General features: G+C 45.7%; 2 protein-coding genes and 1 long non-coding RNA gene across 9 annotated transcripts in view; 2 read left to right on the forward strand and 1 right to left on the reverse strand.

Annotated features, from left to right (window-relative positions):
- Window positions 1–12,720: 12,720 nt before the first annotated feature.
- Window positions 12,721–42,061, forward strand: GPRC5B (G protein-coupled receptor class C group 5 member B). 4 transcript variants are annotated; one of them, XM_081888893.1, is made up of 4 exons: window positions 12,721–13,053; window positions 23,896–24,913; window positions 33,525–33,637; window positions 35,874–42,061. In XM_081888893.1, the coding sequence occupies exons 2-4, from the start codon at window positions 23,905–23,907 to the stop codon at window positions 35,916–35,918; spliced, it is 1,167 nt and encodes a 388-aa protein (XP_081745019.1). In that variant the 5' UTR covers window positions 12,721–13,053; window positions 23,896–23,904; the 3' UTR covers window positions 35,919–42,061. The 4 variants fall into 4 exon arrangements, with proteins under 4 accessions (XP_081745019.1, XP_081745020.1, XP_081745018.1 ...); XM_081888894.1 differs by lacking the exon at window positions 12,721–13,053 and adding an exon at window positions 13,747–13,765; XM_081888892.1 differs by lacking the exon at window positions 12,721–13,053 and adding an exon at window positions 18,433–18,462.
- A 629-nt stretch (window positions 42,062–42,690) lies between these two features.
- The window catches only part of IQCK (IQ motif containing K), a 31,467-nt gene continuing 2,830 nt past the window's right edge, over window positions 42,691–71,327 (reverse strand). For 2 of the 4 annotated variants that reach the window (XM_081888907.1, XM_081888908.1), the window contains exons 4-9: window positions 70,808–70,905; window positions 64,100–64,152; window positions 63,758–63,835; window positions 54,593–54,677; window positions 51,203–51,314; window positions 42,691–43,251 (exon numbers count right to left, since the gene is read on the reverse strand). In XM_081888907.1, the coding sequence (XP_081745033.1) occupies window positions 43,052–43,251; window positions 51,203–51,314; window positions 54,593–54,677; window positions 63,758–63,835; window positions 64,100–64,152; window positions 70,808–70,905 (626 nt within the window). In that variant the 3' untranslated portion in view covers window positions 42,691–43,051. The remainder of the gene's footprint in view (window positions 43,252–51,202; window positions 51,315–54,592; window positions 54,678–63,757; window positions 63,836–64,099; window positions 64,153–70,807; window positions 70,906–71,327) is intronic. The other 2 variants (XM_081888909.1, XM_081888910.1) reach the window with 2 other exon arrangements.
- On the forward strand, window positions 55,631–58,970 carry LOC309357033. The gene is made up of 2 exons (XR_014163014.1): window positions 55,631–56,265; window positions 58,735–58,970. It is a non-coding gene; the product is annotated as an uncharacterized lncRNA (long non-coding RNA).

Raw genomic sequence — 71,327 nt, forward strand, 5'->3', positions numbered from 1 at the left:
AGAGAGAGAGAGAGAGAGAGAGAGAGAGAGAGAGAGAGAGAGAGAGATCAGCTCTGCTTGGAATCTGGGGCAGGTCAGATGTGAGCAGTGGAGAGAGCGCATTTGCACCTCTGCCGCCATGCCTGAGCACCACACTTTAAGAAGAAGAACGTAGATAAAATGGGTTCAGAAGAGGACAGTGAGGACAGTCAGGGGGATGGGAAACAAGTCCTATCATGGGGCAAGGAAGCTCTTTCCCTGGGGTGGGGGCTAACGTGGCCCTCCAGTTCTCTCCCTCTGGCCCTCAGGATTCACCCCAAGCCACACCCATCACTCACCTTGTTTTGCACCCTCCTTTGATGTTTTCCCCCCACCTGGAATATGCCCATCAACTCTATTTATTTATCTCTTGCATTTTTATCCCACCTTTTTCTCCAAAGACCTCAAGGTGGTTCCCCCTCTCATTTAATTTCCTCCCCCCCCCCAACATCCCTGTGAGGTAGATTGGGCTGAGAGGCAGTGACTGGCCCGAGGTCACCCAGTGAGCGTCATGGCCAAATGGGGGGATTTGAACCCTGGTCTCCCAGGTCCGAGTCTAGCCGCTATGCCACATTGGCTCTCAACTAACTCTTGACAATGCATCTTGCTGGTCCAGGTGGATGGCAAAGAAGGATTTGTTCATGGTGTGTAGAAACTAACCTGCCAGACGAAGGTAAGATTTGCACTGTTGCTCTGTGCACTTTAACCACTGGCCCCTCCCAGCTTGGTCATGTGGCCCTCAGAAGGTTGCTTGAAAGAGAATGTGGCCTTCAGGCTGAGAAAGCCCCACCCACCCCTGTTCTAGGACAAGGGTGAGAAGCCAATAGCCTTCCAGAGGTTGTTGAACCACAATGCCCACCGTCCCTGATCATTAGTGATGCTCGCTGGGGCTGATGGGAGTTGTAGTCCAGCAACATCTGAAGGGCTGCAAATTCCCCATCTCTGCAAGGAACATCTTCCCACTCAGGAGAGCAATGTACAATCAGTATCCAAAACACGACATGTTCAGTAGTGATAAAGGTAAAGGGAGTCGAGTGTGGATTTCATGCTCTTTATTCAGCTCATAGTAGTGAGGAATAGAAGTTCCCCCGAAATGTCTGCTTTATATACAATATTTACACAACGGGCCCCACGTGATTGGCTACTTCTGCAATATTCCTGTAGGCCAATCAGGTTGCGGATTCACTTCCACCTGGAGTTGGATTGGGTGGCTCCTGCGGACCAATCAGACTGCTGCATTCTGAATCCTATTGTTCTAGAACCAATCAGACTGCTACATTTTGGTTCCTATTCAACTCAGTACATAACAGGACCCCTGACCATTAGGTCCAGTCACGGACAGCTCTGGGGTTGCGGCGCTCATCTCGCTTTACTGGCTGATGGAGCCGGCGTTTGTCTGCAGACAGCTTCCGAGTCATGTGGCCAGCATGACTAAGCCGCTTCTGGTGAACCAGAACAGCACACGAAAACGCCGTTTACCTTCCCGCCAGAGCGGTACCTATTTATCTACTTGCACTTTGACGTGCGCAGGGACGGAGCAACGGGAGCTCACCCCGTTGCGGGGATTCAAACCACCGACCTCCTGATTGGCAAGCCCTAGGCTCAGTGGTTTAGACCACAGTGCCACCCACGTCCCACTCAGTAGTGATAGCTGAGTTATTTCTGTAGCACTTTGTTTTAGAGCTCCCTTCCCGCTCCCTTTAAACTGAACTATACTTTGCTTCCTCCCCACTCCCAAACTTCTTCGTCTGTATCGCATTTAACTTAAGCATTATTATTATTTGATGCAATGGGCCGTGCCAAGGAAGCCCTTACGTAACTGCAGTCACCTCGGGCACATGTCTCAGAACACATGGCTGCCTCAGCTCTCTGTCAGTTGCAATATTTCACGCAAGGCTGGTCTCCGTCCCTCTCTAGAAATATTAGAACAAACAAATATGGAGCTCAGATGGGTCACAGAATTGTAGAGTTGGGACACCCAAGGGTCATCTAGCCCACCCCCCCTTGCGATGCAGGAGTCACAGCGAAAGAATCGCTGGCCATCCAACCTCCATTTAAAAACCTCTGATGAAAGGGAGCGCACCATCTTCCGAGGGAGTCCGTCTCTCTGTCGAAGAGCTCTCGCTGTCCGAAAGTTCTTCTAATGTTTAGTCGGAATCACCTGCCTTGTAATTTGACCCTTGATCCTCTTGGAAACCATCCTCTGCACATGTTCCAACTTGTCAATATCCTTCCTAAACTCTGGTGCCCAGAATTGGACACAGTATTCCAGGTATGGTCTGGCCAAGACAGAATAGAGGGAAACCCCGCCCTTGGGGCCACATGCCAGCAGTGGGCAGGGCCTCAGGCAAAAGTTGATGGGACAACAAATGTGATTTTTATTATTACTATAAAAAACACACATTTGTACAGTAAGTTTATGGATTAAATTAATGTCCCCTCCCCTCCCCACATGAAAGGTAGTCATGTTAATTCAGAAAAAAACACATTGATCATGGGATAAACTGTTGTGGGCCACTTGATCAGATGCACATATTCTGTTAATCTATGTGGTGCTGCAAGACTTCCTGTTGATTTCTCTCTTTGACAATGTATTAATTCACAACTCAGTATAGGAACATTGTTGAAGTTCAACAACACTGCATAACAAAGCTAGAATTTCTGGTTGGAGCCAAAGACTAACTGAACTGCTCTGGTGTCCGAAAAGCAATATACCTTTAGTTTAGAAAAGCGGTTGTAATTTGCTTATTACATTATGCCATGCACTTGCAGCTGCTAAAACAAGGTAGCTTCCCAGTGAAAACAGCAGAATGTTAAATAATAAATGATAAAGCAATGAATATTAAAACAAAACATCCATTCAAAGTAATAAGAATATATTATATATTTTGTGTTTTTATCCTGCATTTTTAGGTTGCGAACAGCACTGAGATCTATGGATGAAAAGTGGCATATAAATTTAATAAATATAACAACGACAAAGTTTTTATTCACATACTCCTCTGTGTATTTCATTCAGACAAGCAAGAGGTGTCATCAGAATTCAAGAACACATTCCCAGCCAGATGTTGTTGTTGTTGTTGTTTAGTCGTGTCTGACTCTTTGTGACCCCATGAACCAGAGCACGCCAGGCACTCCTGTCTTCCACTGCCTCCCGCAGTTTGGTCAAACTCATGCTGGTAGCTTCGACAACACTGTCCAACCATCTCGTCCTCTGTCGTCCCCTTCTCCTTGTGCCCTCCATCTTTCCCAACATCAGGGTCTTCCCAGCCAGATAGAAACATTCAAAGGGGGCATGAAGCAGGGCTGGTGTGGGTCATGGTCTGGGGAGAGGGGCTGTGGGAAGGGAGAAGGGGTGTAGGGAGAGGCCTGAAGGCCGGGAAGAAAGGCTGCCGGGATGTATTTCGATTTCCTGGCCTGCAGCTCCCCAACCCTGCTCTACCCAATAAGCTGATGGGAAATAAATCCTTTTTGAGGCTTGCTGACCCAAAATGGGTTAGAGACAGCAAAGCTGGAAGATTAGACAACTGCTGCTTCGCCCCCCACTTTGCCCAAGGTCAAATCCTTCCTGCATTTGCTGTTCGGGGGGGGGGGAATCCTAGCCACCAAATTGACACCACTCAAAGAAATTAACGACGACTTTTTAAAGGCAGGGGGCTGAAGGAGGATTACTAACCATCCTTATCTGCTTATATCGAAACGCACGCCGTTTTTGAAACAATAATTGCCAGTCTTTAAAGCTGAGTGTGTCCCCCATGCCAGCAAACGGTCTAGGTTGCTTTCCTACGTATCGTTGTTATTTAGTCGCTTTACTCGTGGTTAACAAGCAGAGTCAAAGAAGATGCTGGAGGCAAGAGGGCTCTCTTTAAAAGAAAACACCTGTCCAAATAAAAAGAACCTCAGGTAGACCCGAGTGCTCAAATGAGGCTTGGCTGGAAGAGGAAGTCGTTATATAAACACCTTCCTGCCCAGGAGGAACCAATGGCCAGGCTGGGAGGCTGGAGCCAGATTAGATCTAGAAGGTTCTTCTCCCAACGGCTACAGTTACACAGTTCACCATGTGAGACAGTGGCCAGCAGTTTCTAACAGTGGTAGAGCTCACCAGAACACACACCCACACACCCTGCAAGCGAGCTGCAGGCTAGACATTTCATTGCTGCTGAAGCAATGTTTGAGCCTGGTGATGTGCGAGTCTCAGTGCCCTGAATTCCTGTTGGAGCTGTCCATGGTCCTGCCTGGAACCAGAATTCTAGCTCTGGCCTGGAGTCTGGGTTTGCCCCTCCTGCTTAGCCTGGATGCAACCATCCCTGGAAGAGAGCAAGAAGATCCATCAAAAGATCCTCAGAGACAGAAATGCCATCCAGTGCCAAAGCTGGCAAGCCTGTTTCTCATTTTAACAACCAGCCTTTTAAAAAAATAAAATCAGGCCAGCATGCCAGCCGTTTTTAATACCTGCACAGACAATTTAAAGTGTCTCCCTGGCTTCGAAAGCCTCTTAAATTTACAAGCAGGCTGTAAAATCCTTCCAGCTGAAAGCATTTGCTCACACCGATGGGCGCACAAGCAATAGCTGGATTCCTGCCTCTGCCCTTTCTCCCAGAATGCGTTAGGTTTATGGGTGGCGCCAACAGAGACTTCCAGGGGAAAGGCCGATCAAGACATAAGCGGGGCATTAAAATCAGGAGAAGACAATGTGGTACCCTCCAGATCAGGGGTCAGCAAACTTTTTCAGCGGGGGGGGGGGGGCAGTCCACTGTCCTTCAGACCTTGTGGGGAGCCGGACAGTATTTTAAAGAAGAAGAAAAAAGAAGAAATTCCTATGCCCCACAAATAATCCAAAGATGCATTTTAAATAAAATGACATATTCTGTTGTTGCTGTTTAGTCGTTTAGTTGTGTCTGACTCTTCGTGACCCCATGGACCAGAGCACACCAGGCACTCCTGTCTTCCACTGCCTCCCACAGTTTGGTCAAACTCATGCTGGTAGCTTCGAGAGCAAAACACCAGGCAGGCCCGACAAATAATCCAAAGATGCATTTTAAATAAAAGGACACATTCTACTCATGTAAAAACACGCTGATTCTCAGACCGCCTGCAGGCCAGATTTAGAAGGTGATTGGGCTGGATCCGGCCCTCAGGCCTTAGTTTGCCTACCCCTGCTCCAGATCCTCTCCCATCAGGCCCAGCCAGCATGGTGAAAGGTCACAGATGATGATGATTCTAATCCATCAATAACAGGAGGGTGCCCAGTTGACTACTTCTAAGTTAAAGGATGCTAAAGACCCCTTACATCAGATCTGCAGTATAAATCCAGTAACATCTATATGTAAATGGAGTTTCTTTCTTAGATGGTTGCTGCAGCCAGAATTTTAGAGGCAAAAGACTGGAGTTGAAAAGCAAACTTTCAGCTATGAAAGAAGAGGTTTCGAAAATGGGGAGTGCTCAGCACTTTACAGCAGAATCCCATGCAGAACTGAGCCCCAAGAGGCCGGCTGCAATCCTTTACTCCAGGGATGCAGCCCTGTGACTTTCCTGCTTGTGGGTTTCCTGCAGGCATCTGGTTGGCAGGATGCTGGACTCGATGGGCCATTGGGCCTGATCCAGCAGACTCTTCTTATGTTCTTCAGCAAGAATCCTAGAGCTTCTATGTCAATGAAGTATGTTTGGGTCAAAGAAAGGAGGAAAGACTTGGGGAAGCACAGCAACAGCTGGACTTATTTTATAATTATAAAATCAAAGGGCAGTGATAGCAAGGAGGTGGAGCAGCAGGGTTAGGAGACCCTAGGAGTGGGTAGAGGGTCCTTCGTTGGGCTCTGGGTGATGTCCATCAGTGCCGCCTCCTTTTATTTATTAAAGTCCACAGTCTTATGATTTTACACCACCACCAAAATCTACAGATTGAATGCGCTCTCATCTTAACATCCCCCTCCATCTCATCCCAAAAAATGTCTGATTCCTGATGCTCCACTTCAATCAGCAGGATCCTCAGATGAGGTACTTCTGGGTCTTCATGCCCCTGAGATTCATTTGACCTTCACAAGTATGGGAGGCCTTGCCCTGCGGAACTCCCTGCTCATAGACATTTGGCAGGAACCATCCCTCCCTCCCTTCAGACATTTCCTGAAAACTACATTGATTAAACAGGTATTTGGACTATGAAGTTTCTCTTTTTAACCAAACAGTATTTAATGTTTTATTGATGTTTTATAAGGATGTTTAATGTATTTTTTTTCCTGACTTTATTCTTACGTGTAGTATACCACACTGAAATATATTTTTACTGAAAGCATGGACTATAAATACCTAAATAAAGAAATAAACGGATGTTGCAGAAAATATCAGATTTTTAATTATTATTGTTATTGCACCTTGGAACAGCTTTGCAATGGCCGTTGGCTTTGAATCCACTCGCCCTACATCAGCCAAGGAAAACTCCTTTAGCCTTGTCACTATTCATTCTTCAGAACCATCAGATGCTCCGTTGCTGTGGAAACGGGATGCCATGTGGAAGAAGAAAACAAATGTGGCGCTCTCTCTCTCTCTCTCTCTCTCTCTCTCTCTCTCTCTCTGCTCAAGGAAGTTTCTCTGAACGCAACTTCAAAACTAGCAGAAGTTAAGAGATTTTATTTTCTGGATGGAGATTTTACAGATGCTAGGATTGCTGCAAATATTGACAGTGATCTGCGAGGAAACGAGTGAATCAATTGAAACAGAGTTTCTCAAGAACCCCCCCTTTGCTCTTCCAGGATTCCTGCTCCTTTCCAAAGGGCTTGCACAGGAGAATGTCCCTGGGGTTAGGACTTCACCTTATGCCTTAGGAACCGTTCAGATGTAACGTTTTGAACCTGCAAAGTTGATTTTTGTTAAGGTTCTTTAGGAGGCGTGGGGAAGCTCTTTCAGACTGAGGACCACATTCCCTCAAGGACAACAACCTGGGGGGCATATGCCACTGTGGAGCAGATCTAGAGGCAAAAAGGGGGTGTGGCCAGAGGAAAAAAATAGGAGCAAGTCTTACCTTAGTACAGTAGGTTGCATTCCATCCAGGGATGGGGAACAGGTGGTCCTCCAGATGTTGCTGGACTACAACTCCCATATTCTCTGATCACTGGCCATGTGGACTGGCACTGAGAGTCCAGCAACAGCTGGAGGTTGGATATATGGCATCAGGTGTAGGGCAAGTGTATAGGCCAAATGGGGAGGTCTAATGGGCTTCATACGACCAGCAGACCAGGGTACAGTACTACACCAGGCCATTGGCCATGCTTGCTAGGACTGATGGGAGCTGTAGTTCAGCAACAGCTGGAGGACCAAAGGATTTCCATCCCTGAGCGGAATGTAGCCTACATCTGGTGTTTTGCTTGCATAGTTCCATAACAACCTTTCTGCCTCAGCCTTCCTTCTGCAATTCCTCACCACCACCTCTAACAAAGAGCTGAAAACATTTTATCAACTTTGTGATTTGACTGTTTGATGAAGGGTGGGTTATTTTTGAGATCATCCTCTGCAACTTTTTTCCAATGCAGAAAACAATTTGGAGTGGGTCTTTAACTCTTACATTCATCCAAGGAAATTTCTGTATGTCCCCCCACACACACACACCTTCTCTCTGTGTGTCTTTTTGGGAAAAGACAGCTGAAAAGCTATATACCTACTTTCCTCATTTCAAGCCCCCTCCCCAATGTCATTGCCCCACAACTCCCATCACCAACTGATCTTTGGCCATGATGGCTGGGACTGATGAGAGTTGGGACTCCAACAAGTTCTGGAGGGCACCAGGTTGCAGAAGGATGTTATATACCTTATATAGCTTAAGAGCATCCTCAGATCTCTGCTCAAAGATCCTTGGATACAGGGGTAGCCAATATGGTGTTCTCTCCAGATGTAGCAGAACCACATCTCCCATCAACCCCCGTCAGCAGGGCCAACAGCAAGGGCTGAGAGGAGCTGTAGTATGACAACATATGGAGGTCACCATGTTGCCAATCTCTGCTTTGAAATAAGAAATTTGGTAGACAGTGACCTGGAATAGGGCCTTTGAAGGGAGGCCCATTCTGTTCTTGCCTCAATAGGTTTTAGACCAGGGATGGGGAACTTTCAAGATGTGGTTTCACTCCAGCTCCTCTCGGCCCCGGCCAATGAGACCAATGGTCAGGGATAATGGTTCACAAAAATATAAGCAAAAGATTCCATCTTTTTTCTAACTCCCAGCGGACACACAGAATGCACTTACATGCCATCAGCTTATGATGAGAGCTATTTTTAATACAAATGTCTCTGTTACAACAGAAGAGGTCCAAGCTCTTAAGGAAAGCAACAGACTGCTAATGAATGGAACGCCTTGAGTGAAGCCCAAACCTCTTTCAGGCTACAGTCCGTCTCTCTCGCTTAGGCATTTCAGAGACAAAAAAGGAAGGCGCCACTGAAGCCACGTTTACCAAGGTCACATGGTGTGGCGATCACACAGGGTCCCCGGACGTTTCACCGTCTATCGATCCCTGTGCCACCACTTTATTTCTCGCTGCCACCACCCAGGCCCTACCTGGTAAAATACTGAGTCCAGTCAGGGTTAAATTGGAACATAAACTTCTGTTTATATATTGCAGTTTAACAAGCGTGTGGTTTCATAAATGGTATTGGTCAATTACAATCATGGGGTGCCTATCCAGACCTATAACTTCCGCTACCTGCTCTCACTCACTAAACCACCTCTCAGATATTTACTTGTCTTCCTGGTTCTTAACTGTTCCTGACTCAGCTTATTTCACTACACTAACTGAACCTACCCACAGACTCTATCCCAATTCACTCCCACTCCAACCAACCACCCAACTCCCAACGAACTCCTCCCTTCACCCCCCTCAAAGCTGGTTTTATAGTCCCTCTGACTCCACCCCCCTGAGTTCTGATTGGGTAACCTGTTTAACTATTTCAACTCCAGCACTCTCATTTGTTAGTCACACATGGTAGTAGTAGCTTCAGGCAAGATCTCAACAGAAGCTGCCCTCATTGCTTCTCCTCGCTTCTCCAGCAGCAGGGGCAGGCAGGGCATCCTTGGGGGTGCCACCCCACAGGATTCTGCCACCCAAGGATGCTGCCTCAGTCCGCCTCATGGATGGGCCAGCTCTGATTGGATTAGACGCCCTATTTCAAGAGATAGCCAAGAAGGCTCCTTCCAGAAGCTGTGGAGGCCAACTCCCATCAGCCCAGCCAGTGTGGCCAAGAGTCAAGGACTTTGGGAGTTGTAGTCCACAACACAGGAGGCAGACCCCAGCTGGACTCAATTCCCAGAATTATCAACAAGCTTTTTATCAACAGTGGAATGGACTCCCTAGAAGGGTGGTGGGTTCTCCTTCCTTGTAGGTCGTTAAACGGAGGTTGGATGGCCATCTGTCATGGATGCTTGAGTTGAGATTCCTGCATTGCAGGGGGTTGGACTAGATGACCCTTGGAGTCCCAACTCTACAATTCTGTATATAACTTTGGTCTTCCTCTAAACTGCAGCCAGCCTGGATTATAATCTCAGCCATTTTTTTTTTAAAAAGGCAATGCAGGAAAATCAAACAGAGAGGAAATTCTGAGCAACTGTAACCTCGTCAATGTCAAGAGCTGCCCCAAAATTCTCTTTTAAAGCCTTTCAAAGAGAGAGAAAGAGAGAAGAATGCCAGGCATATTTTGAAAGAAATAAGAACTAACGTTCCTCCATGGAAAGAACCCTCTCAAGGGACTAGAGATGGTTACGCTTCAAAGATCTCTGCTCGCAATACAGCAGGAACTTTGAAGGGAATATTTAGTGGTTTTGGGGCATCAAATACCCTTGTGCAACGCAGAGTGAAGCAAGGACATTTTTCCTGAAACCATCCTTTGGTGCAACAATTTCCCCTCCTTTCCTCTGACAGTGTGGAAGATCAAACAGAGGAGTGACCAAAAAAAATCTGTTTTCTATAAAAACCTTTAAAAAAAAGAAAAATCCATTTTTCAAGATTAAAGTAGGTGGAGGAGACCAAGTTGTCTGGCTGGTAATTCATCCATGCAGCCGTGGAACAGCTCAAAGCTCCCAAATTTCAGTAACCTGGAATAGCTTAGGTCACAACCTTCTATTTTTCTTTTAAATTGTTTTCATTGAAGATTTTCTTGGGTTACAAAAGTACATGCAGCGTCTCTGCTTTCAGTTCACAGTCCTTTCTACAGATCAGTTATATTCAATGTGAGGCTGTGGTGATCACACAGGGTCCCCGGACGTTTGACGGTCTGTTGATCCCTGTGCCACCACTGTGATTGCTTCCCCGCTGCCACCAACCCGTTTCTCTCAGGTACACACAGAGTCCAGACAGTTGTTAACATTAAATCAAATAAGCTAGTTTATTTTATAAGCATTAACAAGGTTATGGTTTCAGATAATTTTTCTTGTGAGTTTCTTAATCTTATTTTCTTTATGGACCTATACCTTCCTAATAATTTCTAACTGATTATTCCAACAGTCTATCTGACTCCTCCTAACAGTTTCTCTCACATCAAAACTAGAGCAACCCACAGACTTATCCTCCCTCTTCCTTCTCCAACTCCCAACTGACTTCCAAACAACTCCAACTCTAACTCCTCCCCTTGGGTTCCCACTGGCCAATCACTTCACACTCATTTAACCCTTTCCTTATGACCCACCTAGGAGGGCAAACGCCACAGAGGCACTCCTGTTATAGCCAGTATAAGTTTGGAGAAGAGGAGAGGTGGGGAGGAGGTGGGGGGGAGAGAGAAGGGGGGGATGCTAAACTTTTGTTCTTTTACATAGTGTATGTGCGAGATTTTTGTGTCACTGTCACGAGAGTAGGTTCTATTTCTATTAATTTATATTTTATTGCATGTGGTAATCTTGTAAAGTTAAGGCTTACTGGGAAATGATATACAATGAAATGAAAAGGATGTTTAAAATAACGTTGTTGTTTTTTTAAAAAAACAACAAAATCCTTACTCTTGGGAGTTATAGAGATAGAACTACCTAAATTATATAGAATTTTATTTATGTATGTGACTACAGCAGCAAGAATGTTACTTGCCCCAAAATGGAAAGAAGAAGAAGTCCCAGCAAAGGAGGAATGGACACAAAAACCTATGGAATATGCAGAAATAGCAGAAGAATAAGAAATCAAGATAGCAAACTTTTTATAAAAGAATGGAAATGGTTTATGGAATATTTACAGATAAATTGTAAACAGATAAAAACACTGGCAGAGTTATTGCAATAACCTGCAGCTACATAAGAGTATATATATAAATAAATGAGTAAGTTAAGTTGGATATGCAGAAGATATTAAAAATAAATTTATGGAACCGCAGAAAGAGGGGAAAGGAAGTCAGGTTTTAAAATGTCAAAATGATTGTAAAATCATTTGTAAAAATCCATCCTCCAGGATGTAACCAATTTGAGCTTTGGCGTTGCTACAGTTTCTTCTCTTTTCAACAGTTCTACTTTGGGTTCTGCTGTTTTCAAATAACGTTTTCCTACAGCCTTTGTCTTTAGTAAGGATTTTAAAACATGGTAGCGACTTTCAATGTTTGCTAAGGCAGAATAGTACTGTAACAGATCAAGGTTTCCTAATACAACAAACTGGTGTAAAGAACCCAGATTCACATGCTGCAAAGCCATCCCAATGATCATTTGTTTTGCATTTATTGATCACCACCATCACTTTGCTATTTACTAGGCTTGATTACATTGGTTTCTCATTTTCATCTCCATCAAAACTTTTATAATTCTTTATTGATTCATCTGTTTAGTATATAACGACTCCAGAGCTACATGTCATGAATTCTCTTTTACCTTTTTTGTTGCTACTCTTCTCGTTGCAACAACGGAGTTGAGGGACCTCAAAGGCCACCTGCCCTGTTGCTGCTGAAAAATGCTACGCCCTGTATTGATACAGTTTTGTCCTGTATTCCAGGTCCCCCCCCCCCTCTCTCTCTCTCTCTCTCTCTCTCTCTCTCTCTGCCAAGTTAGGGATCATCTCCAAATGCATGCGTTTGAAAGGATGCGTGAAAAGTCATGGGTCAGGGTAGCCAAGCGCAGAAAGATTTACAAATTCACGTGTATGTGTGTACGCACGTGCACGTGTGACAAATTCCAGAGGGGCAATAGATGGTAATGGATTGCTCTGTCTGAAGTCACTTCAGATGGGCGGGGGAATGTCCCCCCAGCCGCTCCACCCCACCCTGTCCTGTATTTTGCCAGAACAAAGGAGATCATATGAGAAAAGTCAGTTAAAGGAAAGTCTCATCCCCTTGGGAATCATCTCAATGAGTGGAGAGTTCCCAATGTAAAAGGGAAAGGCGCATCACATAAAAGTCGGGGGGGGGGGCTGCAGTTCCTATCTATACTTATCTGGGAGTGAGGCCCATTAAGTCCAACAACAGGCCTTCCTTCGGATGGCCCGCGGCTCTGAAGGCGCATCTTTCCGGCGGGAAATACAAACCAGCCAGCCAAGTCCCCTCCCCGTCCAACCCTCCTGCTCCGGAGTGGCCGTTCCATGAATCCGGCGCGGCGCCCGTTCCCTTTCCCACCCGCGCGCGGCTCGGGGGGCGCTGTGGGCCGCGAGAGGCCTCCCAGGAGCCGGGCGAGAGGAGGAGGCGGTGTCGGAGGCGGCGCTTGGCCGGGGCGGGGCAGCTTGGACGGCGCGCCCGGCGGGGCGCAGGCAGCTCAGACGCGGAGCAGGCGGCGAGCGAGGCGCGGTGGCTAGGGCGCACGGTCGGGGCTGGCCAGGGTGTCCTGCGCGCGGCGGCTGACCGGAGGGCGCCCCCCTGGCGCCTTCGCTGCTCCTCCTCTTCCTCTCTTCCCCATGAGCCGGGCCGGGGGGCTGGCCGTGCATGTTGCTGCAACTGCTGGGGAGGCGGCGGCGGCGCCGCGGACGGGTCTGCTGAGCGCTCCGCTCCCCGCGCCCCAGCCGCGAATGTGACCCTGCGCTCGGCTTGTGCGCCTCGGCTCTTGCGCCTCGTCATCCGGCTACTCCCAAGGAAGGAAGGAGGCAGCCAACCGGCCGGCCAAGGGTGAGAGAGGCAGCGCGGTGGGGAGGTGGGTGAACGGGATGACACGGGACCCTGCGTATCGTGAGAAGGGGTGACGTGATAGAAAACGTGGGGAGGCGGGAGAGAAGGGGAATCTCTCCTCCGGACACGTGCAGCGGCGCTTTGCAAGTTGCTCTTGAAGCCGGCCCTCGGAGAAAAAGTGCGTGAGGGGGGGGAAGGGGAAAGGTGGGGCCACAGCACGGGCAGTTCACACGTTACACCAGGCAGAGCTGCCTCTGCACCGGTACTGGCGTGCGCTTGCCCGGCTCCTCGAAGGTGGACGCGGACTGTACACTCCCGCAACCTTCCGCATGAAGGTCCAGTTCCAACGTTTGCGGGCACGGATCTGTGCGCTCGTTGGATGTAACGTGGGGATATCTCCGGAGAATTAAAAAGGTGGTGTCCACGTGCGTATGGGGAATGGTGGGTTTTCTTCCCCCCGACCCCTAACTTATTTATTTTTTAAAACTGGATGAAGAAGTCTTGCATAACCTGCGTGGAGTTTTGCGGATCATGATGGAAGTGATTTGGGTCCCGTTCTCCATGGTATCGTGTGTAGACCCACAACCGAGACGCTAGAGATACGCGGGGGGAGGGGCGGTGCCATAAAAGACCCGGCCGTCTGCAGGCAATTTATTGGGACTTCAGTTCCAGGGAGTGCAGAGAAACGTAACTTCCAAGTAAACTGCGGGTGGTAGGATTGCGAGCTTTTCTGTTACAGCCTGGTGCAATATGTACCTCTGTGTCTGTGTGTTTGTGTCTATCTAAAGTTGCCACATGCACATCCCAAACCCCTCAAAATATTTGACGAGGTTGTTCTGCGTTACCGCATTGCATTGTTTTGGCTAAACAAAACGGGGGAGTAAGTAAGGGGTAATTCTTTGGAGCTGTTGTTTAGGGGAGTTCGGAACTTACTGGAGAGCTGGGAGTCATTATTGAGGTTATTACTCACAGAGCATACGAGAGCAGTGTATAAATATATATGCTCACATTTGCTGAGCTCAAGAGAGAACTTTGGCTAGCTTGTTTGGAAGGGGGAGATTGTGCTCTTGTTTGTTTGTTTGTTTGTTTGTTTGTTTGTTTGTTTGTTTGTTATGGGGAAATTGTTAAACCTTACTCCTAAGGGGAGCCAAATGGGGAAAGAAGTCTTGGGAGAGGAATAGGGTTGAGTTCAAGGTGCTTAAGAAAGCTACCTTTTACCAGACCATCTAGCACAGTTACCGGTACTTGCCAGGATTTCAGACATGGGATCTCTCTCTCTCTCTCTCTCTCTCTCTCTCTCTCTCTCTCTCTCTCTCTCTCTCTCTCTCTCTCCAGCCCTATCTGGAGATGCCAGGGATTGAATCCTGGAACTTTCTGCCTGTAAAACAGATGCTGTGCTGTTGAGCTGAACCTTTCCCCAATAAGCTGTGGGTGGAGGGGATGCCTAGCCCAGCCAGAGAGGCAGAAAACTCTCTCTGCAAAATGTGGTGCATTGACCTCCCTTTCCTGGCTGGGGGAAGGAGGGGGAGGAGGCAGCTAGGTTTGTTCTCCATGCCTCCTTACTTTCTGTTCATGCTTTATTGGAGAGGTGGATAGAGAATATTCTTTGCATCCATAAGCAAACCGAGAAATAATCAGGTGCTGCTGCTGCGTTTTGGGCTGGACTTGAGGGGAGAGGCCTGATGCCCCACACTGCAGAACAAGCAGGAAGCACACACCCCTTACATGCTTGGTGTGTTTGTGTGTGTGTGTGTGTGTGTGTGTGTGTTTTGGAAGTATTGCATCTTGCCATGGGTGGGAAATTTTCTAGAGCCTAAAACTGCCAAACTGCAACACTGGAATTAAAGGTCATATAGAAAAAGGGAAAGTATCTGTCAGGCTTTTTTGTTCTGCTTTTCTTGAGGCTGGGGTGGGGGTGGAGACCTGGGGGGGGAATGTGTGCCCCCCCCCAGCACGTGGGTGCCTTTATGAGCTTAGTGGGACTAAGCTGTGTGTATGTGTTAGCTGGCTTTGAGCCCAGGTCTAGGTTCCTCTAACCACTACGCCGCACTACCTCTCTTGCTTTGTACTCACTAGTATACGACATCAGCATAGTCCTATGCTTGCCTGCTCCGAAGGACTCCAAGGAGAGTGAGTTTAGGACTGCAGCCTGTATCTTGCTGCAGAACCGAAGTCATGGGCATGGGATGGAGAGGGAGCTAAAATATGGGTTTGGATTGGTCAGATCTTTGAAGAAACCCCGAAGGGTGCTGCTGCATTTTGTCCTGTTCTCACAGTGGCTATCCAGATTTCTGTAGGAAGCCCCCAAGCACAGGAGCTGAGCACAACTCTCCCTGCTTGCGATTACAAGCAAATAGCATTCAGAGGCAGACTGGTGGAGGTAGGACATAGAATCAGGGCTGGTAGCCAGGAACTTGCATATGGACTTTCCTTTCCTTTCTTTCTGTTCCCTTGGACACAAGGAAGGGGTCAAGATGAAAGAGTGTCAATCAACTCCCCCCCACTTCATGCAGATTTTGGGGGGTGCATTAGTGGCTGTTCTTGCTCTTTGCTAGCTGGGAAATAAGCACCCTGGGCAGGTGCAGCTGATCTGAATGCAAGCTTAAAAGCAGGCATAGGAAAACTGTGGCCCTCCAGATGTTTGGGACTACAATTCCCATTATCCCTGACCACCGGCCCTGTTAGCTAGGGATGATGAGAATTGTAGTCCCAAACATCTGGAGGGCCGGAGTTTGGCTATGCCTGTGAACTGGCAATACTCCCCCCTCTGCTCTGTGTGGACCAGGGTCATAAACAGAGGTGAGGAACCTCCATCCCAGAAGCCAGATGTGGCCCTCCAGACCTCTCTACCTGGCCCTTGAAGCTCTGCTCAGGCCACACCCCACCCAGGCCACGCTTTCCCTCCCTGGAATGTAGAATCATAGAATTGTAGTGTTGGAAATGACCCCAAGGGTCATCTAGTCCAACCCTCTGCAATGAGGCCTTTGCAGTTTGGTCATGCTTCCTGACTGCTTGGATGGAGGACAGAGGAGGGTGAGTTTGAAATGGGGTGCTGTGCAAAGATAAATTGTGTTGCTGCCCACCAACTTTAGCCTCTGATCCTGCCCACCACAGATGTGTGGCCTCCCTAAGGGAATGCAAAAAGGTTGGGTCTGAAAAAGGTTGCTGAGCCTGGATCTTCAATATGCTCTGACATCCGGTTCTCAAAGAGCATTTGAGATGTACCTTTTGGATTCATTTATATTCCCTGTGCCAATGTGCAAGCTTTATGGTTGTGCAGAACTCTTTCTTTGCCCCAGGAGGATTGTGCATATTCCAAGATATAGAAATTTTGTGCTGAGCTCAAGAATGGGTGTGAAGAGCGAGGGGCCTTGACAACTGGGGTGGCTGCTTTTGACAAGTCATGCTTGTTCAGTTGTTGCTGCACAGTTATTGGCTTGCATTTATACCCTGCCTTCTTCCAAGGAACACGAGTTGATGTACGTGGTTCCCTTCACCCCCATTTTATCCTCAAAACAACCCTGTGAAGTAGGCTAGACTGAGAGACAGCAACTGGCTTCAGGGCCACGTGAGGATTATATAGAATTGTAGAGTTGGAAAGGACTCATCTAGTCCTGGGTTTCCCAAACTTGGGTCTTCAGCTGTTGTTGGACTACAATTCCCATCATCCCTAGCTTGGTCAGGGATGATAGGAACTGTAGTCCGAAAACAGCTGGAGACCCAGGTTTGGGAAACCCCGATATAGTCCAACTCCCTGCAATGCAGGAATATGCAGCTGTCCCATATGGGAATCGAACCTGCAACCTTGGCATTATCAGCACCATGCTCTAACCAACTGAGCTATCCAGGCTCTGGAACCCTGGTCTCCCCCTGGTCCTGGTCTGACACGCTACACACGCCGGCTCTTGATGCAGTGTGCTTATATGCAAAGAACTCGCCAAAGCTCACTTGGTCCACAGCTGCGGCAGATTGACAGCTCTGATCCCACCCCCCCACCCCCTGAGCCCAGATGGAACTGACATACTATTGATCTTTGCAGCGGTGGCAGGGCAGGGGGAGTGGGGGCTTAAATGCAAAGCTTCATTATCATGACCACAGTGCCGCTGCTTCTCTAGAGAGAGATAGAGAATTAGCTCCATAGCAGACGGGCAGTCTGGAGCTGAGACTCTGGGTGGGGGATTAGGCTGGATATAGGGCAGTCAGGAAAGAGGGGGAGGGGCAGGGGGCTGCATCCAGCATATGGGGTGATTGATAGGGGGTTGAGTGATGGGGGAGATCTGCTGGGGGTGTCTGCATGCCAGCCGCTGGAGAAAGATGGCAGATAAGACTGACATGATGGGATAGAGAATCGGAGGGAGGGAGGTGTCACCCAGAGGGGATTAAGAGTGGGGCAGGGTGGAGAGATGTTAATGCAACACACACTGTTTATGTGCTGTGGTGGGGAGAGTGAGATCATTGTTCATTTGCCTATCCCAGTTTCGGCACTGATCTGAGCAGCCACTTACGGAGAGGGCTGCTTAAGATAAATCTCGCATTGCTTGCATACTGTGGGTTGGAGTCAACCAGCTTCTACTCAGCTGAAATGAATGGGCCCTCGTTAGCCACAGCCGTTAATTTTGGGCAGAAGTTGACTATGACCTCATAGTCCCCAGAATCTCAGGAACTGCAGTTTGCTAAGGGTGCTGAGAGTTGTAGCTCTCTGTGAGGGGTGAACTTCAATCCCCAGAATTATTTGAGAGACGTGTGTTTTAAATCTATGTTATGTATACAGGGTTATTGATGGAGGAGGAGATATCCTTCTGCCAGCCTCTTCTCTCCATCCGGGCTCTGTTTAGCCTCGGAGGTGTGTGTGTGTGTGTGTGTGTGTGTGTAAGGGGTGCATAGAATCCCCCAGGGTCCAATGCTAAAGTGAACGACGGGTCTGGCGTATTCCGTTTGCAGAGCTTGCATTGGAGGTGGGAAGTTGGGCTGGGAGAGAGCAGAGCTTTTTGGCAGGCGAGGACCCCTTCGCAGCTGGATCTGTTTATTATTGCTTAGTAAGTGGGTGGCGCTTGCCTCCTCTCCACCCTTAAAAAACAAGCCGCGACTTCTCCGCACAAGCTCTCTTATTTACACTTGTTTATCCGGGGGATAACAGGATTTCCTCTGTGTTGAACCGATGCACTTATTACACTGGCAGTCTTGTCAAGCTGCAGTGAAGGGCCGGACCCATGAACATCCGGGTGGTGGCGCAGGGTGCCCTTGCCATGCCCATCTGTGTCTACAGTGATTTATTTTCCCGATGAAGCCCAGAGGGATGCTTCTTTTGAAAACAAATAAATAAAATCCACAAAGCAAGGGAAGGATGCAGCTTCAAATACATCTTTACGTTCTTGGGTTAACAGAAGAGATCCAATGCAGAGGTTAAAGGTAAAGGGACCCCTGACCATTAGGTCCAGTTGTGACTGACTCTGCGGTTGCCGTGCTCATCTCGCTTTATTGGCCGAGGGAGCCGGCGTACAGCTTCTGGGTCATGACAAAGCCACTTCTGGTGAACCAGAGCAGCACACGGAAATGCCGTTTACCTTCCCGCAGGAGCGGTACCTATTTATCTACTTGCACTTTGACGTGCTTTCGAACTGCTAGGTTGGCAGGAGCAGGGACCGAGCAACGGGAGCTCACCCCGTTGCGGGGATTCGAACCGCCGACCTTCTGATCAGCAAGTCCTAGGCTCTGTGGTTTAACCCACAGGGCCACCCATGTCCCTTAATACAGAGGTTATCTTGCTACAAAATCTAGTAATCCCTCAGTGATTTATTTTGTTGACCATTCTTTATTAAATCTGTTTTCTTGCCTGAAGGAGACGGGATGGCCAATAGCAAGCAATGAAATGTCTTTAAAACAATTCCAAATACAGACACAGGCTTTTTAAGGGCCACTCTTTTTAAGGTCCACTCTTGAGTCCCAGGCCTGAGGTCTTCCCACTTGTAAATGGAGCAAAGCTTGCAATCAAACAGCAATCAGACTGCTAGCACATTTGCAAAGCTAAGCAGACTGGCCCTCATGGCCTCTGGCTCAGGAATCCATTCCCTAATATGAAAGGCCTGGGCAAAAGATTGCCTGCTTGGTGGTGAGAGCTACATGCTCAGAGACACTCTTTTTATCATTTGTGTATTTCCAGTGAGGTGGAAGCCCATGATGAGGTTTGGCTGAAACAAAAGTGTTGCTCTACATCTGTGCTCCTATGCAATGATGGAGATGTTGGCAGGACACATGACTGTTCACGCAGAAGGTCTCAGTTTCAATCCTCAGCATCTCCAGTTTAAAAAGGACCAGGTAATTGGTGATAGGAAAGACCTGTGCTCAAGACTCTGGAGATTTCATGCTACTGGGCTAGGTGGACCAGTAGTCTGACCTGATAGTCTAAGCAAGGCACTATGACCCAGAGCAGGAATAAGGGAACCCTGTGCCTTCTGGGTGCTGTTGGACTCCCAATTCCCATCAGCCTCAGCCAGCATGGCCAGAGGCAGGATGAGTTGCAGTCCAGCAACATCTGGAGGCCTGTATGTTTCTCCATCCCTGATGGGGACCAAGCATGGTGTCTTGTTATTGTTGGGAGTCAAGCAACAACCCTTGCAATAAGTTACCTGAACCAGTGGAGTAGGAGGGTGATAAGACAGAAGGACAACCTGTTCTTCCTCCTCTCTATTAGTAACTGCTTGTTGACAAAGTAGGTCACTTTCTTTCAGGCTTTGCCTTCCTCCTGCCTCTTCTCCAAGTTCAGCCAGTAGCAGCATGTGCTAGTCTTAAATTCTTGACTGCCTCTTGGTCATATTGTCAAACTTAGAATGGCTTTGTTCTCCATGCTTAATAAACTTTTATGTTGTATTGGTCCTTCCGACAAGTGGCCTCACCAGACTATTTCTCTCTGCACACCCCTGCAATATATTTACCGAACTTCCAACAGTTATGAACCACCAGTCGGACTGCAGCCCACCATCCTATCTTTGGTGACTACCCAGGTGCTTGCCAGTGTGCTCCTCTCTTTTTGGGGGAGTCCAGGGCAATCGGGGAAGATTGTTAAACTGACAGATAGGCTGGTAGAAGGTACCAAAGCTGCAGGGCAGGGGTGGAATTAGATACAGACCAACCCTTGGTCTTTGTTAAGCTCCTCCCCACCCCTTTGCTTTGTAGATCGGATATGTCTTTCTAGCCCTTATGATTGCAGAGATAGATTTGAATATGCAATAGCCGAAAATAAGGAGAAAGCCTGCAGTAGCCTTCAATGGTTGAGTGACTTACCTATCCTTGGCCACAGAACCATCTATCCAACTAGGATTCAGATCGAGCCCTTCCGTCTTCTAAAAATACATTTTTTACTCCACCTCTCCATGTCCCCGAACAGGGTCATAATTCCTCTTAGCAGCCGAAGTGTAGAGCTTTCTGTCTCTCGTGCAGCGTTGTGCAGACTAAGAGGAAACCATCGTGGCAGTTCTGCATGCAAAGCACATTGCCATTATTAATTATTGCTCTGCAGCCACGTATCTTCGTCCGCCTGATCGCCGCTCAGCTGTCATTTGTTCCGTTATCAGTCAATGCAGCTTATTGCTTGGATCTGGCGGGGAAAGATTGGGCAGAAATCCGACTCGGCAGCAACTCTGTGGCACGTGGCAGGGTCTGCTTTTGCTTCTGGAGCTGCAGCAGGGAAGAGGAATCTGCTTCAAGGGGCAGAGTTAGGTTTTTGCAGTAGCTCTGCAGAGGTGATTCCAGGCCTTTGAGTCCCTGGGTGGGTAGAATATTGATGGTGCTACAAGGAACTATAGAAAAGAACTGAATTTGCCCCATCTGGAAGATTTGAGCAACCTGATCTGGCACCTGAAACACTTCTGTGTCACTCAGGGCTTGGGAACTTATTTCAGCTGGAGGGCCAACTTAAAATTTTGCAGGGGCCATCCTGGCTGGGTGCCTAATGCAGTCCTCCATGCCATCGTAAAACATCAGACATTAAAAACTTCCTAATACAGGGCTGATTTCATATGTCTTCTAAAAGTTGTGTAGTTTCTCATCTCCTTGACATCTGATGGGAGGGTGTTACACAGTCGCCACCACTGCTAAGGCCATGTGCTTGGTTCCCTATAACCTCACTTCTTGCAGTGAGGGAACCTCCAGAATGCCCTTGGAGGTGAATCTGAGTTTCCAGGCTGAATGATGGGGGTGGAGATGCTCCTTCAGGTATACTGGGCTAAAGCCATTTAGGGCTTTAAAGGTCAGCACCAACACTTTGAATTGTGCTTGGAAATGTACTGAGAACCAATGTAGATCTTTTAGGACCGGTGTTATATGGTCCCGGCGGCCGCTCCCAGTCACCAGTTTAGATGTTGCATTCTGGATTAGTTGTAGTTTCCGAGTCAGCTTCAAAGGCAGCTCATGATGCCATTCGATTGCTTGGCATGGGAAATGGAGAAAACCAAATGCACAAATCTCTGGCTTCTGCTTGGCTCAAATGTAGCCAATTGCACAAAATCACTTCTGTTACTCTGCCTCTTCCTACCTTTGGGTGCAGTGGCGTAGCGTGGGTTGTCAGCACCCGTGGCAAGGCAAGTAATTTGCGCCCCCTAACCCGTGGATTTGCGCCCCCTAACCCTAACCCCCAGATGTTGCGCCCGGTGCAGCCGGCCCCCCCTGCACCCCCACGCTACGCTACTGTTTGGGTGTGTAACCCTCAAAGTTACACACAATAGGATGCAACTCTTGAGCTGAAATAGCCTCTGAACCAGCCCAGTCTAGTCTATTCTCACGGGGCAAAGCTGTACAGTGTCTTGGGCAGAGAAGGTGTTTCCTATCAGCTGCTACTACCCGACCTTTTCAATGGGGGAGGCAGTTTCACACCCGCTCGCCCTGCCAGTTGTCTCCTTTATGGCTTAAAGGGGATTTTCTCCCCTGCACAGCCCTATCTCAGTGGAAAGAGGAAATGAAATACAACTTGAGGCTGACTCTGAGTGGTTATCCATGCTGCGTGATCTCTCGGGAAACAGACTTGTCCTAGAATAGCTCGATCACATGGGGGGTACATGACATGAATAAAATATCCAGAAAAATGAAGGAGAAACCTCTTGGAAAGAGTGAGCTGCCTTGAAACCCTCTCTCATTACTTGTTTGGGCAACACTGAAGCAAAACAACTAGCGCAGAATAATTGCACATCCAGAGCCAAAGGCAGTGGGGGGGGATTGCAAGTTCTGATCATCTGACGTTTGCTCTAAAAGGCTGTTTATCACATCTCTTTCAAACATCCGTGCCGATTGGAATTGCTTCTCCGCACGGCTTTCCATGAATCAATGCATTGTTTGATGCGCTGAGTACCGTACAAATTTTCTCCTTTATTTAAAAGTGAAATATACCTGCTTGGGTCATTGGTATGGCGTGCTGGGTAGAGCTTAGGCTGAGAAGCCTGCTGGGTCAGACAAAAGGCCTGTCTTGTAGGGGGGGGGGGAGACACAGACCTTAGGTCCCAGGGACCAAATGCAGCGCCTGAACCCCCCTCCCCAGACCTTGGGATTTCCCCCCATTTCACACCCCTGACTAGCCTTGCTTCACACCCTCCTTGGGTGTTTTTGCATGGCTGGAATTGAACTCTTATAATGCCCATCTGCTTGCCTGGATGGCAGCTAGAGAGAGATGTGTGCAGAAACTACCCAACTGTACAAACTAACATTTACATGCGTTACACTCCCCAGTTCTGTCTCTGACACCACCCATCACTGGCAAGTACCCTATCCACCCAAGATGGCTGCCCAGAAGACAGTGAAGCTCTCTGAGGAAAAATGGTTCCCCATCCCTGGGCTACACCCACACTATACCTTCAAAGCACATTCTTTCCCTTTTAGCCACATATTGGGTGCTCACTTTTCTGAATGGTGCTTGGTTCAATAATAGCAAAAATAATCATTATCATTGCTTAGTAGTAGTAGTACTTTTATTACTTATACGGTGCCTATCCGACTGGGTTGCCCCAGCCACTCTGGGCAACTTCCAATGTAATATAAACACGGAGCAAAACATCAAAGATTAAAAACTTCCCTATACAGGACTTTCTTCAGATGTCTTCTAAAAGTCAGATAGTTGTTTATTTCCTTCACATCTGACAGGAGGATGTTCCACAGGAAGGGCACCAATACCAAGAAGGCCCTCTGCCTGTAACATCGCTTCTCACCCTGAGGGAACTGCCAGAAGGCCCACAGAACAGTTAATAACAACCCATTATTATTATTATTATTATTATTATTATTATTATTATTATTATTATTATTATACAAGTATTAATAACAATACATTATTAGTTAGTTATAACTGACTAATAATGTATTGTTTCTAGTTTCATTTGTGAACTGCTTCCTGCGAAGCCTCTCAAAGCGATTTCAACATTCAGAAAAATCATGCATAAAACAACTGGATATCTATAAAAAAAAAAAATTTAAACCCAGTGCCAATACAATGGTACCTCGGGTTAAGTACTTAATTCGTTCTGGAGGTCCATTCTTAACCTGAAACTGTTCTTAACCTGAAGCACTACTTTAGCTAATGGAGCCGTGCCACCGGAGCACGATTTCTGTTCTCATCCTGAAGCAAAATTCTTAACCTGAGGTACTATTTCTGGGTTAGCGGAGTCTGTAACCTGAAGCGTCTGTAACCCGAGGTACCACTGTACTGTGATCTATATGTAACAAGCAAAGCAGGTCAGAGTTCTAGCCTGCTCAGGAATTATTATTTGGTATGAGGGAAGCATTCTATCATGTTAGCTCCACCTGGAAATGGAACATAATGTAACATTCTTCTTTGTATCTCCTCGCCTTCTTTGGTTTCAGGCAGGAAAAATGACCCCTTTCCCAACTGTGGCCCTCCTCCTCCTCCTCTTTGTGGTGGGCTACGGATCCTCGGAGAATTCCAGTACCTCCAGAGGGTGCGGCCTGGACCTTTTCCCTCAGTATGTCTACCTGTGTGACCTGGATGCCATCTGGGGGATCGTCGTGGAGGCGGTGGCCGGAGCTGGAGTCTTGACCACGCTGCTCCTCATGCTGATCTTGCTGGCGAGGTTGCCGTTCATCAAGGAAAAAGAGAAGAAGAGTCCACTGGGGGTCCACTTCCTCTTCCTCTTCGGGACCCTGGGCCTCTTCGGGTTGGCCTTCGCCTTCATCATCCAGGAGGATGAGACCATCTGCTCGGTCCGCCGTTTCGCCTGGGGGGTCCTCTTTGCGCTCTGCTTCTCGTGTTTGCTTGTCCAAGCCTGGAGGCTACGGAAACTCGTCCGGCACGGCAAGAGCCCGTCCGGCTGGCAGCTGGCCGGTGTCGCCGTCTGCTTCGCGCTGGTCCAAGTCATTATCGCAGCGGAGTGGATGATACTGACAGTCGTGCGGGACGGGAAACAGGCCTGCCGTTACGAGCCGATGGATTTTGCGATGGCTTCCATCTATGTTATGTTTCTGATGGTGCTGGCCCTGGGCTTTTCTTTCTTCACAGTGTGTGGAAAGTTTAAGAAATGGAAGAAGAACGGAGTGTGCCTCATTCTAACCAGCTTTTTCTCAATCCTCCTTTGGGTTGCTTGGCTGACTATGTACCTCTATGGTAATAACGAACTGAGGAGAAGAGACCAATGGAGTGACCCCACTCTGGCAATAGCACTGGTGTCTAGTGGTTGGGTCTTCGTGATCTTCCACGCTATCCCGGAGGTTCACTGCTCCATCCTCCCATCCCAGCAGGAAAACACACCTAATTATTTTGATACTTCGCAACCGCGGATGCGAGAGACTGCTTTTGAGGACGACCTGCAGCTTCCGCGGAGCTACATGGAAAACAAAGCCTTTTCAATGGATGAGCATAATGCAGGTAAGACGCTTAAACCACAATCTGTTCTTTGCAGGGCAGGGATGGGTCTCCCGCAGCCTTCGAAATTGTTGTAGGGACTACAGTTCCCATCATCCCTGCCCATCGGCTGTGCTGTCTAGGACTGAGGGAGAGTTGGAGTCCAGCAACATTTGGTTGGCCACAGGTTACCCATCCCATATTGAGGGCATTATAATAAAGATGTATTTGGCAGGCGGGAACGCGTTCTGTGGAAAGGAAATTGTGGTGGCAAGTTTTGAGGCAGTGAGAGGGCCTGTTTGACCACGTGCTCCAAATGTCTCCATCATGGTCTTTGGAGGAGAACTAAGGGATGTTTCAGATCCACTAGAACTTACATTTTTGTAGTTAAATGGGTGGTGGGTGCATAATATTTATAGTTCACGTGTAGTGATCACTGAGACGGCATCTAGTTGGGTGAGACAATTCTGCCGGTGTGGCTGGTCCTGGTGTGTTAGAATGACAAGCAATGTTGGAAACTCTGATATAAGCTAGGCAGCAAATGACTCCGTAAACCAAAGTTGCCGTCGGCAAAATGGATTATCTAGTTGCTATTTGGGGGCAAGATGGCTCTAAAGTCTTTATTTTTCAAATGATGGACTGACTGTGATTGATTAAACATCTGACTAGTTCAGATGACAACCTTGAGCTAGGTTAAGAGCTTTGAGAAGAATGGGAACCTTTTACAAAGTACTTAAAGAAACAACAAAATGGACTCCTTGGCAGGTTTTGAATAAACATTTACAAACTTCTTATTGGTAATATATAGACAGATAAATTAAGGATCTTTACAATTCTATAATATGCAGAGAACAACATGTGCTGAAAAACCAGAGAAAGGAGCTGAGGGAAGTCTGGGGGGGAGTGGGGGGGGTTTTCTTTTTTGGGGAGGGGGGAAATGTGGGGAAAGGAAGTTGATATGTTTTTGACAAATTGTTGTGTTGAAATTCCTAATAAAAAATATTCCAAAAAAGAAAAAGAAAAGAGCTTTGAGAACTCGGAGAAGAAAAGTCAATTGATCCAGGGACAGCTCGCATATATATTGGCCTATTCCAACCTCCTTTTCTTAATGGTGACTGCTCCTGCTCAGGCTGCACAGAAAAAGCCATTTGGTTCCAGAGTCTCATTCCGATAGTGCAGATGAAATATAACTGATGGAATTCTACAGGATGGGGTAGGAGTATGTGAAAACAGTCTGGATACAATGATCCCCAGATGGTGGAGATGTCAAGTGCCATCCTGGCACCCAGGCATCTTCGCTTTGTCACAAGTGGTTGAAAGCAAAATGCGCCTAATTTCGAACACGGCTTTTGAGGTGAGGTGACCAGAATTTTGCAACATATTCCAATTGCAGTCACATCATAGCGTATTTTGTGGGTTTTTATGTTTCCTTATACTGTAGTATGACACTTTCCCCCTCCTCAAATTCTGTGACCAAGTTATATGCTACAGCTAGGATAGCTTGCCTTATGCTCTGTGCTACTGACTTTTGGGAGGCTAAATGTTTCCGAATGCCGTTTCTGAGCTGTAAGGTGGCAAGAGCAACCAGCTCTGGTGTGGGGTTCAATATTCTAACAAGGTAGGGAAAGAAAAGGAAACTTTTGTGATTGGTTATGAGCACATCCTTGCATTGGAAAAGATAGAGCAGGTCAGGTTATTACAGAATAAATGGATTCCTGCTGTACATAAAGCAGGCAGAGAAGTTTTGAAGGATGTGTAATGGGCATTGGGAGGGCAATAATCAGGCTGTAATAAGAACATCAGCAGGGCCTTGCTGGATCAGGCCAAGAGTCCAGCATCCTGAGGCCCTTCCAGATGTACCGTTAGCAGCACTATAACTGTTTAGGATTCCCCTCCCCCCCTCATTGCATCATTTTATCACTATTCCGGAATACTGCAGTCATCAAACCAGTTTTCTTCTATCACAGAAAAATGCAACCTTTGTGAAAGACCTGGAATATGTTCTGCAATATGTTCCTTGTGAGGAAGGTGCCTTGTGCAATTTCCCACATTTTGTCTGGCATTTGGGGTGTGCTTTAAGCAGCTTCTGTTTCGTGCCGTTTCTAAGAGGATTGGGCAAATTCATGGAGGATAAGCCTATCAATGGCTACTATGCATGATGACTATACTCCACGATTGAAGGCAGTAATGCTATTGAATACCAGTCGCTGTGAACCGCAGGAAGGGCGATTCCTCTCACCCTCGGCTCCTACTTGCGGGTTTCCCAGACGCATCTGGGCAACAGGGTAACAGGATGCTGGACCAGATGAGTAATTGGCCTGGTCTAGCAGGTCCTTCTTATGGTCTTACATTCCCCCTCGTCCTTTTTTGACAAGAGGATATCCATAGCTAAGACCCAAACAGTGAACTCAAGAAGTTCCTGCAGCCTGACCTCAGGAATCCTGCGAATGAGCTATCGATACCCTGTTTTGCCCACTTGAAACTCCCAGCATTTGCCGGTTGAATGAGCAAGAGAATGGAAGTGACATGGCTGCAGCCACAAAACGTTTCTCAGTGTCGGAAACTCTTGATAAATAAGCTAGGCGGCAAATGGCTCTGTAAACCAAGGTTGCAGTCGACACAATGAAATGTCCAATTGCCATTTCTGGGCAGCTGTAGAGTCTTTTTTTTTTTCAAATGATGGACTGACTGCGATTGATTATCTGGCTAGTTCAGATGACACCCTTGAGCTAGGTTAAGAACATGAACCTTAAAGAAGAAAAGTCACTTTATCCAGGGACAGTCCACATGAATATTGGCCTGTTTCTACAGGATGTGGTATTAGTGTGCAAGGACAGATCCAATGACCCCCCCCCCACATGCACCACCAGATGATGGAGATATCAGGCGCCATCCTGACACCCGGGCATCTTCACTTGGTCACAAGTGGCCGATAGCCAGGTGCAAAATTTGCCTGGCGCCTGGCGAATTTCAAACACTGTTTCCAATCTGAACACATCCTTTCATTGGTGTGTAGAAGGAAAAAAGCACCATCGTCCTCAAAAAAAACACACAACAATAGTGGTGTGTATCTGTTGGTGTGGACAACATGCTACAAATTTTCTCCCATAAACATTGGAGTGGCCAGCAGCCATATTGTTCTAAACAAAGCATCTGCAGGAGTCACCCAGATGATTCTGGCATGCGATCCTTACTTATGAGGAGTACTGTAAGAGTACTCCTCCTTTACAGTTGTGAAATGTTGGCAGGCATGTGTCTAAGGGGTAGAAATGATCTGTACATCTTGTGCAGCCTCCACTACTCAGTTTAGATGCTGATGTAACAGTCATAAAAGATGGGGCCATTTGCTTGCAGTGCATTGTGCTGTAGCACTGGGCTGCGTCCCGCTCCTCGTATCACCTTTCGGACACTTGGGTTGGGGACGGAGTCTGCAACGGAGCAATCTTTTTGAGAGCTGAGCGCCACTCAGGCCCCCAGCGACCGCCCCAGATTGCCAAGAATGACAGCCATGTAATTCAGCTTAAAGGGACGAGGCTAATCAAGCAGGAGCCTGTTCCCGCTGTGAAAAGATTATCCTGTCAGGCGCAGGAGAGAGACACACATGCAGTAATCCAGGCATACCCTCCATCCCATCTGCTCGGACATGAAGGATGCAGCAGGAGCAACAGTTTTGTCCAAACAGAGACAGCTTGGCAGCTTCCTATTTAATAATAATAATAATAATAATAATAATAATAATAATAATAATAATAATAATAATTTATTATTTATACCCCACCCATCTGGCTGGGTTTCCCCAACCACTCTGGGCGGCTTACAGCAAAGTACAGTGGTACCTCGGGTTACAGACGCTTCAGGTTACAGAGTCCGCTAACCCAAAAATAGTACCTCAGATTAAGAACTTTGCTTCAGGATGAGAACAGAAATTGTGCGGCGGCGGTGGCACGGCGGCAGCGGGAGGCCCCATTAGCTAAAGTGGTACCTCAGGTTAAGAACAGTTTCAGGTTAAGAACGAACCTCCAGAACGAATTAAGTTCTTAACCTGAGGTACCACTGTATTAAAATACTGTAGTCTGTTAAACATTAAAAGCTTTCCTAAAGAGGGCTGCCTTCAGATGTCTTCTAAAAGTCTGGTAGTTGTTCTTCTCTTTGACATCTGGTGGGAGGGCGTTCCACAGGGCGGGTGCCACTACTGAGAAGGCCCTCTGCCTGGTTCCCTGTAACATGGAGTTCCTAGGGCATTCTCTCCAATCATCCCTGTTGCTCACCCCACGTCCAAGCAGTGAGAAATTTCAGGGTTACAGTGCTCATCCTAGGTTTGGTTTCCCTTAGAATTAGGTTACTAGAGCCTTGTTATTTTTGTGATTGTTTTGGTGGTAGTGCCTGTGATGCCTAACCTGTGTTTCTCACTATGAGAATTGACTTCACCTCTTCTTAGTCCCACACAGCATGGCCAGTACTTAGGGCTGATGGGAGTTGTAGTACAACAAGCCCTGGAAGGCCACATCAACTATCTAAAAACAAAGTGTGTCTTTTCTTTTCCTTGGAACGATTGGTGACATAAAAAGCGGCCTCATAAGTTGTTTTCAACTGTGTTTAATGTGTTTTAATGTGGTAACCTATCTTGTATCTTCAGCTGTTTAGTATGCGAGTAACCAGCCACCGCCAATTTAAATCTTTGTTTCCTCAGCACAGCTCTGAATTTGGAGTGCTCCATGTCAAAATGTTTGTAGTGAGATGACAGGCGAGTTTTGAAAGCTTTTGAAGATGCTGGTTTGTTGGGGCTGGTTTTCCCGCACCCCAGATCCCACGAAAGACTGCTGATTTTGTCACATGGCTGAATTCTGGTTCATTTGGAAGTTGACTTCTAAAGCCTTGGCTTTACTTTTTCCCCCATCGTCTTTGAATTCTTACTACGTAGAAACAAATGAGAACTTAGCACTCCTCCTTAACATATTGGATTGTAGAGCTATAGCACCTTGGGAAGGACTGCAGCTCAGTGGTAGAACATCTGCATTGTATGCAGAAGGTGCCAGGTGGAGTCTCAACCTGGCAGCTCCACGTAGGGCTCAGAGATGGACCTAGAGACCCATCAGTGCTGACAATACAGACCTAGGTGGACCAGTGGTCTGACTCAGTATCATGAAGGCCCATAGCTGAGTGGTAGAGCATTTGCTTTGCATTTGGAAGGTCCCAGGTTTGATCCCCAGCTTCTCCAGTTTGAGAAGAACTGTGTCTGAAACCATGGAGAACCAGTGCTAGTCAGTGATACTCTGGGATGTGGAACCTCAGGTCCTGGGGTCAGACATGGCCTTCCAGGCCTCTCTATCAGGACCAGCATTCAAATTAGTCAGGCGCCAGGCACATTTTCCCAGTAGTGATGTATGGAAGTGAGAGCTGGACCATAAAGAAGGCTGATCGCCGAAGAATTGATGCTTTTGAATTATGGTGCTGGAGGAGACTCTTGAGAGTCCCATGGACTGCAAGAAGAACAAACCTATCCTTTCTTAAGGAAATCAGCCCTGAGTGCTCACTGGAAGGACAGATCGTGAAGCTGAGGCTCCAATACTTTGGCCACCTCATGAGAAGAGCAGACTCCCTGGAAAAGACCCTGATGTTGGGAAAGATGGAGGGCACAAGGAGATGGGGACGACAGAGGACGAGATGGTTGGACAGTGTTCTCAAAGCTACCAGCATGAGTTTGACCAAACTGTGGGAGGCAGTGGAAGACAGAAGTGCCTGGCGTGCTCTGGTCCATGGGGTCATGAAGAGTCGGACACAACTAAACATCAGCCACTGGCGACCAAGTGAAGTTGCCTGAGTGCCAGGGTGAGACCTGGCATCTCCACCATCTGGAGGTGCATGCCTGAGGAATCAATGGAACTGGACTGTTTCCACACACTAATACCACATTCTCCTAATATGATAAAGCTATCTGAACAAACTCTAAAAACAGCAAAAGCAACGTTTCATCAAATATTAAATTGATCTTCCATAAATGACCGTGTTACACCTCAGGGAAAGCTTTCCTAGGCAGAAATGTGTTCAGTAAACACCAAACTATCCACAACAGGTTTAAGAGGGCAGTGAAGGAGGAGAGGTTGTTGCCATGTGCAGAAATGAAATAAGGGGATGACCAAATAAAAACCAGAAGTTCAGGGAATCTGTGGTGTCTCAAATAAAAACAATCCTCTTTATTCAATAGCACATCAATGGTCCAGCAAGAGAGGATTTATATTTCTAGTGTAAGAGGCTGCTGGGTTTTTTTCTGGTGTGTAATTTTTGCCCAGGTGCAGAAGAGGTGAACCATGGGCTTGCTGTGCAATGCCTTCTGATGTGCTTAGCAGTGATGTACGCAGTCCTTGGCTGTCCAGAATTTTAATATCTTTTGGCTGTCCGGTTAACTTTGTCCTTTGATACAGAAGTAACACAAAATTCTAGCTAATCAGGAACAACTGAAAATTGGTCACACTGCTGGAACCAACCACATTACAGGTCACTACCATCGAGTAGCCAATCAGATTACAAATGGGCGCCCACTGGCAGAATTCCATGGAAGATTAATCGCTGTTCACCTGCACTGAACCCATCAGTCGGTAGATTTAAATGTACACTACCGCTGTCTGGAAAGTGTGTCTGTCCTCTGCCCCCTTTGTTGTTTTTGACTCAGATTAACATGGAAAGGAAAGCCTCTCCCCAACATCTGCCTAAATCTGAATATTTGTGAATCTTTCATGTCAGTCAATATTTTCACCATCTGTATTGAAATTTGCAGATTGCAGCAAGCTTGCTAGATGTTATTTCACAAAGGCGATATAATAACTACATATATAGAATATATTGGAAGCTTCACAGTGGAATGGGATATGAGAAACCAAATATTGCCTGACCTCCCATCTTTTTTGCTGTGACCAAAATTGAGAGCTCTTCCTTTTCTAAAACATCTGTAATACTATATACATTCGTCTAGGCATGACAGCACAGTGGGGCTTCCTTCTGAGTCAACAAGCAAGATTGTCATGCACTTCTGTCAGCAAAGTGGGAAAGTATTTGCCCTCTGCTGTCCCAGAAGCAGTGGAGGCTGGTCCATTAGAGTGAATGGAGTTCTGCCCCACCAGCCTCAATCTCTCTCTAGCCATCCTCCAACTGCCTGCCTCCTCTGTGTTGCCCTTGTAGAGTTCAGCAGGGAGGAGGATGGGACAAAAGTAGGCTCTAGCCCTGCCTGCCATTGGTTCTAGCTCCCCCTATTGTTGGTCTTCCAGCAGTCCACCCTACCAGTCCCAATGGGCGCCAGCCATCAATATAAGTCAAGAGTCTATCTAATGGGCTTAAGTAGATTTAGGTGGGTAGATTTCAGTGAAACATTAGGAAGAACTTCTCTTGAGCAGATAAAAAAAAATGGTGTAGATTGGGAGAAATGCACAATAAAATGTTAATGAATTTTTATTAGGATTTTTCTTTTTTTTAAAAAAAGAAACTGCAAATACTTTCACAATGTTTTGCATTGCTTCGACTCTTTTCTGTAGAGTTAAATTCATCAGCTTTTCATTTCATTGTGGTGTAACTTTATCAGCTTTGTAGCTTTCTGAACTGGTACTTTATAAGAAAGATAAATCAATATGAAAAACCTCATAAAATGAAAAGTAAACAATTGTTTTTGGGAGATGGATGGACAGCAAGCTGATGTAGAAATGTAAAGAACTAAATTTAAGACTGGAAAAATGAGAAACCGAGAGAAACTGAAATCACTAGATTTTCCCATCTCTAGTTGCCATCTATTAAGTTTAGGAATAAGGTTTTCCTTTTGTTCTTTGTACTTCCATGTGATGAAATATTTGGGCAGATCCACATTATAAATAAAATTATTTTTTTTTTTTTTTATTATTATTATTATTATTATTATTATTATTATTATACATTTGAAGTGCATCTTTAAAGCGCACATCTTTCCCCAAAGCATCCTGGGAACTGTAGTTTACCCCTCACAGACCCCAAGCAAACTACAGATCCCATGATTCTTTGGGGGACATCTTGTGCTTTATATGTGCTTTGGATGCGCTTTAATTATATGGCATGGATAGGATATGCTCTCTGTTTCAATACTCAGAGGTAGTATTATTCCCTTCCTTTCCGAGGTTTAGGATGTGAGTGCAGGTGATCCTTAGGTAATCAAAACAGTAGTAAAGAGGGAAGGTATCAGCAGATTTCTGGGCGGGAGCAGACATCCCAAAGGTTTGCAGAGGTACATAAAATACTTAGAGTTGGAGAAAATAAGGCAAGAGTGTAGCAGAGCCCAGAAATGGCCCAATGAAGACTGGGCATGGTCAGTGATCACAGAACGTTGACTGGTTGCTGGAAGGTGGCATGTGTGGAAAACCTGGCAAGGATTGAAATAGAATGGAGTTGGCTGGAATCCTCGATGGGGACTTGGTGCAACACTTGGTTGCACCTACCATTTGCACCCACAGTGGCCATTAGGATGTCAACCTGCTCGCAGACATCCTAGAGGCATCTGGTGGGCCAGTAAGGGAAGCAGGACACAGTTCTCTTTTTTATCTTTCCAGAATGCAAACATCTTTCTTTTACCTGTCTTTTCTTTCTCCCCACCCCGCACCCCAAAATATACCACACACAGCTTTGCGGACTGCAGGATTTCGCAACGGCAGCCTGGGTAGCCGTCCCGGCGCCCCCTTTAGAAGCAACGTCTACCAGCCCACTGAGATGGCAGTTGTCCTGAATGGTGGGACTGTAAGTATCAAAATGTGACTCTAGAAGATGCTGCCTTTTAGGGTGAATGCCCAACCTCTGGTTTCAACTCAGAACTTTATTCAGTTGGATGCTTACGCATATTTGGGAGGGGGGCAAGGTAGACTGGGGACATGAACAGTTCAAATAATAAGTATTGCATGCAGTCCTTCAGAAGATGACTTAAATTCCAAATTTTCCTGACATTGTTGGGCCGTTTAAGCTTTTGCTGCTAAGATTGTTCTTTTCAGGATTGGTCCAAACAATGCCACCCTCCTCTAAATGAGTAATATTTCAGTGTCCACCATCAACAGCAATTCAGGTGTCTGGGTTTATATTTTTAAAAATTGCAACACACATCTGGGTTTTGTTTCCTTTTTGAAAAGCCAGCACTTTCCCTACAAAGGCCCTCTTTCGCTGAGGACATTACCACCTTTCCTTATGATAGTTCCACAGACACACACACACACACACCCGTGCCTGTGCTGAGCTCCTGATAGAAACGCACAGCTCCAAACAGAGGCCCGCACAAGAGAGTTTGCTGAAACGGGTCTGCGTGGCCTTGGGACGCGAGATGCTCTCTTAATCCGCAGCCAGGTCACTGCGAGAGTGGCTTACGGAGAGATCTGGAGCCAAACAGCCTCCTTACATCTCATTTGCATTGTGTGTGTTTAAGTGCACCCAAGAAACTCCATAGGCCGCTTTTCTGTGTGCTCACTCTCTCCGGCTTGCTGATGAAAGGAAAACGCTCATCCCCCCCCCCCACTTTTTAAAAAATTTCCATGCCTACATACATGCTGCTTAAAAGGCTACTCGTGAGCCAGCTTCTGCTCCATGCAAATTGGGCTGTTTTCTTTTTATTATCATTGGGGGGTTTTGCTGATACCATAATGCAGATTTACACACAATCTTTTTTTATTTTTATTTTTTTGAAATGCACAAATATTAACATCAGTTTGTTCACCCGGCGGGAGGGGTGTGTGTGGAGGGACACTGTTGGACAGAGCCGCTGGGAGCCAGAATGCCCCTGTGAGGATGTAACCAGTTGGAGGGGGAGCTCAAGAGCGGCTCTCTGCAGCTAATACTGCTCTGAGCTAATGCCATTCCAAGCTGCAATAAGCTGCCCTCTCCCTCCCTCCCCAAGCCACAATTTAGTTGATTATACTGGCTGCAACTTGGCTTTTCATCGCTAGGTCTGAAAGAGGCAGTTTGCTTTTGTGGCCTTTCCCTAGGAGTCAACGTTAGATTTAGAAATATCCGCTAAGTGCCATGACTGAGGCTGAGATTTGCACACCACAAGACTAAAATCTAGTGGGGGGCGTGTTTCAGTTTATTCACTCAATATTCATCACCCACAATAAATATTTTTTAAAGTTGAGGTTCTTCCCCTCCTTTGTAGGTGCCTGTGCTTTGGGCAATGGAAGCTGGTCCAATACACTGACCACAGTTAGCTCCCATCTGTCTGCCTTCTTACATACAAGCCGTCCAGCTGGTGCCCCTGGCTATCACCTTCCTCCTCTTGTCTCAGATTTGCCCTTGTAGGAGGATGGGGACCAAGCTAGGACGAGTCTGCTATTAGCTCTAGCGCTACCTACTGTTGGCTTCCCTGCCTTCTGGCCTACCAGTCCCAGTGGGTACCAGCCAATACAAGCTTTGGCCCATCTCACTGAAGTAGTCAGCTGGAGTCTGGACTGTACCATTTCCAGGCTGCATGACTGAAAGCTATCATGTCTGAGGGGAAGGCTAGTCTAGAACCCTCCTTCTTGGGAGACATCATAATTTGGTGGTCCCAATTTCATTCCCTGAAATATTCTCCAGAAGGGATGGGAAAGGGCTGGAGATCCCAGAAGCTAGAATTTGGTGATTTTGTCCTTCAGCTGTAGAATGCTGCTTCATAATGTTCATAAAGAAAAGGATGAAGGACCCGGGTATCCAGCCCAGAGGTTGCCCACCTCACTGACAGCTAGGTCTTTGCGGAGGATGTTACAAAAACGCCTCGGGTTGTCTCCAAGTGAGCCCTATTCAGAGCAGGCCTGCTGAAAGTCGCGGACCAGCAGTGATCATGCCCATTAATTCCAACTCTCAAGTAGGACTTAACATTGGCTACAGCCCTTAGCATACTGACTGACCATGGTGTTAATTTGGGATGGCTCTGTGTGCTTTTGTGTATGTAATGTAGCCTGTCTTAAGTGATTTCTTAATGAATGCTTAGTTATGGCTTTATTATCCTTATTTCCAGATTCCAACTGCTCCACCAAGTTACACTGGAAGACACCTTTGGTGAAAAAGCTTATAGGCTGTAGAGGATGAGAGAGAGAGACAGATTTTATTTCCTGGCAGTGTGCGTTGTTTTATTTTTTTTCTGAGGGAAGAGTGAATAATCCTAGCACAGGACACCAGCAGTGCGGGAGGAAGGGACCCATCCACGGAGCATGGGAGATCCTAGACCGGATAGCTTGTTGTTGTTTTAAAAATAAAAATAAAAATGTGAGCGCCGTTTGAATTGATAAGCTAACCACAAAAGCAAAACCTCTGCAGTGAAATATAAGCTAAAACTAAGTTTAAAAATAGACGTAGGCGCACTCTTCCAAAAATAAAAACGGGAGAAAGGGGACACAGTGTTCAGAAATGGCAAGGCAACTCTCTGCTGCAACCAGAACGCAAGGCAAATATGGCCTTTGTCCGGCCATCCAAGTTTTGAGATGAGGATAGAACAAAAAAAGTCCTTAATTCAGATTGCCGCTGCTCTCAGCCCGGCAGGCTTTCTTACAACTTAACTGGCCATCTTGGAAAGGAGAGAGTGGTCATAGGGTAAGAAAAAAATTAAAATAAAATTATATCCATCTAGAATAGTGTTTCCTGACCATCCCAGGCCCTTTTTAAAGGTCATTTCTCACTCCAAAATGAAGGAAAGTACCACTGTGTATATACTGGGTTTCTAAGGCCAGCCGTACGAGGGTGAGGAACCAACTTTGTTATTTTAGAAAGTGCAGGCTGGTCCATGGCGGCTGGCCTGCCACTCTCCCCCCCCCCCCCGAAGCACCCTAGGAAGTTGCACAGCAACCTTCCTACAGAAAGGGGGCGGGGCTCTGTTTGCTCCGCCTCTTTTGCACACGGCCATGTCAAAGGCAGCCCTTGCTATTAAATTGTGTTGTGTGGAAGGGATTGGGAGAGAGAGGACAGGCCAAGGCGATTGTAGCTCCTAAGTGTGTCCAAGAAGTGGAGCCAGACACACAGGAAATCTAGGAAAATTGAGGCACCCCTTGGGCAGGGTTCACTAAAAAACGTTGGATTCCCCCGTCACTCTCCTCCCAACTCCAGTTTAGCACTGGAGCCTCATTGACTCCAATGGGTTGTTCATTTCCTTGTGTGCTTTTTTTTATTTTTACGGAGGATTTTATTCCTTTGTGTGTTTTCTAATGGGATTATTTTCATGTGGGGGTTGGGAACGAAGTGTGTGGTTGTTTCCCCACCCTGTTTCACCAGAGGGTCCCATGTGCCTGCCTGCCTTTTCACATTTTTATGGTTTTAATGATGTTCGCCAGAGCATCCCTTCATTTGTTTAGCATTGAACGCATATTGGGCATGTGAACAGCCATCACATCCTCCAGTCAAGCCAGCATTATGCCCTGCTTTCCTACAGAAAAAAAAGCAATTGAGGTTTGCTTGTGTTTTTTTTTCTAAACACACACACACACACACACACATATTACATGAAGTTGCAAAGTATGCGGAAGGATGGAATTCTTTTGCACCTGTTCTCATTAATATATATCTATTTTCAAATGGTGAATATAAATGATAATGTAACAAAATAAAGACCACATAACAGAGTAGCTTTGCAAGGCTGTATCCTGCAAAGAAAGGAGGCAAGTTTTTTAAATTTTTACTTTGGGAAATGTCCCTGGTTTCTTTACTATAAGCCTGGTCTTGTTAATTTCGGCCTAGTTCTCATTGAGGTCACCAACTCGTTGTTTGGGAAGTAGTACAACTTCAGACTTAACAACCGGTTTTTTAACAAGAGTTTTCTGGCAAAGGGTGGGTGGCCACAAATCAGGGATGTTGGAGGTGTTTGGAATAGATCAGGTGGTTTGGATTCAGCGACGTCTGGAGCACTCTTCCAATGCTTGTAAGGAGCTGGAGGCGCATTTGATTGAAAACTCTTCTATGCAATGGACATTCCTTGCCCGCAGAAAGCCAGCAAGTTGGGGAAAACCCTGCCATGCTATGTTTCTATATGCAGGGGTTTCTATTCATTTGTGATTAGGAGAACTCCACCCTAGATCTGGCACTGCTCTTAGATTCTCAGGTGGTGGTGTCAAGCATAAGTAATTTTCCTCTGCTCTGCCTGGTGTGCCAGCACCACCCGTTCTTGGAATCTAGCCATGGTTACACCTGTGTTTGGCATAGCAAGGCTGGAGTACTGTCCCATGCTGCCTGTGGGGCTGTCCTTGGAGAGTGATCAAAAGGTGTCGGTGGTTCAAAACACAGCAGCTGTGGAAGCCAGTTTGAGGGGTCATTGTCTTTTGTTCTTGTACCAGCTTGAAGCTTCTGGAGAACCATTGGCAGTGAAAAAAGATAATCCCGGTTTAGATGGGGGAAAGTATTAAGCATTTTCCTGTGTTAGAATCTGGACACAATCCATTATGCTCCTTATTACATCTAAAGTCCAATTAGGATGAAGGCAGGGTGGGTGACTTCTATGGCTGCAGGGGCCAGATCTTTATGTCCCCATTCCTGTGAGTCAAACCCCTGTCAGTCACCAGACCTCAGGTGATTGGCAGGAGGGTTTATCCCACTCATCATAAAATTTCCATTGACAACACTGCTAAAATGAAGCTTTCGCTCTCCTCTGTTTTAGCAGAAATTTCAATAGAAGCTACTTGGTACTATTGGAGCAAGGTTCATTCCCTTCGCCTGTCAGCTCATGGGCTGTGGGAGTGTAGCTTGCTCCACAAAGGGAGCAATCGGGAGCTCATTTCAAGCTCCCGGTTGTTCCTGTGTAGTCATGTAACTTGTCAGCTGTCCACCAAGCAGCCATGATTCATGAGGAACAGTCTCACGGGCAAAATTGGGAATACTGCCAGGCCAAATATGACCTGTGGGCCAGAAGTTCCCAATCTCTGGCTTAGGACCAAGATTATCTTAAGGCAAGGGTAGCTAAACATCAGGGATGATGGTATTGTTATGGTCCAACATCATCTATAGGGCCCCACGTTCATTACCCCTTTCTTAGGAAGAGAAGGCCCTTAAACCTTACCTGAGCTCATTTGTCCAAGGTTTGGATGGTGGGACCAAAGGAAAGAGCCTTCTCCGTGGTAGCACCCAGACGACTGAGTCTTTTTCTCAAGTTTCACCCCATCCATTCACTCAAGCTCTCCTGCTATCAGGTGGAGAGACTTTTTTTTTTAGAAAAGCATTGGACTTTTATGTTTTGATCTCTCAGCCTTCCTGCTCTGTTGTTTTGTGGGGGGTGAAAAATTGATGCTGTTCTTGCTGTTGTATTCATGATTTGATTGTATTGTTTTAACGCCTCTTTTCTGTATCGTCATTGTTGTTTAAGATCATGTCAGCCACCTCGAGCTGCTCCCGTTGGAAGCGAAGGGCGAGGCATAAAGCCCCAAAATAGAGACATGAATTAAGATGTTCTACCTGCAGTCTGAAATAGTATACCTTCACCTCAATGAGAACTAGGCCTTTAATGTCCATGAGTAGCCTCATTGACCCTGGCTGGTCTATTTAGTAGCAAAAGGGGTACAAGATCAGGATTTTTGTGATGCACACTTATATAGTCTAAAAGAAAGTTATATTGCCATTCTTGCCATGATTATCTTACCAAGTCCCGTCCCCCCACCCCCCGGACTAGGTAATAGCAATAACTTTTTTGTTGTGCACAAACAGTTGCTTTATGTGCTCTCAACAGAAAAGAACCACACACGGTGAATGCATTCAGAAAATGTATAAATATTAGTGTTGCATTTTATTGAGATTTGAACAGGTTGGGTCTCATTTTATCACTATATAAAATCTTAGCTGGTGCTTTCATGTGTGGGTTTTATTTCAAGGGAAATGGAAAAAGTGCAGTTTGAAAAATGGACTTTTCTTAAACTTCTATTATTAAAAAAACCACACACATAAGATACACATGGCATAAATGGCAAAACAATTTTCTTTTTCCCAGCTGAGTGTTGATATATTTTTGGAAGCGATTGGGTTGGTGGTATTTCTTTTTTTAATTATATGGGGGTGGGGGGGCTGACTTTAAAGAAAAAAATACTTTCAAGGAGTGTAATTTAAGATGTTCAATGTTTGTTTGTTTGTTTTTTAGACAAGAAGGGATTTAGCAATCCTGCTTCCCCTTAAGTCAATGGCAGTTTGGGATCTTAAAGACAGGGCTGGATCCTGCAAACACAGGACTTCCCTTAACCACTCATGTCAACCCGAGCCTTGCTTCATAGTGGTGGGAGGTGTGCAGATTAAACCTTAATAAAATAAAATAAATAAAATAAGGGATTGATTCATTTTCCCAGCAAGTTAGTTTTGGAATGAATTTATATTTTTGTCAGTCTGTAACTTGTGATGTCAGATTCTGCCACCCCACCCCCCAAAAAAAAACCACTTGTTGATTTTTTTAAAAGGGGCACTTTTATGTTAAGTTATATTTTTGTTAATGTAACGAAGTTGTTTATACTTTTGCCTTTTGAGGAAAGTGATTACGAATGTAAAGCATCTGTAACTCCACAACAGTAAGCACAACTACTTGGGGGGTGGGATTTGGTTTCACTGTAACTCACTCTAGGAAGCGTAAAAGCTACTATGTTCTCCATTGTTGCCAATCAATAATGCCACTCAAATGGGGTGGGAGGAATATATATGTATATATATTTTAGGATGCAACCCTATGCACACTTTCCTGAGAGTAAACCCCATTGAATACCATGAAACCTACGTTTGAGTAGTTATGGCAGAATTGTGTTCTATAAGGCACCTTAGACTGTTGTCGACATGCTGGTTTTTGAGATTAGCTAGGTGGCACCCCTATAAGATGGAAGAAAAATGCAATGCATTAAGCAAATACACCAGGGGTCACTATCCTTTTTTGGACCAGGGGGGTCACATTTTCCATTTTGAGAGATTGCTGGGGGGTGCCTTTCACAAACGGACTGCCAACGGGGTGTGTGTGACATAACACAACATGGTTGTCGTGGAAGGCATGGCGTCACAGAGAATTAGAGAGTACAATCAGGGCAAAGCTTTTCCCATGGCTGTATTTCCATGGGAGAAGAGGCTTGTTCTGTTGAATTTCTTCCTGGAAAATAGGGAAGAAGTAGGGAAAGTGCATTAAAGAGGAGAGGGAAGCAGCAGCTCTTTAGGACCGCAGGGATTCCTATTGCCTGATGTCCAAGCGGGGCTCTGACTTCGCCCATTGGCTAAGAACACTGGCAGGTGAGAGGAGCCAGGCTGGCTCATTTCACAGAAATTACTGAGAGCTGGTGAACCTTGCACTGCACTGTGCAAAGGATTGCGTCCTCCAGTTGCAAACAGCCTGCACCTATTTGAAGACTAGCAAAACTGTACCCATTGGCTTCGGTTGAGCAGCTCTGGTGGGTGCATACATGGAATTTTGGGCATGTGCCCCATCCAGAGCCCCATGAAATTTTGGGATTGAAGCCACTGACTTGGAGTGGCTCTGGTGAGGGCACACGTTAGCCCTGAGCTGTAGATGAATGCTGGTGGCCAACCTGAGTGCACCACCCAGATTAAGGGATCTTCTGCTATACAGTAGCCCTTTTCACACCCCGTGCAAGGAAGATCCAGGGGTTGGGAGGTAGTTTCCACTCCAGCATCTCTTTTTGAGATGGTGGAGAAGGTTTCAAGGGGCACAGATGCCCTTGTCAAAGGATCCTGTGTCTTGCAGGATGCAGTCCTAGATAAACAAGGTATGTTAAAATTCTAGCTTTAACTGCTAGGCAATGGCATCGTTCTTGGCTTACCTCTGCTTGAGGCTTCTGTTCTAACCAAAGGCAGTACAACTGGAAGCACATGTAGCTTTTATTTAAAAGAGAACAGATTGGACTACTCTTGCCACCTTACCAGATTACACAGCAGGTGCTTTTATTAACTGATGAGAGCCAAGTCTCATTTTTTTTGATAATATATATATTTATTAAATGTATTAATGTGCATTTTTTATAATGTCCCCTTTTCCCACTCTGCTGACCGTTGCATACTGTTTAATCTTGTACATCTTTGGAAAGGTTTTCAAGACAATCAAATGTGTACCATAATGACTGTACATAAAGATACGAAATTTAAAACGAAAACAAAACAAAAAAAGTTGTAAAGCATGGGCAAAGACATTTTATTTTCAAAATGCTGTTCTTAACAAAACAAAACAAAAATAAAGGCTTTACTATTTACTTACAATGTGGTGGTCATTTTGGTTTTGTCCTTCGAAAACACGAAGGGTTGACATTTTTGTAACGTTCAAAGAGGCAGCGTCCCGTTCCATTGGCACAGGTGTTAATGGGGTTCTGGCTAGATCTCTTGAGGGGCTTCCAATGACTTCTCAGCTGGTCATGCCATTCGAACAGGGTGGTAGCGCCACAGCAGCAACAGCCAACATGGTGCCTTCTGCATGTTGTGGATTACAACTCCCTTCAGTGTGATCAGGAGTGATGGGAGTTGTAGTCCAACACCTGGGACAATGGCAGCCTCTTAATGAGGCAGTTTGGGGAGGGAACGCTTCCTTGGATTGCTTGCATAATTTTATTGATTAGCTAAGGTGAAATAATTATTAAAAGCTGGAGTGATATTCCTCCCTGCAACCAGCATTAAGTTACCAGGATGGGGATGATTCTGACTTGGGGTGGAAAGCCTGTGAGCCCCTCCAGCTGCTGTACTGCAATCCCATCCTTCTGGACCATTGGCTGTGCTAACTGGGCTATGGTACGTCCAACATCCCCATCCTCTAGTATGGTCTCCTGTCTCTAATCACAAGTGGGGATAGAAGCAACCACTCTGATCTAGCTGGGTTTCTCCCTGTACATAAACACCTCGTGACTGTTTATGCCACTACCTCAATCGGAACAACAGCCAGTGCCTGTATCTCCCTGGTCCGCCTGATTTACAGCCTACATTCAAACCAGAATACTTAGAACGAACCAATCTTCAATCACACTGAAGTTGATGGGACCAAGATCAGTTTAGATTAAAGGCCTGTGGCATTGAGGTCGGCTGTAAATCAGGCTGTCTTACACAGTGTTCTTCTTTGAAAAGTGCCGGAGGGATTTTAGTCCCCAAGCTGACCCCAAACACCATTTGGTTACAGTGGAAGACACTTCGCTGAGTCCTGCTCCCTTAATCAGCAGCTGATGGTGACGATTTGGGGCTTTTAAATTAGTATGAAAAGTAGTATCACTGCAGAGCTAAATCACGCGTGGATGCCCAGCTGATCTGCACCATTTGTGGATTCTCATCTGTCAAGACTGGAAGGGTTTGATTTTCTTCCTCTTTCTCTGTGACCGTGGTGACTTCTGGCTCCGGCAAGATTTCCACCACTGCCTGTTTTGAGCGAACTGGGCTGGGCTGTACTGAGTCTTCCAGCTTGGTTCCCACTGCAAGCAAAAGGATTTTTTAAAATGCAGAACTTTGTCTCAAACTCCAGACTGGTTAATAGATGTGTCGACAGAGTGTCAAGACTAGGGCCCAGCAGATCTGCCTTCAGATTCCCCACAAAAGTTGCTATGTACACATATTTAAAGCACTCAACGTCTGTGGTAGAGCACTGGTAGATCAGTGGGGTAGATCACTGCCCGTTTTTAACTCTGTGAGTAGATCACAGTGTCTTGAAAGTTGGCCACCCCTGCCCTAAAGAATCCCGGGAACTGTAGGTTACCTCTCACATTATTTACGGAGGAAGGAAATAAACGTCACAGCAACATTTATATTAAGGACTTGTGTGGTCTATTATTTTAAGGGACAAGAGAAGCATCAATAAAAACCATTTCTTGTGCATTGCAACTCTAAACAAAAAAATAAATAAATGTTAATTTATGTGATTCAAGAGCAGTGCACCAGCTGGGCAGCTCCATCAGACAAAAGGGCCACAGTTGGTCTTGCCTGCCAGAGTCAACAATGGTAAATGAACAAAAGCCCTGTATCATAATTGCAAATCAGAAGCCCAGCCTCCTACTCGCATTTGCATGGCCTGGGAGGGTTGCAGTGGAAAATACTAGAAGCCTAGGCCGAAGAATGGGCTGGTTCATTCAAGCCGATGTGTGAAATACCTCCCTTTTCAATAATACCGCCTACTTCGTCCTGTCCCTGGTCTAGCAACCCTGTCTCCCTTCCCACCCAGGGATGAACCAGCTTCCACCCAAGGTCCACATTTCCATCAGAGTAACTTCCTGAGGGCCGCATGTCAGCAGTAGGCGAGGCCAGGGGAAAAGTGGGCAGAGCAACGGATGTCTTTCCACACCCACCTGCGTGCCTCTCTGCATCCTCCATCGAGACAAACGAGGCATTCTGGGAGTTCAAGGGCAGGGTCCAGCCAGCCAAAAACACTCAAGAGTGCAAAACAGGACCAGTGAAGGGTATGGCCTTGGCAGGGGAGTCTTGAGGGCCTGATCCAGAGGCCTGGAGGGTAGTGTTAGAAACTCAGTATAATCTAATTGCCAAATGGCACCTTAAACCTGGGCTATGGTGGCCACAACAGTGTGTCTATGCACCCCTCCCCGTGGGCTTTATTATTATTGTTATTATTCATTTCATTTCTATACCAATTTCTATTTTGGAGAAAAAAATCTCAAACTGTTTAACAACACATTAAAACATCAAATAAAACAATCCAGAATAAAACAAATCCAAGCTTCAATGAACAAACTTTCCCCATATTTATTTACCTACTTAATTTATATAGCTGCCCTATAGCAGAAGAGCTCTAAGAAGCCAGGGTGGTGTAGTGGCTAGATCTTGAAGTATGGATCCCCCAACAAAATTCAAAATTTGGCTTTGTAATTCGGAATTTATGTGACGTGATTTAATTTGATGTGATTGGCCAGTTAATAAAAATTATTTTTTAAAAAAGAGTGTCAAACTAGGACCTGGGAGATCAGGGTTCAAAACCCCACTCAGTCATGAATCTCACTGGGTGACTTTGGACCAGTCGCAGCCTCGTAACCTACCTCACGGTGTCGCCATAGGGATTAACTGTGGAGTGGGGTGAACCATACACATGGGATATAAATGCAATGAATAAGCCCTTCTGCTTACCTGCTTAAGAAAGCTTGAGGGGCCAGCCAGGTGGAGATATCAGTCGCCAACCAGGCATCCAGAGATCTCCACATGGTCACAGTTGGGCCCACGCCAGCAGGACTCCCTGCTACACGTCCACATCTGTAAGTGTGTGTGTGTACATGTGCGGTGCAACCCTCCAGCAGTGTTGAAACATGACCATTTTAAGGAACATCGAGGCTAAAATACAGGCCGTCAACCTCAACATCCCTTTTAAAGCAGGTCCTAAATGCAAGTGCTGCTTGCAATAGTCATGTTTTATATCAGGGGGACCTCCAGATGCTATTAGAGTCCAACTCCCATCAGCCTCAGCCAGGATGGAAAAGGGTAGGATATAAATGCAAGCAATCTATGCAGGTTTGCTCAGAAATTAGTATGAACTGGGGGGATTCCATTCCCCTTTCTCCATTCCCTGTCTCACAACACCGTCTACTTTGGGGTTTCCCACACACCCACTCAAACTTAGGGGTTCTTCTCCCAATATATTTGTTGTACTTTTGCAAACCTTAGGGTTCCCTGTAGACACCTCCCTCTTGCGCATGGGGTGGTGTTGTTTTGGCTATATAAAAGGAATGGCACTCGCAGCCTGAACATTGGAAATAGAAGGAACTCCCAGGTCAGTGTACACGATTGCAGCTTGAATCAAAACAATCAGTGCAAGACAACAATATCATGGGCAAGTCAAGGTTTACTTCAACACTACCTCAACTTTTAGAAAAAGCCAAGGAAGAGGGTGAGGGATGGGAGAACTTACCCAATGCAAACATTTGAAACAAATAGTGAATGGGAATTTGCACAGCCAGCAGTAGAACAACCTTGCAAAGGAACGAAACTTCCTTTTTAGAAAGGCAACTGAGCACAGGGGCTCAAGGTAAAAGAGATATAGAATCCGACAGTCGCTCCAGCTGATTAATGAAATGCCCAAAACAGCATCAGCATGAAACAGGAGCTGCTGCCTGTCTAGATGGAACAAGAGAGTCTGGTCTTCAAAGTCACCCAGATTCCTTTAGCTATGCAATGCTGCTGCTGGGAAAGTCTCCACAGTCTGCATTGATAATGTTCATTCAGTTCATGTGATATTGGAGAAACTATTGATGCCCCCCACCCCGCCCCAGGATGGGTGAATCTGTCCATTTCTATTTCTCATTTTTCCAATCTTAAATTCAATTCTCCAGCTTTCCACGTTAGTTTGCTTTTTTTAAGTCCCCATGAAAATTCATCAATGTCTTACTGCATATTTCTCCTAGCAGATATGGGCAATTCTGACTAAGAAACACATTTTTTTTGCTGTATATCCTCTGAAGAAAGATCTGGGGCACAAAAGTTCAAACAAATGCAAGCAATAGGAGCAGGTTTGTCACTGCTCTATGCAGAGAACAAATGAATCCAGAATTCAATCAAACAGATAAGATCCAATCATAAGGAATCTCTTTTTTAAACCATCCCCAGATGAGCAGCTGAAATGAGAACAGGCCCTAAGAGCCCTATGTAATGATAAGGGAGTAACTAAACCTTAATTATAAAGCCAAGATGTTCCCCAAAAGTATTCAGAAATCTCAGAGGCATGCGTCTGTGCACAGGAAGCATCCAATAGTAAGGGAATAACTAGTAATGCTTTCTGGAAACTCAAACATTGACTGGCATTGGTATACCCTTGGCTGACTGAACAATAATCTCTGGAATGAGAACAGGCAGTGTGCAGTGGCTCACTCTAGACATCACGCCAAATCATGGTTAAAGAAGCTTAACTGTGTTTTGGCACAAACAAGAGAACAACATACTTTGGTAAAGCAAACCAAAATCAGAAACCAGAGCTTTGAAGGGTTTCAAGGGTTCGTTCTAACTGCAGTAGGATGCAGTGTCTGAACTGATAAACCATTGTTTACAACCTTTGGTAGGCTAGAGTGGGGAGCCTTGGCCAGACAGAAATGAAAACCAGAAAACTGGCTCTAAACAATTGTTTCCATGATGGTATGAACGCTCATGATTTGAGTTCTAAAACAGCAGTAAGCACAATGTACAGTCTAGTGCAAAATCTAGGCAAAGTCATGGATGAAAATGGTTGTTACAAGAGGGAGTTGGGGATGCTCATATAGCATCTTAGAATGAGAGTGCTCTTTGGGCAGATTAGGACACTTCTAAAATTTCCATCTATGGAAAGCTTCTCAGCTCCCCCTTTAGCTACTGGTTATAATGAAATATTTTTAGAATGTGTGATTATTTGACTGTTTGATTATTTGATTGTTGTTAGCCGCCCTGAGCCCGGCTTCGGCTGGGGAGGGCGGGATATAAATAAAAATTATTATTATTATTATTATTATTATTATTATTATTACTATTATTATTATTATTATATAGTCTCAGACTGTTAGACATGCAATCCTTGTGCAAAGATGGAATTGTGAACACCTCAGAGTACCAGCATGGTTGATGACTAGAGCAATTACAGAAAAACAACTGCAGCCTGGAGAAAATTAGGAAACTACCAAATACCAAGTGAGAGTTGCTCCAACTATCTCAATATTGTCTACTACACCAAATGGCAGCAGAGTTTTGTGCAGTATTTTCCTCCAGTCCTGCTTGGAGATGCCAGGGATTCAGCCAAGGACCTTCCGCACACAAAGCATGTTCATTGCAACTTTACAAATGGTTCATTAAGCTACACAATTCAGTTCAGCCTTGGGGCATGGCCCCCCATAAACCTGGTGCCAGCCCCAATGCCAGCCCTTTCCATGACATTTTTTGGTGGGTGGGAGGTTCTAATAGTGTGAGTTGCCCTATCTCCAGCCTCAAACCATGCAAAGCAGCGCATAGATGGGAAGCCTGAGGCCCTTGAGATGCAGCTGTACTCCAACTCTCTCCCATCATCCTCAGCCAGCATGAGTAATAGTAAGGGTTGTGGTCTGGAGTGCCACAAGATTCCCATCTTTAGCCTACAGTCCAATGTTCATCACCTGAATGAGAATAAAGCAACATGCAAAGAGAAGGAATATAGCTCCAGACAGACCTCTGCAGTGACTGGTAAATACATCTGTGAACTAGCCAGAAGGAGCCAGTATTGCAGTCACCAAGATCATTAATGCAACTCCATTAGTGTATATAGCTTTAGCAGGAAGTTTGATCCAGCTGACCCAAAGCATCCCCTTTCATTCTACCCACCATCGTGACTGCTGTTTCCTTTCTGATTTTCCGAGCGCGAAATAATCCTGCAGTGGGTTTGGCATTTCAAAGACTCCCTGGTGGTGGGTGTGGACTACGGCATCAGGATCTGCCTCCCTAGGGTCGCATGACTCCTGCCGCCACATTCTCAGCTGTCACTGCCACGATCAAGTGTTCCAACCATCCCTGGCATTTGGAAAGCACTCGATGCAAACGCCGCATGCTCCTCGAACTTGCAGTGCTGTGCTTTTGTTTGGAAAGCAGTTCAAGATTTCTGTGAAATCCACAAAACGGTGCTGGTATACCTCAAGTATTTATAACCTACCCTTTCTCTGTGTCAGGGGTGGGGAACCTCTGATGTTGCTGGACTCCAGCTCCCATCAGCCCCAGCCAGCATAGCCAGGGGCCAGGGGAGATGGGAGGTGTAGTGCAAGAATATATGGCGGGCAACAGGTAATATAAGCAAACTGTAAAATAAAATCATAAAGCAACAAAGCCCCATATCGGAATAAATAAGAGGTAGCTAAAGTCCAAACAACAACAGGAGTGCAGATGAAAAAAACGAACCCTTTGCACTAAAATGATAACAATGCTAGTACCGGTCATACTAACAGGAGGGCCTGTCAGGAGCAGGAGTCAAGCGTAGATCAGCAATAAAAACATGGTGTCAGTGAAGTTAACTCTTTATGCAAAGCAACCAAAACAGTGCAGGCCTAGAAATCCCAGCAACTATTCCCAATAGGTCTTGCCGCAATGAGGCAATTGTGAGGACTGAAGACCCCCACCTTCCCACAGCTGCCTAAGTCCCCTCCTCTCCAGGGTTTTTTCCAAGACTGCGTCTGCGCACAAACAATCTCTGATTTGCTCATTTCAGGATTTGCTCTAGGAGACTAGGCAGGAGGAGACTCCCTGGATTCTTCAAAAACCTGTCTCTATGTCTCCTAGCCCCACTCCCCTCCAGCTACCTCTGCTGCCTCTGAGCTTGGACGGCTCTCTGCCCCAGCCTCCTCCTGCTCACCAAACCCCATTGCCTCTATAGCTTCTGACATTTCCTCTTCCTCCACCACCTCCTCCTCCAGAGGCTGCTGTTTTCAAAATACCAATGTGGCTTTAATTTTATTAGTGCAACACTGAAAGGAGGAGGAGGAGGTGTAGAAAGGCATCTCCCCATTTCTTTGAGAATCATCTTATTTATTTCATACACACTTTGACCAAATGTATTTGGAATAATAACTGTCATCCTTCGAGATTCTTCTCGCAATCACTTGGCAGACCGAAGACTAGAGAATTTGATAGCCCTTCCTCTTTGGTGTTTATCACATGGCAACAAAATTGTTTGTTCAAACATTTTGCCCCAAACAAAGCCACATTTGTATTTTGAAAACAGCAGCCGCTATTCAGAGCCAGGCACAAAGACTTCCACCCCCTTTCCTATAACTTCATATATTAATTCTGAAATTAATCAGTCTGTATGTGTGTTTCTATGGTTATTTTGTATCCTTCCTGAATGCTTGAAATTATCACTCTAGAACACTAATATATTGAGGGCCACTCTGGACCTAATAAATCCTGGCCACTAGCCAGCCTTAAATCATGCCTTGCTGCTGGCTGAGCAACTGCTGTTTGTTAGGGCAAACAAACGAAAATTCCCACAATCAGATAGAATGCTGAAACAGGGATTGCTACTCTTTTTAGGCTTGTGAACACATTTGCAAACCAGAAAAACTGTTGTGGGCACCAAAGCCAAACCAACTAAGCACATGCCAAAAGCTATCCTACCAGCTACAAGAGAATGATCCTTCCAAGCCCGATGAAATAGCAATACATGCTATCAATAATAATAATATTAACAGCTTTTAAAAGGAATAAGGTTTTTAACCTTCCCCCAAAGAACCAATAACTTCATTGCGGTTTTATTGTTCATTCCTCCCTTGAAAATGAAGAAGGGTGAAGAAGCAAATTGGAGTTGGGGGTGGGGGGTGGCAAAGGTCATTTGCCCCCAAGGCATCATCCTCATCTATCACTATAATAACTTCTGGAAGAACAAAAAAAAAACCAATAGATTGTGAGCCAGAACTGCTACACTTGGGATAGAGAACCAGTTGTCTTTGCAGCAAAGTGCAAACACAGAGATATCCATTGTATTGGACAGAATGTCATCACAATGTGCTGTGCACACAATGGATGCGTAAAGCTTTGGGATGCTTCTCAAAAATAAAAAAGGCAAAATGTCTTCACTGTACAACATGTGTTGGCTCGTTTCTGTTCTGTCCCATCAGTGTTGCACCTTTATATTGCATTGCAGAGATCCCTTAAGGGTTCTGCATTTTATTTTTAAATTGGGGTGGTGGGTGGGTGTGCGAATCCCGATTTAGGAATTATTCCATACCTTACGTTTTCCAGACCTTTCAAACAAGACCAAACAACACTATTTGTTACATTGGTCCTCCTATAAATGCCACCAGTTCAAAAGGCTTGCCACTTGTGGGGAGATTCCTCTTGGGAGGGATTTACAATCACGGGTACCAAGATGGCAACAATATACAATGATGTTGTCATAAAAGCAAAAGGCATCATGTATGTTAAGAGCACCGAACTGACAAGCACTGCCGAGCGAAATCTTATTTTTAGCACATGCTACATATTATTTAGCACCCTGTCTTGAGCCCAAGTAGAGTCTCCTCCAGGGATGGTGGAGAAAGTCACTGTTTGCACTTTCAAGCAAATTCGTGCTTTCGGGCAAGGCCAACCTGATTCACCTGAGACAGACTTCTATGCATCTCAGGATCCATCTACTAACCAGATCACTCACATCTCTAAATTGTTCAGTAGTTCTGCTTCGAAAACCTTCATGAAGTTTCAACTGAAAATGTGTGGCAATTGATTTACTTCCTTTCTTTTCCTATTTTTTTAAAAAAGGATATTGATGCTATTATTATTTGGAAAGCTACAGAACTGAAGACTGGAGAAATGAGAAAAACCTAACCGGCAGTGTTGCCCATGTCTAGTGCTTGAACAAAAGGATGCTTCGGCGAACCACAGTATAACTGGTCATTTAACTAAATGTTCCAGCTGTACCATTTACATCCTGTTGGGTGGGGGGGATAAAGTTACCTTTTTTCTCTTGCTTGGCCCAGAATTCTCGCACACGTTTAATAATGTTCTTTGTCTCCCTCAAGTGTTTCTGCCACTGGCGTAATTCTTGAACCTCAGGTTCACAGCGGACCTTGAAGAATGATGATGATTATTATTATTATTAATTACTAATGTAAAAAGGCATCATTTTTTGTTCTGCCCCGTATTTGATGCAATGTTGTTTCAGCGTTGCTGCAGTTTGTCTTCCGCCAAAAACTACATTTGTCATCTCGCTGCCCACTGTGGCAAAATGACATTGCCATTCAGTTATTCCGCCCCATTCATTCCAATGCAAACGAAACCCAAATGTAAATGGGGTAGGAGGAATGCAATCAATTACGTATCATTTCTGGACTGAAAGCAACAGCAGCAGCAAGCACTGTTTTTTAGCCAGTGCATGAAGTAACCGCAATGACTAATACTTAGGAAAGAAGATCTAGCCAATAAGGCTAGAGTGAAACACCCATTATCTAGACTTTTGGATTGCTTTTCTGCTGGTCTTCCCTGATGGAGAAATTATTGTTCCTCAACAGAAAACATAATGGTATCCAGCATTTCAGTGTAGCTGCTGTTTGGGAGTAAGTGTGTCAACACAAAACAAGAGGTAGCAGCAAAGTCATTTGTCTGGAGTGTTATTTTCCCCTCGCCAAAAAATATTTCTGTGGATGCGCATGTAACATAGCCCAGATGAGTAGCTCTTTCCTGCAAGGGAAACAGTGGCACGCATGCAATTTCTCCTGGTCTAAAAAGATAAAGAGAGTACATGCAGAATTATTTCCCCATCACCTTTAAGTCTACATAGTAACTCCACATACTTTCCTTTGACCAAAAGAGCAGCAAAATGAAGGGCCCAATCAGAGACCTACTAGTCCAGTGTCATGTTTCCAGGAAGTCCACAAGTCCCTCATGAAAACATGTCCACCCTGCCCTTAGCAGGCAGTAAAACTGTTCCAGGGAACCTCAGGTGGGCTATCGTGCATGCCTATTAAGCTGTCTTTCGGTCAGTAGATCAAAGTTGTACAGATCTGCTTCGGTGCACGGACACTTCGTCTTGGGCTTGACAACCTGCACAAATTTCCTTGCTTATTTCATGGGCTGTTCTGAACCTTTAGACTTAGATCACCCACCAGGACTTCCAAAGCCCTCTCAGTCTCATAGCCAGGTTGGAATCCTGATCTGAAAACAATCTAAATGTGCCTCTGCTATTACAACCTTGGTAACCTTTTCTACAAAGGGATGAGAAGATGCCTAAATTCAACTATACACTAAGTTGGCTTTTTAAAAAGTAAGCAGAGAATGCTCTCCCCCAAATTTGGCATTCACCATTTCTGCCGGTGGCCCAACGAGATCACACCAACTTGCCAAGATGGGAAATAAGTCAGAGAAAAACTGGTACAGCCTTCCTCAACCTGGTGTGCTCCCATCTCCCATCTGTCTCAGCCAGCATGGCCGATAGTCAGTGGGAGTTGTAGAACAAATCATCTGGAGACAATTCTGAAGACAACTTTGGAAAGATGGTTGCAGATGGTTCTTCAAAGGCCCCTTCCAAGTCTAGGAGTCAAGGACTACAGCTTGGATCCAAATGTCTCTTTCCTAGGAAAACCTATGGATCCAACATTGTTCACAACTTTGAGGGACACTAGGCTGAAACCAATCCATGCAGCTGCTACAAGTGACTACTCCTAAAGCCTGTGACACAGCTTCCCATCTCTCAGAGCCAGGTTGGATTGAATCTGAGCAAATTTATCAGGAAAGAATTGTGCCAAAAAAGCCCTCAGCAGGCAGCTGAAACTTCCTAATATAATTAATGCAATGCACATTTGACAGTAGCATTGTTATTGCTCATAAGAAGAAATATTAAAGATAACCTGTATCAGAGCCTGGTCAATGTAGAGCTGCTTTCAGATAAAAGAGCCCAGATTCAGTCATATCTGACTACAGGTAGCTTACCAAAATGACTCCATAATGAGCTGATCCTGTGGAGAGGATCACAGAGCTACACAGCAGAGCAAGAACCACTGAATACAAAAATGGACAGATAATGAAATATTCTTATGACTTCTCTGGCTTTTTTTCTCCAGATGAGTACCTCAAGATGCACGGCAATGTCACTGAAGATATATTATGTGCACATTAATTTTAGAAATGCCTCACAAACCAAACACATATCTTGAACATGTGGCATGAGGAAGCCTATGCTCCTAGTTAGTTTCTAGTTTTCCTTAGTTTGTTCCCCATCTAGCCTTTTCGTAGGCATGCACAGCACATACCATTAGGCTGTGAACACAGGGAATATTTTTAAGGTGGACATTTATCGTGCACATAATCCTAAAGAGCATTATTTTGACCCATCAAACAAAGAAAGTAAACATAATTTTTTAAGATTAACCATGAAACGTTACTTAAAAAATACAAACAGCTTCTGCATGCAGGCCGAGGAGGGGCGGGAGAGTTGTCTCTGCAAAAGTGGGAGCATGTTTTTGTTGCTTCACAAGGAGCCTACCACTCACCACCTTTTGAGGAGAGAGAAATGTGGAGGTGAGGGGCTGCTTTTGTGGCAGAGGGACACATGGGGCTCCCACATTGTTACCTCACCTCAAAGAACAGCAACGGACCCTCCAAGCGGCAAGACCTCAGAGATAAGGTGGTGCTTGCTGCTCAAGGGCCTGCCCCAGGCCATTCCCCCAAGCGCTCCTGCCTCCTTTTCCACAAAGACAGACATTTATTTTGTGTCTCAACAGCTCTCTCATCCCTCCTCAACCTGGTCACTAGTGCTCTACTAGAGTTAAGCAACGTCAGGGACCCATAAAGCCACTATTTTGGCATCAAGGCAAACCTGAGCACACCCCGTACATAGGCCTATAATCCTTCTTCTTCGCCCCTTTTTATTTTTTCCTCCCAAACAGCTCAGCATCCTGTTCCTTCATTTATGTCTTTTCTCTTGCCTCAGTGGATCCCTCCCTCCTCTGCCCTCCTCTGCGCTGATTCACATGCTCAGACATGAGACTTGGGGATTTTTTCCAGACGTCTTCTTGCCACCAGAAAAAAGGGACCATAAAAAAAAAGGAAGTTAGAGCAAGGAAGCTTTTCACACCCTGATGAAGCCCATTTCATCTCTGAACTTCTTTGTTTCGGGTTAATCTTTATTTATTTATTTATAAAAGCACAGCACAGCAGCTTGCCCCCTCCTTCTCCCCACGAAAAGATCGCCAGCACAAGACAGCTTCTATGCAAACACAAGCCAACCATCAGGGTCTTCGTGGCTATTTATAGCACCTGCTACTTAGAATTTATGTAAGGGGTTTTCCCCAGGGCCTCCGCAGTCGCACAGATTCAACATCAAACAAAATAATTATAGATGACTCTTACCCGATAACCTCTCCAGAATGATTGAATTATGTTGCCTGCTTCTTCCTCCGTTAACAGTAGGGACAGCGGAATTGGTGGCCTAGGACTGAAGCAAATGTGTGTTGTTGTTTTTTTAAAAAATCAAAATCACACCTTGGGTAAAAGGAAGGTCACTGTCAAACTAACGACATCAGAATCCAAGTCTCCTAATGACTGCTCATGGTGGTTTCAAATAGATGGAAAATGGAACTGGGAAATGGGAAATGGGGACAAGATGGCTCCTTGTGGCACCTCAAAATATAACAGACATGTGGCTGAGGTATAGTCACTAATGCCACATCTCTCAGAATGATCCCGTAGGTAGGAGTGGAACCACTGCCTTTCAATACAAACTAACCAAGTCAGTCCAGCCAATAAAAGTCATCCATTAAGAAAACCAAGGCCAATTCAGTCCCATACCCAGGACTGAACTCGAACTGGAATGGATTTGCCATCCTCTCAAGCACCATACTCAGAAAGGGGTATTTGTGACCAGGCAGTAGTTATCCTGTAGGGATGTGGGTGGCACTGTGGTCTAAACCACTGAGCCTCTTGGGCTTGCTGATTTGAAGGACGGTGGTTCAAATCTGCACGATGATGGTGAGCTCCTGTTGCTTTGTCCCAGCTCCTGCCAACCTAGCAATCTTAAAGCACACCAGTGCAAGTAGATAAATAGGTACCGCTGCGGTGGGAAGGTAAACAGCATTTCCATGCACTCTGGTTTCTGTCACAGAGTTCCATTGCGCCAGAAGTGGTTTAGTCATGCTGGCCACATGACCTGGAAAACTGTCTATGGACAAACACTGGCTCTCTTGGCCTGAAAGCGAGATGAGCACCACACACCCCATAGTCACCTTTGACTGGACTTGACTGTCCAGCAGTCCTTTACCTTTAGTAGTTATCCTAATCCTCCAAATCCATGGAGGGCTTTTTCAAGGAGTGGACACCCTATTGCCTCTTTAAGTGCCACAAGCCCCAGCCTCTCATCCAAAAATGTGTTTAGTAGACCTAGGACCCACCAAGGCAACCAACGGCCCCCTGGACATTTTCAAACTAGTCATGAAAGGCAAGTGTTGAGAGGGCATGTGGTAGATCAGATAGCTGCAAGCAGCATGACGACGTCCTCAGGCCTCAAAAGCTGAACTGATCCCAAGACTGGACAGTGTGCTCAACCTCATCTGGAGCTGTCACAACAAATTACAGAGGCAACCAATGTCTATCCTCCAACTGTCTTGCAAACTGAAGACAGCCCCACAGTTGTCATGGTCATGGAGGCAATGAAGCTCTGACATGGCCCAGTGAGAACAGCCTATGCATGAAAAGTGTGATGTTCACAAGAAGCAAGGAATTTGGCAGCAGGTTCCAGCAGACTTTCCCTCTGCTCCATCAAAGGAGCTTACAAGAACAGGAACCAGGAGGCTTGAGCCTTGCTGCTCCATAGCAGACCTGGAACGCTGTGTGAAGACTTTTCCCATTGGAGATCCCTGATTTCCATCAACTGCCACTTCATCTGCAGCAGCCCAAGTCACTGTCCCTCAGGAGATGTATTTGGAGAGGCACAAGAGCAGTGGCGGACTTGGGTACTATGGCACCCTGTGCGAGGCCAAAATTTGGCATCCCCTTCCCTGCCCTCAGGCAGGCCTCGCCCAAGGCAGGTAAGAAAGTGCCCAGCTCTGGGAAGGAGGCATGAGGGTTCTGGGGTCTCAGTAGACTTGGAGGAACTAAAAGATGAACAGAAGGGCAGAAAATCATGGATATATTACCGTATTTTTCCATGTATAAGATGACCGAATCCTATTTTTTAAAACTCAAAATTAAGAAAATGCACTATGCACTATCCGTGTATAAGACGACCCCTTATTTTAAACTTCAAAAATTTAGGAAAAAATATAGTCTTATACATGGAAAAATACGGTAAGTCATATTTTTAACCAACCTTATGTGACACGGAATAGTGTAGGCTCTCAAGATGTTGCTGAACTACAACTCCCATCATCCCTGGACATTGCCCATGCTTGATGGGGCTGATGGGAGTTATAGTTCAGCAACATCTGGAGCACCAAAGGTTCCCCACACCTAGAATACCAGGATATAAACAACAATCATGCTTCCCAGTGCTTCATACGGTTTTCCAAAGTGCCCCCTTTTATGTCCTCAAAAAGTCCGCCAGCACCCCATTGAAGCCCTCTGACAGTGGCTCTCTCCTTCATTTATTACAAACGTTTATATCCTCTTTCAGGGAAACACAAGATCCCCCTTCCTAACCTTGGAAAATTAGCTCTGGCCCCAGCTCCACAGGCTTCATTTTTAAATCATGAGGAGCTGTCAGAGAACTGATCCAGGACTAAAGTAGAAAAGGCAATGTATAAATCAAGGCAAAGGTGGAGGGAGGGCTCAATATTCAGGGGGTGGAGGGGGGAAGTCTCCTAGAGATATCAATCATTTCAGCAGGCCGGGAGCAGAAGGCATGCCAGGTCCATTTTTGTCTCCAGGAGTATTAGTAATTGGCTTCAGGTCAAATAAAAATAGAATATGAGCAGAGGCAATAGCCCATCAAGAGTGAACTGGGGGAGAGGGGAAAAGTTATTTGTGGCAGGAGACAGCTGTGACACTCCAAGACGAATCAGAGCTGACAACTCCGTTGATTTTGAAATTAACAGCTATCCTGTGAACGCCAATCTATACACAACATCTGAAACATAAACACTTTGCTTGTACAAGGAAGATTTCGGCTCAGAAATAGCATAGCTTCCCAGTACTTTAATACAAGGTGTGACTTAGTAAATTCACGATTTGAACTACCACCGTAAAAAAAACCAACAAATTCCAATTCTATACTCCTATGATCCTATATTACAGATTATCCTTATTTGCATTAGAAGTGTCCTCCGTCAGAGCCCAGAGGGATGGCTATTTTTTGTCCACATCCCTCCTGCAATCCCAGACATGTGACTCATGTGTTATTAAAAGGCAAGAAAGGAAGAGAACTGCTGGCAAACAAGCGGGGATGTAGGGAGAAGCAACTTTCATTCTGTCCTGACTGCCACAAGTAATCAGCGCTGTTTCCATTCTGCTACAGATCAGTTTACGCTAAAATCTACGTTATTCATCTCTCTCTCTCTCTGACCCAAACTAATGTAACGAGCTTCCCCCGACCCCAGCCCCTAGAATGGGTTCAAGAGCAATGGCGAGGTTGCGCGCAACTTCACCATCGCTCCCGGAGCTTGCTGGGCTGGGGAGATAGCTTCCTGAAGCCTGGAGAGCAAGAGGGGTCGGTGCGCACCGACCCCTCTCGCTCTCCAGGCTTCAGCGAAAGCCTGCATTCGCCCCATTGGACGCACACACATTTCCCCTTCATTTTTGGAAGGGAAAAAGTGTGTCCTATAGGGCGAAAAATACGGTATTATTGATGTGTTTGCTGCTCTCAGTTTCTGCAGGAAGAAGGGCAAGATATAAATTGATAATAAATAAACAATATCAACAGAATAAAAACAATGCAGAAAATAATGCAATTATGTGTTGAACGTTGCGGACTGGAAAAAAAGAAAAAGACAACCAATACCACTTGTCTTCACTTGCACAACAATTTCTGTTGCTGACCTCAGATGAACATGTGAATTGCAGCAATTTCTGCTCCCATTTCTGATGGAACTCCCCAAAGTCCCTGCTTTCAAGCGAAGGAAGTTGGTGCCACAAACACCAAAATTTGCTGACTTAAGACAGCTATTAGCCATAGAAATAGGACTTTCCAAGGAAAGAAAAAAGGGACTGTTCTGTATGGTACTTCCCACTTCTGCATGAGGAGATAAATGGCTGCTTGCTGGAAGTGGATACTGCTATTATAGGGCAGGCTGCAGCAAGGGGCAGCTGTAGCACATTGAGGAAGGAGGTTACCTTACATTTAAAGCTTTTGTATGTGCTCCCATCTAAATACCAAAATGGAAGCACAGGCGAAGAAGTAATTAAGGGCTATTTATTTACCATCACCATCACCCAGAAGGAAATAACTACTCTTGGGTCTAAGATGAGATGCTAATTTATGTCACTTGGTCTCCAATGCTGCATATGAACACTGTCAGCAATAAGTAATGGATTAACCCATGAAATGCCTGTTTTCTTTTAAGGCAGAGGCTGATGAAATTCTCCCCGTTAATGTATGTGGTTGAAATCTGAAGTCATCGAGATCTGACAGTTTTTGAAATATGCCCCCAAGCAGATTTTCACACATCGTTCTCTGTTGTCCAGCAAACTCCACACCACTTTGAGATAGGGTGGGTCAAACACTATATCTGAAAGGGCGCCAGGGAGGATCCTCGATGATCTGTCCAAATTTGCAGTGCATAAATCAATGTTAACTTGATGTCAGTGTGCAGGGAGCCTTCTATCTTCTTCTATTTGAAATCTCTTGATCCCAGTGGCCATGCTGGCTGGGGCTGCTGGGAGTTGTCATTGAAAAGATCAGGAGGGCAGCAGGTTGGCGAAGGTTTGACTAGCATATAAAGCCGGGTTGGGCAAGACGATGCTATCTCAGCTCAATAGTCCAACGTTGTACCACCAATGTGGTTCCTAAAGTTGATCCTTGGTTTGGCAGGTTAGTTACATGGACCTCTGAAGTCAGCACACACTTATATATTTTCACTTATTTCCACTCTATGATTACAATGGCTCCTGTCCTGGAGTCAAAAAGAGTTGGGGTGATGGTGCCACACAAACTATGCATATGGCTTGAAGCAAGGAATTTGGCAGCAGGTTCCAGCTGACTTTCCCTTTGCTCCATCAAGAGAGCTTACAAGTATAGGAACTAGGAGGCTTGAGCCTTGCTGCTCCATAGCAGACCTGGAAAGTTGTGTGAAGACTTTTCCCATTGGAGATCCCTGGTTTCCATCAACTGCCACTTCATCTGCCGCAGCCCAAGTCACTGTCCCTCAGGAGATGCATTTGGAGAGGCACAAGAGCAGTGGCGGACTTGGGTACTATGGCACCCTGCGCGAGGCCAAAATTTGGCATCCCCTTCCCTGCCCTCAGATGGGCCTTCCCCAAGGCAGGTAAGGAGGTGCCCAGCTCTGGGAAGGAGGCATGAGGGCTCTGGGGTATCAGTAGACATGGAGGAACCAAAAGATGAACAGAAGGGCAGAAAATTTCAGGAAGGAATCTATAAAAGCCGAGGGCGGAACTCTAAAAACAGCCAAATGAGGACTGAGAGTAGGCACAGAATACTGATTACTGAGGAGGAGGAGGAATGGACATGTCTGGCTGGCACCCTGAATAGGAGCACTCCACACTGCAACATTTTGCTGCAGACCCTGCTTCTAACTGCAAAATGGAACTCCATATTTAGAGACAGTACAGTGGTACCTCGGGTTAAGAACTTAATTCGTTCTGCAGGTCCGTTCTTAACCTGAAACTGTTCTTAACCTGAGGTACCACTTTGGCTAATGGGGCCTCCCGCTGCTGCTGTGCTGACCGTGCAATTTCTGTTCTCATCCTGAGGTAAAGTTCTTAACCCGAGGTACTATTTCTGGGTTAGAAGAGTCTGTAACCTGAAGCGTCTGTAACCTGAAGCGTCTGTAACCCGAGGTACCACTGTACATTGGGGGCAAACAACTGGGATGGAGATCACCATCTTGCCCAGCTTCTGAGCTTCCCCGCAGCATATGGGCAACCTCTTCCAAAGGCAGAACACCATAATGAGATACCTGTGACCCTCCCAGAAGCTGTCGGACTACAACTCCCATCATACCTGACTACTGGATGTGCCAGCAATGGCTGATGGGGTTGGAGCCAAACAACAACTGGGAGGGCCACCAGTTTCCCCATCCCTGGCCAAGGCAGACTGTTGGCCCAATGAAGCACAGCAATTCTTACAGTGTTTAATTCTGTTGTGCCTTTTCCAAAAAATAAATAAAAATGACGGCTTCAGTCAACTCATTTCAGAATGGAATAGTTGGTTCTTTCTCTTTTTTGCTGGAGTATGGATTCGCACATGGAGAACACAGGCGTTAATCTAGGCCAAACGTGCTGGGCAGATTTTGACATTCACTGTGTCTGACAATCTAATAGTTCAGCCCCTGCAGTGATTCTTGTTCCAGCGTATTTAGAAAGAGAGGAAGTTTGCTGCATGCAGCATCTCTTCTGATACAGGGTGATGCAGGAGGAGGAGTGGGGGGTGGATGTTGGGAATGGTGGTTGAAGGAGCTCATCTGGATTTTTACACAGGCTTCAAATGCAGGAAGCAATGTCTTCCTGTTGTTATTTCCAGCATGGTGGAAGAGAGGATCTGCTAAGTGTTTTACTGACATGGGGTGTGTGTGCCTAAAATGGCTTTATGTTTTGTGTGTGTGTGTAATTTTTTTAAGTCATGAAATTGGAAACAGACACTAGGCAGGGAAGTGGAAAATAACATGTAACCAAAGTGGTCACCGAAAGCAATAGATTCACAGCTTGTTCATTCAGCTGGGAAACAAAAACTGTGCTCGCCAAGGGGGGGAGGAGGTGGCAAGAACAGACGAGAGATGTGAAGAACAAGGCAAAGGGGAAGAGACTTTGTCTCAAAGGATGTGAGAAGACATCATTTCCCATCCCACCCTGTACTCATCACACACAGCAGTGCTTCCATTCCACTGCAGTTCATCTTACGCCAAAAAGTACTTTAGCCATCTCACTTTCTGCTATGGAGAATTATGTAAGCTGTGTAATTGATTACATAAAGTGCGTAAGTTATGCTGTCATTATGTTGTTCCATGCCATTTGTTTCAATGCAAAGAATGTGAGATGCAAATGTAATGGCCAAAAAACCTAATCAATTACATATCAATTGCGGACTGAAAGCAACAACAACAGTGACTACTGATTGCGTTTGCCTGACTGATTTCTGTCCTGGATATTGGACAAATAAGCAACTATTGTCATTTCCCACTCCTTTTCCATTTGATGGAATTCCCCAGAATCCCTGTCTGCTTCCTTTTGGCTTCTCTGTTATTTGAAGGCCCATGATCAGATCTCTGGTGGTGAAATGGCCTCAGGGCCAGCCCTACCATTAGGCAGTGTGAGGCAGCTGCTTCAGGCTAGCGATGGGGGAGAAACACAATTCAGTTCACAAAGAACAGTGAACCGACCTAATCTGCGCTTTCTGAAATGTGAGATGCTCAGCAAAATGGCAGGCCTTGGGTCAGGCACCAGTGGTCAGGCCAGACAACCTCACAGGGTACTTGAAAGGATAGAATGAGGAAAGAACTATCTATACCCTCTGAGCTCACCGAAGAAAGGGCAGGTATTTTCAAAGTTTTCCAAATAACTTCCTTATATCTCACTTTGGCCTCTCTTCAGGTGTTCGGGCCTCCCCTTCACTGTGCTGTGGTTCAGACTCCCTTCTGAGTAGCTTGATAGCCCAAGCTCAGCTGCAATGTTTCCTTACAATACAGCACACAGTTTAGCGAAGAAACACAAATGCGTGAATGTAAGAGCATAAGAACAACCCTGATAGATAAGGCAAAAGGCACATCTAGTTCAACATCCTGTTTTTACAGTGGCAAACCACACTGAGGGCCACCAGTACTTCCCGGGGGAGCAAATCCCATAGTTTTAACTACGCACTGTGCAATTAAGTCTTCTCTTTCATCTATCCCATATTTTCCAACACTCCAGCATCTTCCAAACAAGCTGTTCCATGAATGCGGACGTCTCCTTTACAGACGGCCCAGCTGCTTTTTCACACAAACTCTCCTCCCGCCATTTCTTTGAAACGCTATGGAGAAGAGCAATTCTCTCCGTTGCTCAAAAGCCATCCCTCTCCTCGAGCTCTAGCTAAGATGAGAGCAGTGTAGCCGGGCACGGAGCAGGGGGACGCTCAAAATAAATGCTTATGGTGAAAACCGGGGCCGGGGCAGGCCGCTTGAAACATTGCAAAGCCTGTAGAAGCACAGAGCTTTGTGGAGAGAGAAAGAAAGCAGTCACCCCTGCTAAATTAGCCCTATAGGGCCAGCTGAGAACTGAGTGATGTCAACTGTAAAGGCAGCTGAGACTAGCAGACTTAGGTCAATTAGAATATGAAAAGGAGAAAAGTGGGGAGGGGGGAGGGAATGTTGTTCCACATACACTTGGCATGCATGTTAGCCTCCAGAGAAAAAATGCTATGTGCAATTCTGCAATTTATTAGTAGAACAAAGAAGCCAGCGGATGGATCGACAGACAGATAGACAGAAGCAGGAGTTAAACCCCTGAGAAACTTTTGAGAATTCCAAGGGTCAATAGCGGAGGATGAAAAGCTCGACAAGAGGATGTTTTGAGGTACTTCATAATGCAAACAAACTGAAGCGCTCTTGTAACCCCAGTCAAATGCCCATGTGCCAGCTGGCCGTGGGCAGATGGCACAGGAAACCACACAAATGCAGAAATGAAGGCTATTTCCTTTCATACACTTGCAAAGTGGCAGGTGACTTTGAGCTAGGCTCTAGAATAGCTTAATAGTATGCAACACTCCTCCTATTACCACTCCCCACACATCCAGTGTTTCTGAAGCACCTCAATCTCCTTCTATTAATTTACTGGAGGGACCACCTTATTTATTTACATGTTTGTTCCTTAAAATGATATCCCGCTATTCCTCCCAAAGGAGCCCAGGGCGGCAAACACATTGGTGACACTGCCGCCCGATTCACATGCCATCACCCATTTAGGTAGTCTTGCTTATCCTATTCATACTTGCAAAAGTGCTACAGTGGAAACTCATTTGGCCCCACTCTGAAGGAACCCTTTGAATCAACAGAATACCCCCCACAAAAAAAGATGTGTTGTCAAACTGTTGCGCCAGTAAACAATATTTGTACATTCGTATAACAATAATCAGAACAATAGCAGGCAATTTAAAGACCCCTCCTCTCCGGGTTCAGGAATAATGAATCCTTCAGCATTCTCCCTTTCAATTTCTGTGCAAATTAACCACGGACAAAAATGCCTTGGAACAAGGTGGCTACCAAATTAGCATGCATGTCAGAGAGTCTTTGTTACACATGAATAATAAAGGCAATTGAAAAGGGGACAATTTGACTGAGCTCTATCCTGAGGTTTGCCAGATAGGGGGCAAGATGAGCAGGCGGGAAGGGGGGAGGGGGGCAGGCATACTGTATTTGATTCCTGGATTATACTTACTGGTCCTTTAGCCACTCCTTCACAAAAGGGATCTCGAAGAACTCAACAAACGGTTCGTCTTTCCTCTTTGGGTTGTGGCTGATCGGGCCGCCATGAGGTTAAAAAGGCACCGTTAGAAAAGGAAATCAAACACATGGGTCTCAAAATGGTTCACAAACAGGGGGAAAATCAGGAACATTTAATATGGAGATGGCCAACATGGTGCCCTCCAGATTTTGTTGGATTCTGTCCTTGACTTTTTACCAGGTTGGCTGGAGCTCTTTAAAGCTGTACTCCAGCAAAATCTGGATAGAACCAGGTTGGCTGCCCCTGGTTTAATATTTCAAAGCTTAAGTAACTTACTTGTATAGCCATTCAGTTAGGAAATCCAAGGCAATGAATCTTGTCCTTTTCCTCTACAAGACAGAAGATGACGCAAAAATGAGACAATGTCAGAGCAACAGCCAGCAAGCTTTCCCAGTGGAATGAACAGGCCCCTGCCACAGGTGCCTGTTTTGTATTGTTTTTAGTTCTGCTAGCTTTTGTGCTTTCATTATAATTTGTATGTCGCCTTGTAACACATGTCAGAGGTATTATTATTATTACTATTATTATTATTATTAACAACAAATGAGGTTTGGATAGATGCATCCCATAGATAGGTAATATAGATCCCTTCCTACAATGATCCCATTGTGGTTTATCCACCTCTGCCAGGCCTGGGAACATTTTTCTTATGTAGGGCTCTTGACCCAGGAGAAAAGTCAACTGGGGTCGCAGCCAACGGGGAATGGAGCTGGGGCCAATGGCAGAAAGAACCAGAGCCAAAGGTGGGCATTGCTTGCAACAGGGGTAGAGAACTGCAGGCCCAGTAGTGTAGGTAGCCAGGGGATCCGCACAGGGCACCGTAGTGGTGGTGATCCGCATAGGGCATTTGGGGATCGTAGGGCGGCACGGGCGTCTTTAGTGTGGCTGTTTGTTCGGGTTGGATTCTGGGTGGCAGGGGGTTGCTATGCTGCTGTGCTGAATGCAGCCCCCCAGCCTAAACTATCTGGGTCTCTCTCCCCAGGCCACACCCAGTGCCAGCCCTACTGCAAATCCTCAAGAGTTTTTGCCTGGCTGAAATGCATCCTGGAACTTCTGGCCTGCTTGGATGGAGAATGGTAGAGAGGCGAGTGTGTGTGTGTTTAGAAACTAGCCTACTATATAAATATAGAAGTTACATTCCTTGCTCCACCCACTTTGGCCCCTGCCCACAACTGGCATGTGGCCCCCGGAAGGTTCTCCACTCCTGCTTAGCAGGATTGCATAGATTTCCCCGCCTCTCTGTTCCACTGCATCCCTCCTCTCTTTCTGACACAAGCACACACATGAGGTAGAAGAGGAAGTCTGGGATAGCTCACTCGGTAGAACATGGGACTCTTAAATCTCAGGGCCGTGGGTTCGAGCCCCAAGTTGGACAAAAGATTCCTGCATTGCAGGGGGTTGGACTAGATGATTCTCATGGTCCCTTCCAATTCTATGATTGGCAGTCCAGAAAGAAAGAGTGGCTTCAGCGTTTGGCAAGACGGATTATACCAAGGGCCACATGAAATGAGATGGAAGGCCGCAGGTTGCAGGTTCCCCATCTCAGCTCTGTATTGTTTGGAGCACCCAAGGAGAACACTGCCAGAAACTCATGCAGTCTCTTGCATGCTCTTTATCTATGTCTCCGGATTAAGGCCTAGCTAGGCTTTCATTATCTGCTGGAATTTACAAGCAGCTTTAGAGGGTGGGAATCCCCATTGGAAGCTGCTTCTTATTCCACCCCGCTCTGAAAGTAAAAGAAATGTGTTCCCTTAAGTTGATATTTATGACACGGAAGCAGAAGCAAATCCTTTCCTGGGATTACAGTTTCCAAGAACAGGCCATTTGGATTGAGGGGATTAAGAGAGTTAATGCAAGGAAACCTCCAGGGTTCTACTCTGCGGCTGTGCTCATCAGCGAGCGAGACTCAAAAGCAGCACCCCTGACATCGGGGGGGGGAGGGGGGGCTTGCTTATTTATTCAAGGCATTTGTGCCCCAACTCTTCAGACAAAAAGGCTTCCCGGGTGCATTACAAAAATCAGTAGTCCGTGCCTTCAGCCTTGCAGTCTAAAGAAAAAAGACAGGATGCATTAGGGAAAAAGGAATGGGAGGGAAGAGGTGGAAACGATATTGCAGGCCAAATTTGAACCCCTGGTGGCGCCTCTCCTCATATTAACCAACCCGGAACCTGCAATCATAATCTGAGGTCCTTTTCCGTGTGACCCCTCCAAAAAAGGTCCAGAAGATAGCAACACGAAAACAGGCCTTTTCTGTGGTGTCTCCCCATTTGTGGCACGAGCTCATCTGGCACCTTTGTAACATATCTTTAGGCATTAGGCAGAACCTTTCCTTTATAACCAGGCCTTTGGCTGATTGAACTGTCTGTAACCTTTTAAATGTGTTTGTGCCGAGGTGGGGAAAGGTTATTGGTTGGTTCGTGCGGTATTTTGTGTTCTCATTTTGTGTTTTTATGCTGTAAACCACCCTCTGATCTTCAGATGAATGAAAATTGATAAATAATAATGATCACAAGTGGAGAGAGGGCCGTCATAAAATCATAGACTTGGCAGGGACCCCAATGGTCATCTAGTCCAATTCCCTGCAATGCAGGGATCCTGCTTGTGGATGTCCCATAGACACCTTGCTGGTCACTGTGAGAACAGGATGTTGGACTAGGTGGGCCTTTGGCCTGATCCAGCAGGGCTCTTGCATTCTTACGCCATTCACTTCTATCAGGATTTTTGGGAGATAATTTCCTGCTGGATTATGCAATGGGCTGGGAGTAAATTCTCACCATGTCTTTTAATACCGTGTCTATTTTAAGCCAAAGTAATAATCTAGACACTTAAAAGCTTTCCTCTATCCCCTCCCACTTCACAAGTCAAATCTTATATTTCCGGTGAAAAATTGCCCAGTGTGCTGCTTCACAGTAAAGTTTGCTCCTTCGCCAGAAAAATAACAATACAGTATAATAACAACTACTGGCTGTCGAGAAACTCCAAGTTTTATTTGTTATTCACTTATTTAAATCTTCTTCTTTTTCACCCCCCCCCCCGCTCTTTAGCCAAAAAGGCTCCCAGATCAATAACAAACAAATCAGTTCTCTGACCTCAGGATTACAATCTAAAAGACACACCAACGAAAAGATGAAGGGGTTGAGAAGGGAAGAGGAATATAAGCAAATCCAGGAGCCAGTTCTAAAAAGTTACAAAGTTCTTATAATGAACTTCTGATGAGGGTATAAGAAAGGACTGAAGGAGAAACGGCTGCTGGAGCCTGATGGAATGTCTACTGCTAGATGATAGGAATGAGCTTGATGGAGTTGCTTTTTTGGTAGAGCTGATGGAGTAGGCTCTGCTCTCCCCTCTCTCTTTCTGCTGTATCCTGATGGAATAGCTGCTGGTAGATGGCAGGAGAAAGGAAAGAGCCTGATGGAGCTGGTATTTCAGCAATGGCAACAGAGTAGACCCTGCTGTCTCATCTCTCCCTTTGCTGTAGCCTGATGGAATGTCTGCTGCTTGGATGCTTTTAGAAGCCGCATTGATGCTACAGAAGCATTGGAACTTTCTCCAGACTTCCATTTCTTTGCTTTTAGCTCAACCCCCCCCCCCAACAAAAAAAGGATTCAACAACACTTGAGAGTTTCCATCGGCCTGCCAAATCCTGTCTCTTGTGCTACATAAGCAGCACACTCACAGGCTGAACATCGGAAACAGATGGAATGATTGGGAGTTGTTATCGCCGAACTCCCGTTAGGTCACGTCTAGTGTCAATGAGAAGGAAAGTCCCTTGCTGAAAAAGTAACAGACAGCACAGTCGGTTCTGGGTGGTCAGAGAGCTTTGTATCCAACTGAGCTGAACCCGGCTTTCCCCAATCTATCTTCTATGCTATGTCACACATGTAACGTCAAGGAAGCTCATGAAATCACAGACTAGGAACCCCATCTACAAACTAGGTAGCCCCCATCTATTTTTCAAGCTCCAGGAGTTTCTCAGCCAGAAAATAAAATAGTAAATGAAGTTTTTGGCACAGCTGTGTGATACTGAACAAATCCGGATATGCACAGGAAACCTCTATACAATGTGTATTGTTAACCAGCAGATGTGTTTGAAACTATTTTCACAATGAGAATAATTTTCCATTCTTTATCGCTTTTGTTTTATGCCTTGGGAGACAATACGGTGCAAAAATTATGCTAATATCTTGATGAACAGCTCCTCATCCCCCCCTCAAAAGGCAATTACAAGTAACAATTATGCTTTCTTTCCTTTGCAAACAATAGCATCAACTCTCAAAATATTTAGCATAGACTGTGTACATACCATATATTTAAAGCACATTCCCCACCCCACCCCAGAATCCTGGGAACTGTAGTTTATCCCTTAAGGGTAAAGGTAAAGGGACCCCTGACCATTAGGTCCAGTCGTGGCCGACTCTGGGGTTGCGGCGCTCATCTTGCTTTATTGGCCGAGGGAGCCGGCGTACCGCTTCCGGGTTATGTGGTCAGCATGACTAAGCCACTTCTGGCACACCAGAGCACTGCACGGAAACGTCGTTTCCCTTCCCGCTGGAGCGGTACCTATTTATCTACTTGCACTTTGACGTGCTTTCGAACTGCTAGGTTGGCAGGTGCAGGGACCGAGCAACGGGAGCTCACCCCGTTGCGGGGATTCGAACCGCCAACCTTCTGATTGGCAAGTCTCAGGCTCTGTGGTTTAACCCACAGCACCACCCGCGTCCCTTACAGGGCAACAATTCCAAGCACCCATCACAAGTTCCCAGGATTATATGGGGGAGAAAGTGCTTTAAATATATGTTGTGTACTCAGCTATAAGATGACATACAAGTTGTATACAGACCATTCTCTAAGCTGTTGACAGTGGTAGCGCCATCAAGGTAGGCCTTAGGGGCAGAATTCAACTCCCCACCCTCTGACCCAGTAGGAAGAGCAAGAGGACTCCCTAATGAAGCCAAGGTAGTTGACTGTGTGTTTAAGTAAGTGCAGTAATACACATTATCATTCAGAGATGGGACGAGACTGTAAGACCATAAAGTTCTCCATGCTTCTCTGCTGACCTTATTTTGAGTTTTCCCTCCCCCTGCTTTTTGTGGCACTTCTTTTAATCGTCACTACTTTGTTTTACATGTATATTGCATACTGAAGCCTTGAATGTTATTAGAGACAGAAAGGCAACAGATGAGCATTTTAAATAATAAAAATTAAATAAAGAACAAGGATAAGTCGATCGCATACCAAAAAAAATGCATTTTACATCCCTGTTTAATACAATTGAGACTAATTTTGCAAAAGAAACACATACACAACAGTGATCTTAGGCTTCTATTATCAGCTATTTAATTGCAGGTGTCATTTTGAAACGAGTTTCAGATTGCCCAAGTTGTTATTGCTTTAAAGGAACGTGCTGCTGTTACGTGTGTGCATGTGTTTTAAAAGGGGGGTTGGAAATCAATGTACCATTAATAGCTGCATCTTAACTATGATAAGCCAGTCAGAAAACAAAGAATAAATACAATAGAAATGAAGACTTAATAAGGTTAGCTTCTGCAAAGCCCATCATTAAACCTGCGGGGACCCTCAATTTCAACACACTAATGAGGCATGTGCTACAGCCTGCATGTGCTCTTCGCAAAATACTTAATTGGCCAGGAGCCAGGCTCAGGAAACAACAAACTAGCAACCTTAAAACCTTACTCATGCTGCGGCACTTCCACGCTGGGGCGTGCTTAACAGGGGGAACCAGGGGATCAGCTTCAGAATCCAGATCTCTAAGGCCATCAAAATCTCCAAAGTTAAACAACAGAATTCACTCTCACAAGACGTAGCGATGGCCATCAGCTTGGATAGCTTTAGAAGAGGACTGGACAATCAAGTTATCGGCTGATTCATAGACAATCAAGCTATGGGTGGCTACTAATGCTGTTGGCTGTGTTTCGCCTCTACATGCTTCTGAATTCCAGTTGATGGAAACCACGGGAGGGGAGAGTGTTATAGCGCTTGAGTCCTGCTTGTGAGCTTCCCATTTAGTTGGCCATGGTGAGAACAGGATGTGGGACTAGACGGGCCACTGGCCTGATCCAGCCAGCTCATCTCATGTCACAAGGACTGCTTTTGCTTCACCCCAAAAGTGGCAGAGCTGAAGGGATGCACAGTCTGGCCTCTGCCAGAAACAAGACTCAGCTCCATAAGTCAACTATCCTGGGACTGCAGAACAGAAGGAAAGCACACCCATTGGACACGGTGCAAAGAGCTGCTGGGAATGTATTGAGTTTAAAGAAGGTTTGGGGAACCTCTGGACCTCCATATGTTGCCAAACTGCAACTTCTATCTGTCCCAGCAAGCATGGCCAAAGGCCAGGGATGATAGGAGTTGTAGTTCAGCAACATACAGAGGACCAAAGGTTTTCCCACACCTGGTTTAAGGGCTTGTTTTGTGTGTGTGTGTCATTGAAATCTGTTGTAAGCCACTTTGGGGATCACTAGATCAAAAGGCAGGATATAAAATAAATATTGGGTCTTATGACTATAATCAATGGCTGAATCTTCTAAAGAAAGATCTGTCAGGAGCCCAGTGTTCTATATGCAACAGAGGCTAGCCTGATCCTTCTGGAGAAATTCACAAGCAATGCAGGATAGTGATGTTCATCCTCTGCTATTTGTCTGGCACTTGGAGGCACAGCTGCTCTTGCACACAGAGACTTCACTTATCATGGCCATCCTATAGACCAGTCTCCCCCAACCTGGTGCTCTCCAGATGTTTTGGCTGACATCTCTCATCAGCCCGACAACATGGTCAAGGATGAAGGAAGCTGTTGAAAACATCTTGCAGTTGCTGGACTGGGGAAGGCTGCTACATAATAATACTATAAGCTGGTATATAATAATACTATAAGCTGTCTTGAGAACTACAGTCAAGTAGGTACAGAGTAATAGTTTAAAAGAAATCATTACATTTCAGAAAACAAATTAATCACCGAAAACTGACCTCAAAACATTTTTCCTTTTTAGCCTGATGTAGCAGTTCTGCCATTCCTGGTAGAAGCACAGGAAATATGTAGCATTCCAATAATTCTCTTGGAGTACCTGGACAAAAATTATTCTTGAGAATTCATTTTTAAGCAGCAATATTGTTTGTGTTCACACATCATAGCCAAGCCATTATGTCCAGGTTCAGGGTCTCTCTTCTTTCTCTCCCTGGTTGATTTCACTACTAATTTTTTGTCTTGCAAAAGTACAGTTCTAATTAAGTATGTCCAGGTTGCTTGCTGGGGCAAGGCAGTTTGAGCATATTACACTAATCCTGGTGCGACTGCACTGGCTGCCAATTAGTTTCCAGGCCAAATTCAAAGTGTTGGTTTTAACCTTAAATGGCTCAGGACCGCAATACCTCAAGGAATGCCTCTCTCCTTGTGAACTGGCTCAGATCCTGCAATCACCATCTGAGGCCCATCTTCATGTGAGGTCCAGATGGTGGCAACACAAGAACGGGCCTTTTCTTTGGTGGC

Source organism: Podarcis melisellensis, assembly GCF_964234715.1.
Source record: "Podarcis melisellensis genome assembly, chromosome: 14".
Lineage (NCBI taxonomy): Eukaryota > Metazoa > Chordata > Lepidosauria > Squamata > Lacertidae > Podarcis > Podarcis melisellensis.

Excerpts from the sequence above, each read along its gene's own strand:
- GPRC5B (XM_081888892.1), top strand. Across the intron at positions 24,914-33,524 it reads AATGGATGAGCATAATGCAG|CTTTGCGGACTGCAGGATTT; the intron begins GTAAGACGCTTA and ends TACCACACACAG. Across the intron at positions 33,638-35,873 it reads TTGTCCTGAATGGTGGGACT|ATTCCAACTGCTCCACCAAG; the intron begins GTAAGTATCAAA and ends CCTTATTTCCAG.